The sequence below is a fragment of the Eucyclogobius newberryi genome, unplaced genomic scaffold, assembly GCF_026437365.1.
Source record: "Eucyclogobius newberryi isolate DKJ021-1_F unplaced genomic scaffold, fEucNew1.0.hap1 SCAF_3, whole genome shotgun sequence".
Classification (NCBI taxonomy): domain Eukaryota; kingdom Metazoa; phylum Chordata; class Actinopteri; order Gobiiformes; family Gobiidae; genus Eucyclogobius; species Eucyclogobius newberryi.
In genome coordinates this window covers 37,962,749-38,034,286 of record NW_027315945.1, presented here as the reverse complement: position 1 = coordinate 38,034,286, position 71,538 = coordinate 37,962,749, and positions in this window count along the sequence as shown.

The following is a 71,538-nucleotide window of genomic DNA, read 5'->3' as shown; positions in this document are numbered from 1 at the left end:
CTTTGGTCACATGTTGGTTGTCTTTGGTCACATGTTGGTTGTCACTTGTTGTTTGTCTTTGGTCACTCTTTGGTCACATGTTGGTTGTCACTTGTTGGTTGTCTTTGGTCACATGTTGGTTGTCACATGTTGGTTGTCTTTGGTCATATGTTGGTTGTCACATGTTGGTTGTCTTTGGTCACATGTTGGTTGTCTTTGGTCACATGTTGGTTGTCACTTGTTGTTTGTCTTTGGTCACTCTTTGGTCACATGTTGGTTGTCTTTGGTCACATGTTGGTTGTCTTTGGTCACATGTTGGTTGTCACTTGTTGTTTGTCTTTGGTCACTCTTTGGTCACATGTTGTTTGTATTAACATTTGTCCGCCTGAGCGAGCCGGAGCCTCAGACTCGTGTCATGATCAGCAGTGGTTCATGGCAGATAAAACAAAAGGACTAAATGTTCAGTGTGAGCTGATACTGGAGATAATGTGGTCATAATGTAGTGGCTGATCACACACTGTAAACACACATTCCTGGACTGTCTTCCATTCTAGAAAAGACTGAGGGAGATTTGTCTGTAAATATACTTCATTTCCTGCCGGCCGTTCCCATGGCGCTGCCAGAGTTGAGCCTGGCTCAGATCTGGGTGGTCCAGGGCCCGGCAGACAGAGCGGGCCCAGGGAGCGAGCCTCTCCTCTGGGATCAGGCTCCTCTGGCTCCTCTGGCTCCTCTGGCCCCTCTGGCTCCTCTGGCTCCTCTGGCCCCTCTGGCTCCTCTGGCTCCTCTGGCCCCTCTGGCTCCTCTGGCTCCTCTGGCCCCTCTGGCTCCTCTGGCCCCTCTGGCTCCTCTGGCTCCTCTGGCTCCTCTGGGTGTCCCTCAGGGATTAGACTGTCCATCCAAACTTATATTTGACTAAAACTACTGTATCATTGTATTTATGATGTTATGCGTTCTGGACTTGTCTGGACGGTCAGCTCACAGTCTGTCCACCTCGTCCCAGACGTCGGCTGAATGAGAAGACACCGCTGACCCGAAAGTGCTCCAGTGGGAAAGCTCGGGTCGGGCGCAGGCCGAGGCGGCGGGGCCCGGAGACGGAGCCGGGTGAGAAAACACAGGACAACGGTAGGAGAAAAGGTGACAGAGTTGGCAAGGACATTAAAGGGCCTGTGACAGGCTTTTATGATTTTCTAATTTTGACTTTATTTGGTGTGTTTATACCTGTTGTACATATACATTATAGTTTTACACCAGTCAAGCAAGTATTTGGGGAGAAAACGCATACAAAGTTGTAGAAAATGACAGGAAGTGACATCACACCAGGGACACTTATTCCAGTCAATGTTTCTGCAGAATTAACACAAAGAAACAACTTTAATTCATTAAAATCACTCTCATATATTTTTTTTGTCAAATGCTTTAAAAATGGTGACATTAGATGAGTTTTGGCCCAGTGTATGCTGGGTAGTTTCCTAGTGTGATGTCATCAATTACAAACAGGAAGTGAAATTATAAACCTTAAAAATGTGCTTTTCTGTGATAACATTTTTTTAATTTTTAGTAAAATTCAAAATATATTTATCTTCCCTGCATTGAGTTCAATGAGTCCTCCGACCTGTAGGGGGCGCTTCAAATAAGGCTGAAAACAATAACCTGCAGCTTTGTGGAGACTAAAACGAAGTGATATCTGAGAGTTTCATGTGATCATGTTGCATTTAAAATAAGAAACGCCCAGTATCCAGAGAGTTTCTGGTTGACGTATCACAATATCAACTTTCATGTTATGATTATTGTGAGTAAAAAAATGCAATTTAATGGTTTTTCACGACTCCCGCCTCTTGACGTCGCTCGTATCTCGTGAAAACCGCTCTCTGTGACAAAATCGGACATCTGCAGGCTGGACGCCGGCGTTATACGGTATTATCGTGCGTCGAATCATAACTGTTGTGTCATTTACGTGGATTTTGGCTCTTGTTTACGGCCTGGTTGCTCGGTAACAGTTCTGAAATGACCCCTACCCGTGTCAAACCAGGAAGTACAACTACAAACTTTACAAAAACGGTCAAACTGGGGACAAACAGGCAAAATATTTCATCAAATCTGAAATACAGCTGTGTTTTCACTGCGTTTTAGTCAAATGCGTTCAAACAGCTGACGCTTTGAGGTCGAGCGAGAAGTCGAGCGATCAGAGCGTCGTCAAGGCGATTGGACTGTTGAATTGTTGCTGAGATCTGATTGGAGCGCGGGCCTCAAACGTACAGAGCACCTCGCACGCCGGCGGAGGAGGAAGGACCCGCCCTTGTGTCAGCTTCGCCTCCGTTGCCAAAACATCTCACAAGTTGCAGTTTTGCCCAAAGATTGACGCAGTTTCCGCCTGCGCGACCGAGCGACCACAAACACGGCGCCGGACTCACATCCTCATCAAAGGCTTCTCATGCCGCCCAAAAGCAAACACGGCTTTATGTAACCTAATGGCACATTTACGGTTTGTTGACGGCACAATTCTTGTTTTTATTTTCTATGTCACCGTCCGTCGTAAAGAGGTGGCGGCGCTGGAGGATGTGGGCAAGGTCGCAGAGGTGGGCGAGGTCGTAGAGGTGGGCGAGGTCGGAGAGGTCATAGAGGTCGCAGAGGTCGTAGAGGTCGTAGAGGTCGCAGACGTGGGCGAGGTCGGCGAGGTGGGCGAGGTTGGAGAGGTTGTAGAGGTCGCAGAGGTGGGCGAGGTCAGAGAGGTCGTAGAGGTCGCAGAGGTGGGCGAGGTGGGCGAGGTTGGAGAGGTGGGCGAGGTCGGAGAGGTCGTAGAGGTCGCAGAGGTCGTAGAGGTCGTAGAGGTCGCAGACGTGGGCGAGGTCGGCGAGGTGGGCGAGGTTGGAGAGGTTGTAGAGGTCGCAGAGGTGGGCGAGGTCAGAGAGGTCGTAGAGGTCGCAGAGGTGGGCGAGGTGGGCGAGGTCGGAGAGGTGGGCGAGGTCGGAGAGGTCGTAGAGGTCGCAGAGGTCGGAGAGGTCGTAGAGGTCGCAGAGGTCGGAGAGGTCATAGAGGTGGGCAAGGTCGTAGAGGTCGTAGAGGTCGCAGAGGTGGGCGAGGTCGGAGAGGTCGTAGAGGTCGCAGAGGTTGGAGAGGTCATAGAGGTGGGCGAGGTCGGAGAGGTCGGAGAGGTCGGAGAGGTCGGAGAGGTCGTAGAGGTCAGAGAGGTCGTAGAGGTCGCAGAGGTGGGCGAGGTCGTAGAGGTCGTAGAGGTCGCAGAGGTGGGCGAGGTCGTAGAGGTCAGAGAGGTGGGCGAGGTCGGAGAGGTCGCTTTTCACGTTTTTTGCACGAAGTCTGAGCTCATGCGCTTGTGGACTTCGTGCAGTACAGTACGGATAATATCGTTGCTCTGGTATATTGTTCTATGGTCGGATTTCTACTTTTTTGTTGCTGATTTAGAGAAATGAAACTTGTTCATGCAAAAACTTTGACATATTCACTGTGACTAAAATGCTTAAAGTCCATATCACAATATCGCCAGTTTTTCTCATCCCGGTGAAGAACCTGTGGTAAATATTTATCATAGTTTTACTTCCGTTGAGTTGCAGTTTGTAAAGACATTTAGACGAATAAAAGTTCAAACTGAATCCCTCTGTGATGTCATCGGTGTGCGACACAGTTTACACTGACACACTTTTCTGACAGTTTAACCCGTCGTTGGAGTAAATAACGGTGTTTTATGGCATTATTGTGTGTCAGATCAGAAGTGTTATTGTGTGTCATTTATGTGGATTTCGGCTCTATGTTCACAGTCTGGTTGCTATGGTAACAGCTGTGGAATCACCTCTACCTGTGTCATTTTTGTGCTCACGTCCAACCAGGAAGTACAATTATAAACTTTACACAAACGGTCAAACTGGGACAAATGGGCAAAATGTTTAGTCCAAACTGACATATGAGTGTGTTCAATGTGTAAAACATTAGTGTTTCAAAATGTATTGTATCTTGACTAAAATAGTGATATACATCGTAGATTATCACGAGCAACACATCGATTATCACATGTATCGAACAATCGTGACATTGTATTTCCTCAGCTGCAGCAGGAAGTCCATCCTCTGCTCGGCCTTGATGATGAGGGAGTTAAAGGTCAAGTCTGAGTCTATTATTACCCCCAGATTTCTAATTTGGTTTGTAGGTTTTAGAGCGAGACTCTGGAGGTGACGCTAACACTTTCTTTTGTTTCTGTGGGACAAAGACAATGATTTGAGTCTTGTCTGAGTTCAGCTGGAGAAAGTCGTTCTGCAGCCACACACTGACTCTGGCACCAGCAGGAGGCCCTCTGGCACCAGCAGGAGGCCCTCTGGCACCAGCAGGAGGCCGGTCCACACACTGATCTGTTGGATGCAGTGACAGAGTGAATCTACTGGTCCATATTCACCTGCCGACAGTGAAACATAGATCTGACTCGTCTGCATCATTGTGATAGGACACATTTTCACTGACCTAACGGCAGCATGTAGAGGTTGAACAGAAGGGGTCCCAGGACTGACCCTTGGGACACACCACAGGTCAGTTACCAATTTCAACAAAGCACTTCCTGTCTTTCAGAGAGGACCAATTTAAGGCAGTGCCAGTGATGTCCCCTGTAAGATTTTATTTCCCCCCGTAATGCCATACTGTGGAACATTCTACCTGCGTTGCAACAATGAAATTTCCCCATGTGGGACAATAAAGGATTATTTTATCTTATCTTATTCCAATCAAAGAATTACATCTCCGTGGAGACAAACAGGTGGCCCAAAAAGCCAAATGCCCAAAAAGAAAACAAAAGTTACACATGTAGTGCCACCCACCTTCAGCCAGGTTCTCCGTCTGAAGTGTCTCCTCAAAGTGCTCTCATTTGCACATTTCCTGGTCTCATTTGGACAGCTGCCCGAGTCGCCCCTGAAACCACCTAAACGACTGCAGGTTTGAGTGCCGAGCTGTCGGCGCCTCAGCCTCACGCACGCTCGCCTGTGAGAACGCTCGGATTAGCCCAGATCTCTGCAAAGAAAACAAGGCCATTAGAGGCGCTGAGCCGGACGGTTCTGCTGCCGTGGAGTCGTGTCAAAACATGGGTGATGTATGGAGGGATCGGGTGACACGGGCGATGGAGCTCCATTCACACTTGGACAACGTTAACACATGTCACAGAAGAAGCCCAAGCTTAGACCGTTTCCCTAAATACCTTTTGTAACCACTTTTTGTCAAGGACATTTTGTGAATGGTCCAGCTTAAAAAGAGGATTTTTGGACCTGTAAAATGAAGCAGTGAAAGAACATCTAACGTTTCAAGTGTGAAAACTGGAGAAGCATCAAGTCATTTCTCTGGTCACACTTCCTCTGTCGCCTCAAGCCAAACTCAAACAGAACCGTGCAATCAGAGCAGTTTCTTGCTGTGGCACATGTGAAACAGGAGCTCATTGGTCGTTAGAGTTTTATGCTTCGCTCATTGAGTCTCTGACCCTCAAGTCCAATCAGAGTCCCAAGTCTCTGACCCTCAAGTCCAATCAGAGTCCCAAGTCTCTGACCTTCAAGTCCAAGTCGAGTCCCAAGTCTCTGACCTTCAAGTCCAAGTCGAGTCCCAAGTCTCTGACCTTCAAGTCCAAGTCGAGTCCCAAGTCTCTAACCTTCAAGTCCAAGCCGAGTCCTACGTCTCTGTCCTCCAAGTCCAAGCCGAGTCCCAAGTCTCTGTCCTCCAAGTCCAAGCCGAGTCCCAAGTCTTTGACCTTCAAGTCCAAGCCGAGTCCCAAGTCTCTGTCCTCCAAGTCCAAGCTGAGTCCTAAGTCTCTGTCCTCCAAGTCCAAGCCGAGTCCCAAGTCTCTGACCTTCAAGTCCAAGCCGAGTCTCAGGTCTCTGACCCTCAAGTCCAAGCCGAGTCCCAAGTTTCTGACCTTCAAGTCCAAGCCGAGTCCCAAGTCTCTGTCCTCCAAGTCCAAGCCGAGTCCCAAGTCTTTGACCTTCAAGTCTAAGCCGAGGCCCTAGTCTTTGACCTTCAAGTCCAAGCCGAGTCCCAAGTCTCTGACCTTCAAGTCCAAGCCGAGTCCCAAGTCTCTGACCTTCAAGTCAATTAGTTAGTTTATTTTCAGTTATTATCAAAAAGGCCCAAAACAGAAACAATGCTCCGTCATATTCATTTTACGGAGTGACGTTTGACACTTGTGAACATAAATACTCCAGTTTCCTCCTCTCGTCACACAAACCCATGTCCATGAAACAAGACCAGATTATGGAAAATATTCTTTGCATAAATAATATCCAGCGTCATCACAGAGTTATAAGTGGCTCGCACTAAACAAACGCACATCCACGTCCCAGTATTTATTAAAACTTGCGGATAAACTTCCCGGACTGTTTGTGTTGTCCATATTTCTCAGGAGTAGGTTTCAGCAGATCCGTCCCAGATCAGAACCACGGGAGCGCCCGGTTCTCCCACAGCAGAACGGATTCTTTCATACACCAATAATAAATATGATGCTTTTTATTTGGAACGCGCATTACTTTTTTAAATACACGGCTCCAGTCGGGTCGGGCGACTCGGCGGGGAAAGTCTATCGGGTTTTTCCCTCTCCATATTTTCATGGACCAATAATCATCAGAGGCGGAGGAAAATAATGACTCAAGTAAAAATATCATAAAAAACACCTTAAGTTGTTTTAAAATGTATTTAGTGTGAATATTTAACATTTTAATGAGGTCTATAAATGTGTCAAATAAGATAAGATAATAAGATAAGATATTCCTTTATTGTCCACACAAGGGGAAATTTCATTGTTGCAACGCAGGTAGATACAGAGGAAAAGGACAGATAACTTAAAGAAATAAAAAATACTCGCAATAAACAAAAACTCTTATAAACAAAAACTCCTATAGACAAAACCTCCCAAGGGATGGAGGGGAAATTAAAATAAAAATAAATAAAAATACAGTATAATAAAACAATAAAAAAACAGCTATGTACTGATCTTGATTTTAAGTATATAAATCAAAAAATGTATACAAAACTATAAAAAATAAATAAAAATCAAGACTTTGATTTGTATTTATATTTTTGGCTCAAAGCTGGAACACGGTTGTACGGCGTCATATCAAAAACATGACAAAAATATAAATATGTATAATGTACAGGTACTTGCTCTCGATTAAAGTATTAACTGTAAATTGTACTCAAGCAAAGTACATAAAGAAAATACTTATGTACTTTTTTTTATTTTGTATACAATATTAAGCCTAAATCCTATCCACACCATGTACGTCCGAATGATTATTATTATTATCGAATCAAAAGGTCAAATATAATAAAACAATTAGCGATTTACATCAATAATAAATAAAACTTATTTGTGAATATTGCCAATCGAGAATCCTTCTGTCGCCATGTTTCAACCGTTATTTGGTTTATTTAAAAACAGAATCATCGTTTGAATTGTCGACTACTAAAAGTGTGCACCAAAATAACTGATCTTTAAGTACAAATTCACAGCAAAAAAAAAAAAAAACTAAAATATAAACAGTATAAGTTAATTCAAGGCAGCAGTGGGAATTACCATGTGGAAACAAAACAAAAGCTATCCATTAAGGAGCTAACATAAGCACACAGTCACTTTAGCATGATATGTGTCTTTTAATCCAATATAGTGGTTAAACATCTCAAATAAACATGACAGATGGATTTCAGACGTCGGTTGTTTACACAATCAGATTTCTCGAGGGAATTCGGCTGCTCGTCATTTCACATGTCAAAACAAACCATTAGTGGAGCCTCTAGTTCACCCACTTTACATGGTCCAGTCTCCTGCAGTTCTGAGTGTGTGTAATTACAGGTGCACACACACACACACACACACACACAACAAAACACAACGAGACCCAACACAACAAGACCCAACGCGTCGAAACCCAAACTTAAACAACCCTAGAAAAAAAAAAAAAAACACAACCCAACTTTACACAACAAAACCCAACATTACACAACACAACCCAACTTTAGACAGCACAACCCGACACAACCCAACACAACCCAACAAACCACAACAAACCCCAACACAATTAAACCCAACATAACCTAACATTACACAACAAAACCCAACCTTAAACAGCACAACCAAACAAACCCCAACACAACCCAACAAACCACACAAACCCCAACACAATTAAACCCAACATAACCCAACATTACACAACAAAACCCAACCTTAGACAGCACAACCCGACACAACCCAACACAACCAAACAAACCACAACAAACCCCAACACAATTAAACCCAACATAACCCAACATTACACAACAAAACCCAACCTTAGACAGCACAACCCGACACAACCCAACACAACCAAACAAACCACAACAAACCCCAACACAATTAAACCCAACATAACCCAACATTACACAACAAAACCCAACCTTAGACAGCACAACCCGACACAACCCAACACAACCAAACAAACCACAACAAACCCCAACACAATTAAACCCAACATAACCCAACATTACACAACAAAACCCAACCTTAGACAGCACAACCCGACACAACCCAACACAACCAAACAAACCACAACAAACCCCAACACAATTAAACCCAACATAACCCAACATTACACAACAAAACCCAACCTTAGACAGCACAACCCGACACAACCCAACACAACCAAACAAACCCCAACACAATTAAACCCAACATAACCCAACATTACACAACAAAACCCAACCTTAGACAGCACAACCCGACACAACCCAACACAACCCAACAAACCCCAACACAATTAAACCCAACATAACCCAACATTACACAACAAAACCCAACCTTAGACAGCACAACCCGACACAACCCAACACAACCCAACAAACCCCAACACAATTAAACCCAACATAACCCAACATTACACAACAAAACCCAACCTTAGACAGCACAACCCGACACAACCCAACAAACCCCAACACAATTAAACCCAACATAACCCAACCTTTCACAACAAAACCCATCCTTACACAGTCTTTGTACTCCTTATGTTTACACGTTGTTGTTTCAGTGGATTAACGTTCAACAAACTGAAAATGGAATTGTGAACTTTTCTTTCAATTTAAAAACAAATGATTAAAAAGAAGCACTGTAAAACATGGAACATCTATGTCCTTACAGTGAGCGGGCTTACATCTCCACAAACCTGACTCGTACTGGCCCTAGAAGAGTCTCCTCCTGCACCTGTCTGCACCTGTCATTGTAGTTGAGCCTTTGTTTTGAAGGCCAGTCATCGTTCTGCTGCTTCCTTTGTCAAAGTGCGTAATCAAATTAGAAAATGCAGCTTACGACGTTCTCAACTTGAGCAAAATGTACTTACACTTTGTCTTACACCTGAAGCCACATCGCCACACGGGAAATTAATGCTGTAAAATCACTCACAGGAACCAAAATAAGAGCCTCGAAAACAGAGTTGTGGGACTGACTTTACTGCGTTGGCTGTTTTGATGCCTAATTTGGGTTGGTTGGTGGTTAAGGAGTTAAAACCACATGTTTACTTCATGAGTTTGGTCATTACATGTGTCTGCTGTTTACCCCGTGGGCGTGGTTACTTCATCCTCTGTGATTAGTGACAGTGTTTTACGAGGTGCTTAATTGCTTCGGTCATGATCTCTTAGCACAGAATGTCCCACAGTGGGGCATTTCAGGACACGCAGCTCACAGTCTGCGTGTTGTGCGGCTGAAAACACTTCTTGATGTCATCTGGTGGCGATCCAGACGAGCTGCTCTGTCGCCGCCTTCGAATTCAACTTTATTGTCCTCACAAACAGGATTCTACTTCCTGTCATTTGAAACTTTTATTTTTCAAAATTCCTTCGCAAACTGCAACTTAACAGAAGTAAAACTATGATAAATATTCGGTCGGGGACGTCTGCGGTCACGCCCCCCTCACCGCGGGACGACCGGTTCTTACGTAACCGCGGTAACGCAGAGCGCCTCCTCTGACGCACTGGCTCCTCTGCGCCTCGGAAACTTCAGCGCGGACATGTCCACGCGGCTAAGCGCTAACATCTGCTCCGCGTTAAGAATAATGTTATTAAAAGAGCCAGTCGCCCGGGGCCGAGCGCAGGAGGAAGCCTGTGTTGTGTTTGTAACTCCGACCCACATGGAACCAGATTAAGGGAAGCGAAAGAAAAGTCAAACTGATGTACAAAAGCAACTGAACATCTTGTAAATGATAAAAGTTCAGCGCCAAAAGGCCTCGCGTGCAATGGCTTTTTCAACGTGAGCGTAAGTGAACTGTAAAAGCAGCTTTGATTCCCACCACCCGGACTTATTACAGGACATCTGTATTTTAATAGATAACAATAGATTTACAAACCGCCTTACCTAAACATTGCTCTTAGATAGTACCTTCTTAATGTGACTAAGTTCTAATACAGCTGTCCCTCTAATGTGCCATAACTGCCTATCACCTCTTGCTTTTATACATTTTTGAATGCCTTTAATGATGCAGATCCTTTTAAAGTTTGACTTAAGCCAGTGGTTTCCAAAGTACGGGTGGGGACATAATTTGTTGAAAAAAAAAAAATCTATTCTTTTATTGTTTTAGTGAAATTGTGTCGGATAACACAATAAACTACTGAAAGATGTACAACTTAACCACATTTTAAAAGATTTACAACTCGAAATGATTCCAGACGTCTATTTCATTTTACTGTGGGGGTCCCGGGTCGGTTGTGTGGTTATTTTGGGGGCCCTGAAAAGTTTGGGAACCCCTGATCGAGGCTATTCCAGATTTAACCCTCTCGCTGAGATTCATCCCTCTTCGGTGTTGGTCCTGTTTGTTTGATATAAACTGGTTCCTCTGGGGTCGTTCCGCTCTTGAACACGGAGTTTCACTAGCAAGGACCACGACAACCGAGCTATTATGTGGGTTTATTGTTTATTGGCGTACGAGAAACATGAACAACTCGAGTCTGAGGAGATGGATGCGGTTTTGTGGCTTCTGTCGATGAGGGCTGTCGGCTCCCGGGCCTCAAGACCCCCATCTAGGAGATAAATTAGAATAATAATTAGAAGAGGGTCGGGGGGGGTGTCACAAACGCTGATGTGTGTGACCTGGATGCTTAAATAGTGTAGGCGCAGGAAGGGGTGTGAAAGAGGTGTGGTCCTGCTCCAAAACTTAAGATAACAAAGTTGCCCACGTCACTGCAGTGGTATTGAGAAAAGCTAAAGGCCATTGATTTAACGAACAATGGGTTTTTAGGGCATAATAATCACCACTGTTGACAATTCTTCTGCAGAAGGTCGTATTATTGACTTGTAGATATCCCCCATATCTCCACACAATAATTTAAGTATGGAAGCATGAGGGAATTGTATTATATATAGTCAAATTTGATATTACGCATTATATCAATAATTATTTGATATTTTTGTCATTAGATCATTTATATGGAATTTCCAATTGAGCTTATTGTCAATGTTTATACCCAAAAAATGTGATATTACATTGGGCTACAATTTCTATACGGTTCATTTTCATTTTGGCTGCTAAGTCAGTTTCCCTATGACTAAAATCGTTCTATTTAGTTAATTCAAGTCCATTTTCCACTATATTCAAAAAAGCAGCTCTACATTTTGTCCAGAACCAGAGAGGCCGATATCATCAGCAAACAAGATGAATTTCAGGACATGTGGGATATCGTTTATGTACATTAAGAACAACTGCGGCCCCAGAACAGAACCCTGTGGCACTCCTCGTGTCACGCTTTGCCTTTCAGAGTCAAACCTCTTCATATTTACACACCAAACACGAGCAATGCCTTTGAAATGTATTGAATACCTTTCTTAGGTCATTCAAATATGTGTGTGCATGTTCTCCCTGTGTCTCCCCGACCAACCCTTCGAAGATGCACGCTGGAGGTCAATTCTCAGTTACTTCGGACCTGGATATTCGCTTGCAGAGGATGATGTGGGCAATATTTAATGAACAAATTCCAATTTTTGTCACAGATTTAAAGCAACAGGGTCAAATTTAATGTCGTTTTTTTTCTTTTCCTTTACATGCTGAGGCTGAAGCTCCCAAAGCCTTTCTTCCAGACGGGCAGCGTGTGGTCTTGTGCCAGCTCGCCGCCTCAGTCTGCTCTGTGTCTCGGCTGGAGTCCTGCTCGGAGCTGAATAAACTCCACACAAAAGACTCCTGAAACGTGACGGAATCTGCCCCAAACAGAGACAGGCGCTGCTTTAGACTCAAGGGGCTCTCTCCTTCCTTCCTTCCTTCCTTCACTCACCCTCTCTCTCTCTCTTGCTCTCTCCTCAATCACTTCTTTGGCCCTTAAGTCCCAAGCCAAACTCACAAATCCTCTGCAAACAGTTTATCTGGAGCTCATGTGTAAAACGTGTCCATTATGGGCTCCGACAGAGATAACAGAGAAAAGCCCGCGCCGTCACTGAGGAAATATTGGATTGTTACTGTTGTGGTTGTGTTGTGGTCAGCGAGTTTACGGTGGGGATTAGCGGGACTGCGGCTGTGTCCACATGTGGCCCCTGCCCCTTATTGCCATGTCACTGTAATTACATAGACCCCCTCCTGGTATTAATGTGTTCAGTCCCAGTCACTTTAATGAGACAGCAAAATGAAACGCTTGTAGACAGCAAAGACAAATGATTATTGTTTTCTGTCAATATTTAACTTCCTGCCACATTTCCTAAAGTTCTGATTTAAAGCCTCACTGTGTAAGCGTTCAGTCAAAAAACAGTTAAACAAAGGCAAAGACTTTGTTGTGGGTGTTTTTATTAGGCTAAAAAACCTTGAAAAACATGCTCCTTTGCACAGACCTGACTTGTAATGTTCCGGGTAGAGGATCTGCCACTGCTCTATACAACGGGTTCTGATGTTTTCTGATTATTGCTAACAATTATTTTAGTTTTACATTTGTGAATACATTCAACAAAATAAAAGGGCAGGCCAGTAGAGCTAAAGCAGAAGCCCCTCTGTGATGTCATCAACGTGCGACGTGCCATAGACAACACAGTGCGGATTTACACACAAATGTAACACTGTCTGAAACTTAAACAATCATTTAATAAAAAAAGCACTTAAACGGTTTTATTATTCGTCAAATCATGTTTAATTTATCCGGGATTTGGTCCTTGTTTGCTATATTGTTGCTAGGTAACTGTTAATCTATCAATCTGTCTATCAGAAGTGCAATAAAAATTTTCTCAAATTGTCAAACTGGGAAAAAATAGGCAAAATGTTTAGTAAAAATCTATATGTGAAATGTGTTGTCATATAGATGTTAAGTTGTGTTTTGGAGGTGTTTATCCAGCGTAAAGTTGGATTTAAGAACTAGCTTTTATGCTAATCTCATTTCAGACTCTAAAATGACCGTTATTGCTGTTTCCCTGACGATGCTCGGGTGTTTCTCACGTGTGCTCGAGTGGTCGTCCAAAAAAAAGCCCCGGTTTTTGACAGCTTTTACCGTTCGAAGGCTAATGCGGCTAATGCTAACACCCATGCTGAACATGCAAAAGAAATATACTTTTTATCAGACACACACAGTCACTTTTTCTATTGGGGAAATACAAATGTACTTACAAGGATAAAGTCACGAACCCCAGCTTTAAATAAATAAATAAACTATATTCCTGCACATCTTGTTTTGTGATTTGACTGGTTGAAATGCTGTTCTATGATTGGTTTATTGTGCAGTAATCCAGCCAAACCTCCCTCAGTCTAAGGTGCTGAGTGGACGTGATTTTGTACATTTCCTTTTGGACGTTGGCCAAACCTCGCTCTTTAACTCTGCTTGATACTTTGCTGGTTCGTGAACGAGCTGTTAGCGTCTGTTAGCGCCTGTCAGAACCCGTTAGAGACCGACACAGGCCCACACAGAGAGCGCGGGGCCCTTTTCACGCCTCACAATGTTTTGATTCTTGAGTCACATGTGATTTTACGTTTACCAGGGAAAGTATAAGCACATGCACGAGAGGAGGAGTGTATTTATGATAACTGTGACTTTAAAAAGGACATATTACGCTACAGGTTAGTTTTTTTGAGCTTTTCAAAAACACAGCTGGAGGTGAATGAATCCTGTTTACGAGCTTGTCTCAGAAAACCCTCCCAAGTTTCCCAGATCTGTGACGTCGAACGTAGAGATCTGGAGGTTTCCTGCTGTTGTCAAATCCATAAATCATCAAAATTTTTTGAGTTTTAAATCGTTTCCTGAAGTTGTGTTTTGTTCAATTTTCCTGCAAAATCCAGGATGCCAGGGTTAAAAACCATTTTGGGAATAAACATCTTCGGGAAGCAGTTCATTAGAGCAAATTTCTTAATAAACATATTCTATTTCAGTCATTCTGCACATTCCACGGCTTTTAAAGGGTTTGCAGATCATGTTGGGATGGTTTAGATCCTGACAGAGCCGTACAATCGGGTTCGTTCTATCACCCGGCACATGGGAAACACTGGCGCCAACTGGTCATCTTTCATTTAGAACGAACAAAATGAAACCTCTCCAGTGTCCAGTGGTTCACTGACGTTTTTCCGTGCAGAGGTGTGTATTCTTTGCTCTCCTGTGCAAAATGAAGTCGTGAACATATTGGAAAAGGGTGTTTCTGTGGCCGCCCAAAGCCGTTGACGCGCAAAGGAAAAGCGAACCCACCCTGGTCCTCCCTGTTGTTAAGACGTTTTCCATTGTGACAGTTCCACGCTTCCATCGGATAAACGTACGTAAAGACTCACTGTTCTCTTTTTACGGCCGCGTTGTGTACGTTCAATCATGGAAACTCTACGTTGACGAAGCTCTGAGGTCATGGTCGAAGTCCTTTTGTGAACTCCGGGTCCTCCCCTGTTGTTGAGCACCAGAAAACATCACAGCTTCGCATTTATGTCGTCAGGAGGAACTTTATCACTCGGGCTTTTGTGCGATTTAAGAAAAAACAAACTAAACTGAAATTGAGAAAGGGAATTAGCTAAACAAACATTACAGACGCATGAATTGGTTAATAAGAGTTGAGTGCAGCGTTTATCAGATGGGCCGGCTCTCAACTCTCAACGCCGATGCCCTGAAACGTCGTTGATGTCGTTCATATCGAGTAAATGGATTATTGTGTAACGTTCTCGAGCAGGCGACGCCATCAGACCAAGTTACAGGCCAGAAAAAGAAGAAAACACACATTATTATCGAGGTATTTAGGCATCGGGGGCGCCCTTAGGCTACGCGACTGCTACGCTAATAGAGCGTGACGGCAGAACGAGTCCGACGATCGCTAATGAACTTTCAAACTGCGCAGGAAATGTCTGGCTTTTTACCAGACATTTTTTTCAAGAGAAAGTACAAGAAAACTGGCACGAACTCCAGGTTTGAGTTCGGTGAAGGGACAACGACACGGCTTGGTTCAAAAAGTATCAACGATCAACGCGGTCGGACTTCGCTGACATTTTAACGTACGCATTTTTAGAGAGTCCGTTAGACCAAGAACTGGACCGTGCACCTTCCCGTTGCCGGGCGAGCCTCAACCACTGCACCGCCACTTCACAAAAAAGTGTGTTTGAAGTGAGTCTCTTCACATCACAACACCATCCGTCCGCTCTAAAGATATTCACAAACTCCTCTATATAGTTGAGTCTAATTATCCTCCATATATGGTCTGTGCGTTCATTTAAAGCCCCCCCCCTGCCCCCCCGGAGAGGTCAGGGGTCACGAGTGCTGGAACTTTGGACTCGTCTTTGCTTTACATCTTTGTCCCATTTTAAATAGTCCCGAGATTAAGCCCTCACTCGAGAAGAAAGGAATGAACTCAACGCAGAGACCAGGGTTCGTACGTGTTTAGCGTGTAGCGGGACGTAGCTAATCTGTAAATACAAGAAAACTGGTCTGAAAAAAGGAGACGTAAATGACTAAAAGCATGGCCAACTAAAGCAAACTGATACTACTCATCAGTGGTTGGCAGTAAACAAGCAGAAATGAGTAGAAATGAAGAGGATTGACAATATATAATATTATATATTGTCAATCCTCTTCATTTATATATATAATAATATATAATGACCTAACGCGGGCTAGGTCTTGAACGTTAGGTGGACGTTAGCTAAGATGATTGGATGAGACAGAACGCAGACCAAAACAAGACGGCAAAAAGCAAAACGAAACACAAAAGAATCACTTCTCGCCAAACACTGACTCATTCTTGTGCTAAAGCGCCGTATTTCGGCCGATGCTAGCTTATACGATGAGGCTCAGCAAAACAAAGCTAGCGAAGCGCGTTAGCATCAGCCGTTTCCTGTTTATCGTCGCTCGACACTCGCTTTGTCAAGACGCAGAATATTATATTTCCACATCTTAATGTATCTAACATCAGAATAACTCAATATATTTTAAAGAGATGTTAGAATGCAGCCGGTTCAATGTTTAAAAGCGACAAAATAACCCGGAAGTAGTTTCTTGTTTACGCTAACTTTAGCCACGTCTCACAGCGTCACAAACGAATCAAACAAACATCTTTCTCGGTGTAATTCAGGTTCAATTTAGGTTTTATCTAAGTAAACACAAGATAAGATAAACTTTATTTGGGGATATTCCAGTGTTGCAACGAAGAATGGACAAATAAGTATAATAATAAAAACAGATAACTTAGACTCTTATATGACATTCCCCCATGTGTGGACAATAAAGGATTATCTTATCTTATCTTATAATCTTCATAATAATAACTCTCATTCACAGCTGTTATATGGACAGAAAATGCATGTTATATACATTTTTACACCAGTTGATCACGTATTAGACTCGGTCACTGGGCCCTGAGCGTGGAGAGCACATCCAAAAAACATTACACACCTGGACTTGCCTACAATGTGCACGTTAAACAGAATCTTCATTTTAAAACATCTAAATTGCAATCACTTGTCAAGAAAAATCACACTTATTTCCCCGAACAACGTGCAGGCCTTTGACAGGACGGAGAACCAAGCCCCGGTCGTCGGTCATGTGTGCGTGGTTCCCCTCCTTGCCCCGCCCCGCTCTGGTCTGCGCTCCAGATGATCGGCATTACCGTGGACCGGTCCAGACCAATTACATGATTTCCTCGATTTACTGCAGTCAGGACGAGCGAGCGTTTTCCCAGGCTTCTATCATGTCTCCGTCAACACGAAACACATGAAATGCAGGGACGCGACAGGACTCGGGCGGCTCGCGTCCGCCTGCGCCGTAAATCTGAGAATTATTAGAACGGAAAATCTCCCCAAAGTAAGAAATGTAAGAAAGACAAAGGGACATCTCAGACGCACATTAACTGTATTTGTGAAAGCAGCACTCCTGCAGTGAATCTGTTTATGTCACATCTGCTGCTCATGTCCAACCAGGAAGTGGAATTATGAACCAGAGAAAGAGGCTAAGGCTTGTGATAGGTCCAGGGTCTGGACCACACGTCTTTGTAAAGTCGTCTTGTTTCTCTGCTCCATAGAGCTCTAATGGCCTGTAGCACACTTCCTTTTCCTGCTCACGGATCCAAACCAATCGGACCGGACCAGATCAATGGAGCTCATTCAGGCTGAGGACTAAAGAGCTGCAGCATTCATGTGGAAATGTGTGAATGGGACAGAAAATGTGTGTTCATCCTCACTTCCTCCATCACTGTGCGGTGCTGGAGCCACAGCCTGGGACAAACAGAGACTGCAGCATATTGTGCGCTCTACTGAGAAAGTGATCGGCTGCAGACTTCCAACTCTGCAGGATCTGTACTTCTCCAGGGCTCTGGGACGAGAGGCCACTCCCCTTAGGCAGCAGGCCACTCCCTTCAGGCGAGAGGCCACTCCTTTCAGGCGAGAGGCCACTCCCCTCAGGCAAGAGGCCACTCCCCTTAGGCAGCAGGCCACTCCCTTCAGGCGAGAGGCCACTCCCCTCAGGCAAGAGGCCACTCCCCATAGGCAGCAGGCCACTCCCTTCAGGCAAGAGGCCACTCCCCTCAGGCAAGAGGCCACTCCCCTCAGGCAAGAGGCCACTCCCCTTAGACAGGAGGCCACTCCCCTTAGGCAGGAGGCCACTCCCCTCAGGCAGGAGGAGGCCACTCCCCTCAGGCAAGAGGCCACTCCCCTCAGGCAGGAGGAGGCCACTCCCCTCAGGCTGGAAGCTACGGTACATCCGGACAAGAACCTGCCGCCACTGTACATTTGTGTACATAGTAAGCCTATTTTTATGTTTATCCTATAATAAATTTAAATTGTTTTTGTTTAATGCTTTTATTATTGTTCATAATAAGTTGCACCAAATCACCAGGACAAGTTCCTGTTTGTGAAATTGGTTCATTGATTCTGATTCTGAACAGCGGTGGGAGCAGAGCGAGGAAGCAGATTTGTCAGTGAAGCGTGAGTTCATGACATGTTACAATGAAACATCTGTACGTGGGACTTTGAACACATTGAATGTTTTGATGGATATTTGAAATAATCCAGGTGCACTTACTGTAGCTGCCATGGCGATGTCATTCCCCGAGACGTTTCCAATGGCCTGAAACTAACAATTATTTCAGTGGTCGACGATGAGTACATTTAAACTTTTCAAATACATATTCAACAAAATACACTTTGAACAGTGGTGACTAATGGTTAAGACAAAGTGTATTTTTGATTTTTAAAAAGCTGAATGTTTTGGGATATTTCAATTTAACAATGGCACATTTTTGTCGTAAAAATGTCTTGCATGTGTTCCAGTAAAGTCCGACAGTGTATCTGTTGAAATCGACAGGAAGTAGAGTTCAAAATTGAATTATGACCTCACAATTGGGAAACTCGATAATGATAATAACAATAATCTGTGACATTAGAGGAGTTTTGGCCGTCCGTCATGTCACGATTTACAACACGGAAGTCAAATTATAAACCTGAAAATGGCTAAACTGGGATAATATACACACTTTTTGCAAAAATCTTCAACAAGTTCCGATTGTCTCAATGAAATGAGCAGAACAACCTGTCGTGGACACTTGGTCGAGCTCGCGTCACACATGAAATACCGCCACCGTTAAACGCCTCGCTCGCAGTTTAACACGTATGACACGTTTGCGATGTTTAGCCGGTCGGTGGGTGGGCGGCTCCAGATGTTTACACCCGTTTTACAGCTCCGACTCTGGAGATGGGAAAGCCTCGTCTCGCGTTACGTCATCGGCTTTACTGCGAAAAGTCGGCGAATAAATCATGTGAAAGGAACAAACAGACGAGAATACACGGCGTTCAGTGGATCGCGGATGAAATGAAGGTCACTAGAGGTCAACACAAAGACGACCGGACAAACCGAGGGGAGCCGATGGTTCTGCTGCTGCGGTGGGGACGGAGGGATCGTGTAGCTGAAGTGGAAGAATGACCGATCAGAGCCGGCACCATCGTCCTTCAGTGGGAAAACACTTTAAACTTGTACGACCCTGATTCGGTCTCTCAAAATGAACTTTCTGCTGTTAATCCGGAGTGTTTCAGTTGTGTTCTGATGCTTTGTGACTGTGTAAAAGACTCGAACACTCGGGTTAAAGAAAGTCACAGCCGTCACTACATCTGGACGGAGCGCCTGATTGGTTGAAGCTACAGTTTAGATCATTAGCCCACGCGCTTACCACCAGAGCCGGAGCCGGAGCCTGAGCGTGCCGGAGCTGGAGCCGGAGCCTGAGCGTGCCGGAGCTGGAGCCGGAACCAGAACCAGAGCCAGAGTCAGAACCAGAGGCGTCCCCTGCATGTCTGGACCCGCCTTCATAGAACCGGGGTTACGTGCAGAGTTTTTACTGCGTGTGTCTGTGTTCTCCCTGTGCATCTCCAGCACCAGGAGCTCGTGTCCTCTGTCACTGTCACTCATCTACAGGGAGCGATCCGGCTCATGTCCAGCCCAGCTCTTCGCCCTTGGCCCGAGCCCCGAGCCCGGCCCGACCAGAGCAGAGCAGAACGTGTGCAGCGGACGCCTTAACGTCCGAATCTGTCAAGTGCTCGTCCAGACTTTGCATGTGAACCAGACGTCTATGACACGGCTGTCTGAACGCTCCATAAAAGTCAGGTTTGTGAGGATGTTTCTCAAAGCAATAAAATTAACCAAAAAGAGAAGAAGGAAATATTTGTTTTTTGTCAATTTTTGGCTAAAAGGTTACATCGTGAGAAAGTAGTGTTTCACCTGTTGAGTAGAAGTATTCTCCGTTCCTCATTCCTCTGTATGTCAGCTGCCACAACAAACAAACAAACAAACAAACAGACTATGACGCTTCTCTGATTGTTTAATCTGATCTCTGGGAGAAGAGCCGGCCCCAGGCGACACCGGAGGGTCCAGCTGCAGATGTTGTGTGGAGGCAGAGTGGAGCTTCACATGTGCACGACACACATTTAAAAAACAGGGCTGATGATAATGGGAGCTCCATGGTAACAGTAGGGTTTGAAGTAAGGTTTGAAGTTGGGATTGAAGTAGGGTTTGAAGTTGGGTTTGAAGTTGGGATTGAAGTAGGGTTTGAAGTAGGGTTTGAAGTAGGGTTTGAAGTTGGGATTGAAGTAGGGTTTGAAGTTGGGTTTGAAGTTGGGATTGAAGTAGGGTTTGAAGTTGGGATTGAAGTAGGGTTTGAAGTAGGGTTTGAAGTTGGGTTTGAAGTTGGGATTGAAGTAGGGTTTGAAGTTGGGTTTGAAGTTGGGATTGAAGTAGGGTTTGAAGTTGGGATTGAAGTTGGGATTGAAGTTGGGTTTGAAGTTGGGTTTGAAGTTGGGATTGAAGTAGGGTTTGAAGTAGGGTTTGAAGTTGGGTTTGAAGTTGGGATTGAAGTAGGGTTTGAAGTTGGGTTTGAAGTTGGGATTGAAGTAGGGTTTGAAGTTGGGTTTGAAGTTGGGATTGAAGTTGGGATTGAAGTTGGGTTTGAAGTAGGGTTTGAAGTTGGGTTTGAAGTTGGGATTGAAGTAGGGTTTGAAGTTGGGTTTGAAGTTGGGATTGAAGTAGGGTTTGAAGTTGGGTTTGAAGTTGGGATTGAAGTTGGGATTGAAGTTGGGTTTGAAGTTGGGATTGAAGTAGGGTTTGAAGTAGGGTTTGCAGTAGGGTTTAGGGTTGATGGTTGAGTATTAAACCCACCCGGATGAGGCGCTCGCACTGCCCGTGTCCCGTGTCCCGGCGTGTACCTCCGGGCTGCAGGAAGCGGCGGTAATAGGTGCAATGACTGCAGCCGAAGCGGCGTGTGTCTGTGTGTGGCCTCAGCGCTGAACACAGCCATGTGTGAAACCGCCCCCGAAACAACAGGCCGCGACCCCGGAGGTCAGAGGTCAACAGGGGTCACGCGATCAATGAGCCGCTACCGCCACTCGGGCTCTGGACGAGGAGCTCGCTTCGACGGAGCCGCAGACGGACAGTTCGGCGTTTACAATGAGACGAGACCGCGAGGCTTTATCGCCGTAGAAACGATCACTTTACACAAGACACAACCGACCGGCAGTAACGAGGGAGTGAGAACGAGATGAAAAGCTAAAGCTGCAGCTCACCACTTTTACTCAAACATGACTTTTACTCAAACATCACTTTTACTCAAACATGACTTTTACTCAAACATCACTTTTACTCAAACATGACTTTTACTCAAACATGACTTTTACTCAAACATCACTTTTACTCAAACATCACTTTTACTCAAACATGACTTTTACTCAAACATGACTTTTACTCAAACATCACTTTTACTCAAACATCACTTTTACTCAAACATGACTTTTACTCAAACATGACTTTTACTCAAACATGACTTTTACTCAAACATGACTTTTACTCAAACATCACTTTTACTCAAACATCACTTTTACTCAAACATGACTTTTACTCAAACATCAATTTTACTCAAACATGACTTTTACTCAAACATCACTTTTACTCAAACATGACTTTTACTCAAACATGACTTTTACTCAAACATCACTTTTACTCAAACATGACTTTTACTCAAACATGACTTTTACTCAAACATCACTTTTACTCAAACATGACTTTTACTCAAACATCACTTTTACTCAAACATGACTTTTACTCAAACATCACTTTTACTCAAACATCACTTTTACTCAAACATGACTTTTACTCAAACATGACTTTTACTCAAACATCACTTTTACTCAAACATGACTTTTACTCAAACATGACTTTTACTCAAACATCACTTTTACTCAAACATCACTTTTACTCAAACATGACTTTTACTCAAACATCACTTTTACTCAAACATGACTTTTACTCAAACATCACTTTTACTCAAACATGACTTTTACTCAAACATCACTTTTACTCAAACATCACTTTTACTCAAACATGACTTTTACTCAAACATGACTTTTACTCAAACATCACTTTTACTCAAACATCACATTAAGACTTAATAAATAAAGGGTGAAATGCGGTGATTGACGGCTCTTTTTGACATTTTGATTTCTTTAATTATGTCTTTTACCAGAGTTTACAAAGTCTGATGATCAAAACATTTCACGATAGTTTGAGTCGTCTTTAACACATTTTCAAGCACGATATATATATTATTTATATTTATTGCTACAGAAAACAACACGATCATATTCACACTGTTTCATACCATTTTCATAAAGAACCACATGGTAAAATATTATCGTTGTGATGAATAACGAGCAGAATCAAACACTTTTGACTTCTTTTATGAGTCAAAAACATCATTAAGAGTTTAACAAATATGAGCAGAACATGATAAACACACAGTAAATATTAAGCACAGAAAAGTATAGTTCAAGTTTTCATCGACAGAAATAATTGTTGTGATTAAATTTAGTGGTTTGTTTATTTCTTCACACTCCAGCGTCGTAGTTCCTCTTCCTCGTCGCGACCGTTTGCTGAATGTCCCTTCACTCTCTCTCACCGTTTCGCGCAGCAGCTTTCCTGGCAAATAAAGCCTCCAGGACATAAAATATATGAATAAAACGCGATGTAAAAAAATGCTCTACGTGCGCCGTTCTGGACCTGTTCAGGTCTAATATTCACCAGTTTAGAGTCCGTTTTATGCACTTTTTGTCTTCTTTTGGGTAAAACGACGGCCGTAATGATATGCTCTTCTTTTAGTTCTTACCCGGTTTAGAGTGGTACTTTTGTTTGAGAGCCACAGTCACAGATTATAACTTCCATCCATCCATCCATTGTCTACCGCTTGTTCCCTTTCGGGGTCGCGGGTGACTGGAGCCTATCCCAGTGACTTCGGGCCTTAGGCGGGGTACATCCTGGACAGTGGCCAACTTGTCGCAGGGCCAACACAGAGACACAGACATTACAGACAGTTCACGCTCACATTCATTCACTAGGGCCAATTTAGAGTCATCACTCTTCCCTAACACATGCATGTCTTTGGACGGTGGAAGGAGCCGGAGAACCCGGAGAAAACCCACGGTAACACGGGGAGAATATGCAGACTCCACCCAGAGAGATCATGTGATGTTGGTCTGGTCCGGGAATTGAACCCACGATCTCCTTCTTGGGAGGCAAGAGCGCTAACCGCCTTTGCCACCGTGCACCCCTAAGTTATAAGATTATAACTTAAAACCATAAAAAAGCAACATAATAATAATAATGACTTTTTTAAACAGTTTATGAAACGATAAAATGACAGTGTTTTCTAGGCGTGGTAATGTCAAGAAATTGAGTCGTTTTGAAGATATGAACATTTTTAATATCAATTATAATGTTTATGGTGAAAAAAATGCTACAAAAAAACTGAATAATAAAAAAGAGAAAGGTGTAAACTTTTAAATAACGGCATAAGATAATATTTATGCACTTTTGTGATTTACTTGACAGACATTTCCCATTTGTCGGCTGTTTTAACACATCATTCTGACATAATATCGTCAGACTATTTTTATCAGAATAGTTTAATTTTAAAAAATCAACATCGTGAAGCGCTCGTGTTCTCGTGTGATTCATGTGTTTCGTGTGTTTCGTGTGTCTCGTGTGATTCGTGTGTTTCGTGTGAATCGTGCGTCTCGTGTGTTTCGTGTGTTTCGTGTGATTCGTGCGTCTCGTGTGTTTCGTGTGATTCGTGTGTCTCGTGTGATTCGTGTGTTTCGTGTGATTCGTGTGTTTCGTGTGTTTCGTGTGATTCGTGTGTCTCGTGTGATTCGTGTGTTTCGTGTGATTCGTGTGATTCGTGCGTTTCGTGCGTCTCGTGCGTTTCGTGTGATTCGTGTGATTCGTGTGTTTCGTGTGTTTCGTGTGTTTCGTGTGATTCGTGTGTTTCCTGTGTTTCCTGTGATTCCTGTGATTCGTGTGATTCGTGTGATTCGTGTGTTTCGTGTGTTTCGTGTGATTCGTGTGTTTCGTGTGATTCGTGTGATTTGTGTGTTTCGTGTGATTCGTGTGTTTCGTGTGTTTCCTGTGTTTCCTGTGATTCGTGTGTTTCGTGTGTTTCGTGTGTTTCGTGTGATTCGTGTGTTTCGTGTGTTTCGTGTGTTTCGTGTGTTTCGTGTGTTTCGTGTGTCTCGTGTGTCTCGTGTGTTTCGTGTGTTTTGTGTTTTTCGTGTGTTTCGTGTGATTCGTGTGTTTCGTGTTTTTCGTGTGTTTCGGTGATTCGTGTGTTTCGTGTGATTCGTGTGATTCCTGTGATTCGTGTGATTCGTGTGATTCGTGTGTTTTGTGTGATTCGTGTGATTCGTGTGTTTCGTGTGATTCGTGTGATTCGTGTGATTCGTGTGATTCGTGTGTTTCGTGTGTTTCGTGTGTTTCGTGTGTTTCGTGTGATTCGTGTGATTCGTGTGTTTCGTGTGTTTCGTGTGTTTCGTGTGATTCGTGTGTTTCGTGTGTTTCGTGTGTTTCGTGTGTTTCGTGTGTCTCGTGTGATTTGTGTGTTTCGTGTGTTCTCGTGTGATTCGTGTGTTTCATGGGATTTGTGTGTTTCGTGTGATTCGTGTGTTTCGTGGGATTTGTGTGTTTCGTGTGATTTGTGTGATTCGTGTGATTCGTGTGTTTCGTGTGTTTCGTGTGTTTCGTGTGTTTCGTGTGTCTCGTGTGTCTCGTGTGATTTGTGTGTTTCGTGTGTTCTCGTGTGATTCGTGTGTTTCATGGGATTTGTGTGTTTCCTGTGATTCGTGTGTTTCGTGGGATTTGTGTGTTTCGTGTGATTTGTGTGATTCGTGTGATTCGTGTGTTTCGTGTGTTTCGTGTTTTTCGTGTGTTTAGTGTGTTTCGTGTGATTCGTGTGATTCGTGTGATTCGTGTGTTTCGTGTGATTCGTGTGTTTCGTGTGTTTCGTGTTTTTCGTGTGTTTCGTGTGTTTCGTGTGATTCGTGTGTTTTGTGGGATTTGTGTGTTTCGTGTGATTTGTGTGATTCGTGTGTTTCGTGTGTTTCGTGTGTTTTGTGTGTTTCGTGTGATTTGTGTGTTTCGTGGGATTTGTGTGTTTCGTGTGATTTGTGTGATTCGTGTGTTTCGTGTGTTTCGTGTGTTTCGTGTTTTTCGTGTGTTTCGTGTGATTCGTGTGTTTCGTGTTTTTCGTGTGTTTCGGTGATTCGTGTGTTTCGTGTGATTCCTGTGTTTCGTGTGTTACGTGTGTCTCGTGTGTCTCGTGTGATTCGTGTGTTTCGTGTGTTCTCGTGTGATTCGTGTGTTTCATGGGATTTGTGTGTTTCGTGTGTTTCGTGTGTTTTGTGTGTTTCGTGTGATTCGTGTGTTTCGTGGGATTTGTGTGTTCCGTGTGATTTGTGTGATTCGTGTGTTTCGTGTGTATCGTGTTTTTCGTGTGATTTGTGTGTTTCGTGGGATTTGTGTGTTTCGTGGGATTTGTGTGTTTCGTGTGATTTGTGTGATTCGTGTGTTTCATGGGATTTGTGTGTTTCGTGTGATTCGTGTGATTCGTGTGTTTTGTGTGTTTTGTGTGATTCGTGTGTTTCGTGGGATTTGTGTGTTTCGTGTGATTTGTGTGATTCGTGTGTTTCGTGTGTTTCGTGTTTTTCATGTGATTCGTGTGATTCGTGTGTTTCGTGTGATTCGTGTGTTTCGTGTGATTTGTGTGTTTCGTGGGATTTGTGTGTTTCGTGTGATTCGTGTGATTCGTGTGTTTCGTGTGTTTCGTGTGATTCGTGTGTTTCGTGTGATTCGTGTGATTTGTGTGTTTCGTGTGATTCGTGTGTTTCGTGTGTTTCCTGTGTTTCCTGTGATTCGTGTGTTTCGTGTGTTTCGTGTGATTCGTGTGTTTCGTGTGTTTCGTGTGTTTCGTGTGTTTCGTGTGTTTCGTGTGTCTCGTGTGTCTCGTGTGTTTCGTGTGTTTTGTGTTTTTCGTGTGTTTCGTGTGATTCGTGTGTTTCGTGTTTTTCGTGTGTTTCGGTGATTCGTGTGTTTCGTGTGATTCCTGTGATTCGTGTGATTCGTGTGATTCGTGTGTTTTGTGTGATTCGTGTGATTCGTGTGTTTCGTGTGATTCGTGTGATTCGTGTGATTCGTGTGATTCGTGTGTTTCGTGTGTTTCGTGTGTTTCGTGTGTTTCGTGTGATTCGTGTGTTTCGTGTGTTTCGTGTGTTTCGTGTGATTCGTGTGTTTCGTGTGTTTCGTGTGTTTCGTGTGTTTCGTGTGTCTCGTGTGTCTCGTGTGATTTGTGTGTTTCGTGTGTTCTCGTGTGATTCGTGTGTTTCATGGGATTTGTGTGTTTCGTGTGATTCGTGTGTTTCGTGGGATTTGTGTGTTTCGTGTGATTTGTGTGATTCGTGTGATTCGTGTGTTTCGTGTGTTTCGTGTTTTTCGTGTGTTTCGTGTGATTCGTGTGTTTCGTGTGTTTCGTGTGTTTCGTGTGTCTCGTGTGTCTCGTGTGATTTGTGTGTTTCGTGTGTTCTCGTGTGATTCGTGTGTTTCATGGGATTTGTGTGTTTCGTGTGATTCGTGTGTTTCGTGGGATTTGTGTGTTTCGTGTGATTTGTGTGATTCGTGTGATTCGTGTGTTTCGTGTGTTTCGTGTTTTTCGTGTGTTTAGTGTGTTTCGTGTGATTCGTGTGATTCGTGTGATTCGTGTGTTTCGTGTGATTCGTGTGTTTCGTGTGTTTCGTGTTTTTCGTGTGTTTCGTGTGTTTCGTGTGATTCGTGTGTTTTGTGGGATTTGTGTGTTTCGTGTGATTTGTGTGATTCGTGTGTTTCGTGTGTTTCGTGTGTTTTGTGTGTTTCGTGTGATTTGTGTGTTTCGTGGGATTTGTGTGTTTCGTGTGATTTGTGTGATTCGTGTGTTTCGTGTGTTTCGTGTGTTTCGTGTTTTTCGTGTGTTTCGTGTGATTCGTGTGTTTCGTGTTTTTCGTGTGTTTCGGTGATTCGTGTGTTTCGTGTGATTCCTGTGTTTCGTGTGTTACGTGTGTCTCGTGTGTCTCGTGTGATTCGTGTGTTTCGTGTGTTCTCGTGTGATTCGTGTGTTTCATGGGATTTGTGTGTTTCGTGTGTTTCGTGTGTTTTGTGTGTTTCGTGTGATTCGTGTGTTTCGTGGGATTTGTGTGTTTCGTGTGATTTGTGTGATTCGTGTGTTTCGTGTGTTTCGTGTTTTTCGTGTGATTCGTGTGTTTCGTGGGATTTGTGTGTTTCGTGGGATTTGTGTGTTTCGTGTGATTTGTGTGATTCGTGTGTTTCATGGGATTTGTGTGTTTCGTGTGATTCGTGTGATTCGTGTGTTTTGTGTGTTTCGTGGGATTCGTGTGTTTCGTGTGTTTCGTGTGTTTTGTGTGTCTCGTGTGTCTCGTGTGATTCGTGTGTTTCGTGGGATTTGTGTGTTTCGTGTGATTTGTGTGATTCGTGTGATTCGTGTGTTTCGTGTGTTTCGTGTTTTTCGTGTGTTTAGTGTGTTTCGTGTGATTCGTGTGATTCGTGTGATTCGTGTGTTTCGTGTGATTCGTGTGTTTCGTGTGTTTCGTGTTTTTCGTGTGTTTCGTGTGTTTCGTGTGATTCGTGTGTTTTGTGGGATTTGTGTGTTTCGTGTGATTTGTGTGATTCGTGTGTTTCGTGTGTTTCGTGTGTTTTGTGTGTTTCGTGTGATTTGTGTGTTTCGTGGGATTTGTGTGTTTCGTGTGATTTGTGTGATTCGTGTGTTTCGTGTGTTTCGTGTGTTTCGTGTTTTTCGTGTGTTTCGTGTGATTCGTGTGTTTCGTGTTTTTCGTGTGTTTCGGTGATTCGTGTGTTTCGTGTGATTCCTGTGTTTCGTGTGTTACGTGTGTCTCGTGTGTCTCGTGTGATTCGTGTGTTTCGTGTGTTCTCGTGTGATTCGTGTGTTTCATGGGATTTGTGTGTTTCGTGTGTTTCGTGTGTTTTGTGTGTTTCGTGTGATTCGTGTGTTTCGTGGGATTTGTGTGTTTCGTGTGATTTGTGTGATTCGTGTGTTTCGTGTGTTTCGTGTTTTTCGTGTGATTCGTGTGTTTCGTGGGATTTGTGTGTTTCGTGGGATTTGTGTGTTTCGTGTGATTTGTGTGATTCGTGTGTTTCATGGGATTTGTGTGTTTCGTGTGATTCGTGTGATTCGTGTGTTTTGTGTGTTTCGTGTGATTCGTGTGTTTCGTGGGATTTGTGTGTTTCGTGTGATTTGTGTGATTCGTGTGTTTCGTGTGTTTCGTGTTTTTCGTGTGTTTCGTGTGATTCGTGTGTTTCGTGTGATTCGTGTGTTTCGTGTGATTTGTGTGTTTCGTGGGATTTGTGTGTTTCGTGTGATTTGTGTGATTCGTGTGTTTCGTGTGTTTCGTGTTTTTCGTGTGTTTCGTGTGATTCGTGTGTTTCGTGTTTTTCGTGTGTTTCGGTGATTCGTGTGATTCGTGTGATTCGTGTGATTTGTGTGTTTCGTGTGATTCGTGTGTTTCGTGTGTTTCGTGTGATTCGTGTGTTTCGTGTGATTCGTGTGATTCGTGTGATTCGTGTGTTTCGTGTGTTTCGTGTGATTCGTGTGTTTCGTGTGATTCGTGTGATTCGTGTGTTTCATGTGTTTCGTGTGTCTCGTTTGTCTCGTGTGATTCGTGTGTTTCGTGTGTTCTCGTGTGATTCGTGTGTTTCATGGGATTTGTGTGTTTCGTGTGATTCATGTGTTTCGTGTGATTCGTGTGTTTCGTGGGATTCGTGTGTTTCGTGTGATTTGAGTGATTCGTGTGTTTCGTGTGTTTCGTGTGATTCGTGTGTTTCGTGTGTCTTGTGTGTCTCGTGTGATTCGTGTGTTTCGTGTGTTTCGGTGATTCGTGTGTTTCGTGTGTTTCGTGTGTTTCGTGTGTTTCGTGTGATTCGTGTGTTTCATGGGATTTGTGTGTTTCGTGTTATTCGTGTGTTTTGTGTGTTTTGTGTGTTTCGTGTGATTCGTGTGTTTCGTGGGATTCGTGTGTTTCGTGTGATTTGTGTGATTCGTGTGTTTCATGGGATTTGTGTGTTTCGTGTTATTCGTGTGTTTCGTGTGTTTCGTGTGTTTCGTGTGTTTCGTGTGTTTCGGTGATTCGTGTGTTTCGTGTGTTTCGTGTGATTCCTGTGATTCCTGTGATTCGTGTGATTCGTGTGTTTCGTGTGTTTCGTGTGATTCGTGTGTTTAGTGTGTTTCGTGTGATTCGTGTGTTTCGTGTGTTTTGTGTGTTTCGTGTGTTTCGTGTGATTCGTGTGTTTCGTGTGTTTCGTGTGATTCGTGTGTTTCGTGCGATTCGTGTGTTTTGTGCGATTTGTGTGTTTCGTGTGATTCGTGTGATTCGTGTGATTCGTGTGTTTCGTGTGATTCGTGTGTTTCGTGTGATTCGTGTGTTTCGTGTGTTTCGTGTGATTCGTGTGTTTCGTGTGATTCGTGTGATTCGTGTGTTTCGTGTGTTTCGTGTGTTTCGTGTGATTCGTGTGTTTCGTGTGATTCGTGTGTTTCGTGTGATTCGTGTGTTTCGTGTGTTTCGTGTGTTTCGTGTGATTCGTGTGTTTCGTGTGTTTCGTGTGTTTCGTGTGTTTCGTGTGATTTGTGTGTTTCGTGGGATTTGTGTGATTCGTGTGTTTCGTGTGTTTCGTGTTTTTCGTGTGATTCGTGTGATTCGTGTGTTTCGTGTGATTCGTGTGTTTCGTGTGATTTGTGTGTTTCGTGTGATTTGTGTGATTCGTGTGTTTCGTGTGTTTCGTGTGTTTTGTGTGTTTTGTGTGATTCGTGTGTTTCGTGTGATTCGTGTGTTTCGTGTGTTTCGGTGATTCGTGTGTTTCGTGTGATTCCTGTGATTCGTGTGTTTCGTGTGTTTCGTGTGATTCGTGTGTTTCGTGTGATTCGTGTGTTTCGTGTGTTTCGTGTGATTCGTGTGATTCGTGTGTTTCGTGCGATTCGTGCGTTTCGTGTGATTCGTGTGTTTCGTGTGATTCGTGTGATTCGTGTGTTTCGTGTGTTTCGTGTGTTTCGTGTGTTTCGTGTGTTTCGTGTGATTCATGTGTTTTGTGTGTTTTGTGTGTTTCGTGTGTTTCGTGTGTTTCGTGTGATTCGTGTGATTCGTGTGTTTCGTGCGATTCGTGTGTTTTGTGCGATTCGTGTGTTTCGTGTGATTCGTGTGATTCGTGTTTCGTGTGATTCGTGTGATTTGTGTGTTTCGTGTGATTTGTGTGATTCGTGTGTTTCGTGTTTTTCGTGTGTTTCGTGTGATTCGTGTGTTTCGTGTGTCTCGTGCGTCTCGTGTGATTCGTGTGTTTCGTGTTTTTCGTGTGTTTCGGTGATTTGTGTGTTTCGTGTGATTCCTGTGATTCGTGTGATTCGTGTGATTTGTGTGTTTCGTGTGTTTCGTGTGATTCGTGTGATTCGTGTGATTTGTGTGTTTCGTGTGATTTGTGTGATTCGTGTGTTTCGTGTTTTTCGTGTGTTTCGTGTGATTCGAGTGTTTCGTGTGTCTCGTGCGTCTCGTGTGATTCGTGTGTTTTGTGTTTTTCGTGTGTTTCGGTGATTCGTGTGTTTCGTGTGATTCCTGTGATTCGTGTGATTTGTGTGTTTCGTGTGATTCGTGTGTTTCGTGTGTTTCGTGTGATTCGTGTGTTTCGTGCGATTCGTGTGTTTCGTGTGATTCGTGTGTTTCGTGCGATTCGTGTGATTCGTGTGATTCGTGTTTCGTCTGATTCGTGTGATTCGTGTGTTTCGTGTGATTCGTGTGTTTCGTGTGATTCGTGTGTTTCGTGTGTTTCGTGTGTTTCGTGTGATTCGTGTGTTTCGTGTGTTTCGTGTGTTTCGTGTGTTTCGTGTGATTCGTGTGATTCGTGTGATTCGTGTGTTTCGTGCGATTCGTGTGTTTCGTGCGATTCGTGTGATTCGTGTGATTCGTGTTTCGTGTGATTCGTGTGATTTGTGTGTTTCGTGTGATTCGTGTGTTTCGTGTGATTCGTGCGATTCGTGTGTTTCGTGTGTTTCGTGTGTTTCGTGTGATTCGTGTGTTTCGTGTGTTTCGTGTGTTTCGTGTGATTCGTGTGATTCGTGTGATTCGTGTGATTCGTGTGTTTCGTGCGATTCGTGTGTTTCGTTCGATTCGTGTGTTTCGTGTGATTCGTGTTTCGTGTGATTCGTGTGATTTGTGTGTTTCGTGTGATTCGTGTGTTTCGTGTGATTCGTGTGATTCGTGTGTTTCGTGTGTTTCGTGTGATTCGTGTGTTTCGTGTGTTTCGTGTCATTCGTGTGTTTCGTGTGATTTGTGTGTTTCGTGGGATTTGTGTGTTTCGTGTGATTTGTGTGATTCGTGTGTTTCGTGTGTTTCGTGTTTTTCGTGTGTTTCGTGTGATTCGTGTGTTTCGTGTTTTTCGTGTGTTTCGGTGATTCGTGTGTTTCGTGTGATTCCTGTGATTCGTGTGATTCGTGTGATTTGTGTGTTTCGTGTGATTCGTGTGTTTCGTGTGTTTCGTGTGATTCGTGTGTTTCGTGTGATTCGTGTGATTCGTGTGTTTCGTGTGTTTCGTGTGATTCGTGTGTTTCGTGTGATTCGTGTGTTTCGTGTGTTTCGTTTGTCTCGTGTGATTCGTGTGTTTCGTGTGTTCTCGTGTGATTCGTGTGTTTCATGGGATTTGTGTGTTTCGTGTGATTCATGTGTTTCGTGTGATTCGTGTGTTTCGTGGGATTCGTGTGTTTCGTGTGATTTGAGTGATTCGTGTGTTTCGTGTGTTTCGTGTGATTCGTGTGTTTCGTGTGTCTTGTGTGTCTCGTGTGATTCGTGTGTTTCGTGTGTTTCGGTGATTTGTGTGTTTCGTGTGTTTCGTGTGTTTCGTGTGATTCGTGTGTTTCATGGGATTTGTGTGTTTCGTGTGATTCGTGTGTTTCGTGTGTTTTGTGTGTTTCGTGTGATTCGTGTGTTTCGTGGGATTCGTGTGTTTCGTGTGATTTGTGTGATTCGTGTGTTTCGTGTGATTCGTGTGTTTCGTGTGTCTCGTGTGTCTCGTGTGATTCGTGTGTTTCGTGTGTTTCGGTGATTCGTGTGTTTCGTGTGATTCCTGTGATTCGTGTGATTCGTGTGATTCGTGTGTTTCGTGTGTTTCGTGTGATTCGTGTGTTTAGTGTGTTTCGTGTGATTCGTGTGTTTCGTGTGTTTTGTGTGTTTCGTGTGTTTCGTGTGATTCGTGTGTTTCGTGTGATTCGTGTGTTTCGTGCGATTCGTGTCTTTTGTGCGATTTGTGTGTTTCGTGTGATTCGTGTGTTTCGTGTGATTCGTGTGTTTCGTGTGTTTCGTGTGTTTCGTGTGTTTCGTGTGATTCGTGTGTTTCGTGTGATTCGTGTGATTCGTGTGTTTCGTGTGTTTCCTGTGATTCGTGTGTTTCGTGTGATTCGTGTGTTTCGTGTGATTCGTGTGTTTCGTGTGTTTCGTGTGTTTCGTGTGATTCGTGTGTTTTGTGTGTTTCGTGTGTTTCGTGTGTTTCGTGTGTTTCATGTGTCTCGTGTGATTCGTGTGTTTCGTGTGTTCTCGTGTGATTCGTGTGTTTCATGGGATTTGTGTGTTTCGTGTGTTTTGTGTGTTTCGTGTGATTCGTGTGTTTCGTGTGATTTGTGTGTTTCGTGTGATTTGTGTGATTCGTGTGTTTCGTGTGTTTCGTGTGTTTTGTGTGTTTTGTGTGATTCGTGTGTTTCGTGGGATTTGTGTGTTTCGTGTGATTCGTGTGATTCGTGTGTTTCGTGTGATTCGTGTGTTTCGTGTGTTTCGGTGATTCGTGTGATTCGTGTGTTTCATGTGTTTCGTGTGATTCGTGTGTTTCGTGTGATTCGTGTGTTTCGTGCGTTTCGTGTGTTTCGTGTGATTCGTGTGATTCGTGTGTTGCGTGCGATTCGTGCGTTTCGTGCGATTCGTGTGTTTCGTGTGATTCGTGTGATTCGTGTGATTCGTATGTTTCGTGTGTTTCGTGTGTTTCGTGTGTTTCGTGTGATTCGTGTGTTTCGTGTGTTTCGTGTGTTTCGTGTGTTTCGTGTGTTTCGTGTGATTCGTGTGATTCGTGTGTTTCGTGCGATTCGTGTGTTTTGTGCGATTCGTGTGTTTCGTGTGATTCGTGTGATTCGTGTTTCGTGTGATTCGTGTGATTTGTGTGTTTCGTGTGATTTGTGTGATTCGTGTGTTTCGTGTTTTTCGTGTGTTTCGTGTGATTCGTGTGTTTCGTGTGTCTCGTGCGTCTCGTGTGATTCGTGTGTTTCGTGTTTTTCGTGTTTTTCGGTGATTCGTGTGTTTCGTGTGATTCCTGTGATTCGTGTGATTTGTGTGATTTGTGTGTTTCGTGTGTTTCGTGTGATTCGTGTGATTCGTGTGATTTGTGTGTTTCGTGTGATTTGTGTGATTCGTGTGTTTCGTGTTTTTCGTGTGTTTCGTGTGATTCGTGTGTTTCGTGCGTCTCGTGTGATTCGTGTGTTTCGTGTTTTTCGTGTGTTTCGGTGATTCGTGTGTTTCGTGTGATTCCTGTGATTCGTGTGATTTGTGTGTTTCGTGTGTTTCGTGTGATTCGTGTGTTTCGTGTGTTTCGTGTGATTCGTGTGTTTCGTGTGATTCATGTGTTTCGTGTGATTCGTGCGTTTCGTGCGATTCGTGTGATTCGTGTGATTCGTGTGATTCGTGTGTTTCGTGCGATTCGTGTGTTTCGTGCGATTCGTGTGTTTCGTGTGATTCGTGTTTCGTGTGATTCGTGTGATTTGTGTGTTTCGTGTGATTCGTGTGTTTCGTGTGATTCGTGCGATTCGTGTGTTTCTTGTGTTTCGTGTGTTTCGTGTGATTCATGTGTTTCGTGTGTTTCGTGTGTTTCGTGTGTTTCGTGTGATTCGTGTGATTCGTGTGATTCGTGTGATTCGTGTGATTCGTATGTTTCGTGTGTTTCGTGTGTTTCGTGTGTTTCGTGTGATTCGTGTGTTTCGTGTGTTTCGTGTGTTTCGTGTGATTCGTGTGATTCGTGTGTTTTGTGCGATTCGTGTGTTTTGTGCGATTCGTGTGTTTTGTGTGATTCGTGTGATTCGTGTGATTCGTGTTTCGTGTGATTCGTGTGATTTGTGTGTTTCGTGTGATTTGTGTGATTCGTGTGTTTCGTGTTTTTCGTGTGTTTCGTGTGATTCGTGTGTTTCGTGTGTCTCGTGCGTCTCGTGTGATTCGTGTGTTTCGTGTTTTTCGTGTGTTTCGGTGATTCGTGTGTTTCGTGTGATTCCTGTGATTCGTGTGATTTGTGTGTTTCGTGTGTTTCGTGTGATTCGTGTGATTCGTGTGATTTGTGTGTTTCGTGTGATTTGTGTGATTCGTGTGTTTCGTGTTTTTCGTGTGTTTCGTGTGATTCGTGTGTTTCGTGTGTCTCGTGCGTCTCGTGTGATTCGTGTGTTTCGTGTTTTTCGTGTGTTTCGGTGATTCGTGTGTTTCGTGTGATTCCTGTGATTCGTGTGATTTGTGTGTTTCGTGTGTTTCGTGTGATTCGTGTATTTCGTGTGTTTCGTGTGTTTCGGTGATTCGTGTGTTTCGTGTGATTCCTGTGATTCGTGTGATTTGTGTGTTTCGTGTGTTTCGTGTGATTCGTGTGTTTCGTGTGTTTCGTGTGATTCGTGTGTTTCGTGCGATTCGTGTGTTTCGTGTGATTCGTGCGTTTCGTGCGATTCGTGCGATTCGTGTGATTCGTGTTTCGTCTGATTCGTGTGATTCGTGTGTTTCGTGTGATTTGTGTGTTTCGTGTGATTCGTGTGTTTCGTGTGTTTCGTGTGTTTCGTGTGTTTCGTGTGTTTCGTGTGATTCGTGTGATTCGTGTGTTTCGTGCGATTCGTGTGTTTCGTGCGATTCGTGTGTTTCGTGTGATTCGTGTGATTCGTGTGATTCGTGTTTCGTGTGATTCGTGTGATTCGTGTGTTTCGTGTGATTCGTGTGTTTCGTGTGATTCGTGCGATTCGTGTGTTTCGTGTGTTTCGTGTGTTTCGTGTGATTCGTGTGATTCGTGTGTTTCGTGTGTTTCGTGTGTTTCGTGTGATTCGTGTGTTTCGTGTGATTCGTGTGTTTCGTGTGATTCGTGTGATTCGTGTGTTTCGTGTGTTTCGTGTGATTCGTGTGATTCGTGTGTTTCGTGTGATTCGTGTGTTTCGTGTGATTCGTGTGATTCGTGTGATTCGTGTGATTCGTGTTTCGTCTGATTCGTGTGATTTCGTGTTTCGTCTGATTCGTGTGATTTGTGTGTTTCGTGTGATTCGTGTGTTTCGTGTGATTCGTGTGTTTCGTGTGTTTCGTGTGTTTCGTGTGTTTCGTGTGTTTCGTGTGATTCGTGTGATTCGTGTGATTCGTGTGTTTCGTGCGATTCGTGTGTTTCGTGCGATTCGTGTGTTTCGTGTGATTCGTGTGATTCGTGTTTCGTGTGATTCGTGTGATTCGTGTGTTTCTTGTGTTTCGTGTGTTTCGTGTGATTCATGTGTTTCGTGTGTTTCGTGTGATTCGTGTGATTCGTGTTTCGTGTGATTTGTGTGTTTCGTGTGATTCGTGTGTTTCGTGTGTTTCGTGTGATTCGTGTGTTTCGTGTGATTCGTGTGATTCGTGTGTTTCGTGTGTTTCGTGTGATTCGTGTGTTTCGTGTGATTCGTGTGTTTCGTGTGTTTCGTGTGTTTCGTTTGTCTCGTGTGATTCGTGTGTTTCGTGTGTTCTCGTGTGATTCGTGTGTTTCATGGGATTTGTGTGTTTCGTGTGATTCATGTGTTTCGTGTGATTCGTGTGTTTCGTGGGATTCGTGTGTTTCGTGTGATTTGAGTGATTCGTGTGTTTCGTGTGTTTCGTGTGATTCGTGTGTTTCGTGTGTCTTGTGTGTCTCGTGTGATTCGTGTGTTTCGTGTGTTTCGGTGATTTGTGTGTTTCGTGTGTTTCGTGTGTTTCGTGTGATTCGTGTGTTTCATGGGATTTGTGTGTTTCGTGTGATTCGTGTGTTTCGTGTGTTTTGTGTGTTTCGTGTGATTCGTGTGTTTCGTGTGTCTCGTGTGTCTCGTGTGATTCGTGTGTTTCGTGTGTTTCGGTGATTCGTGTGTTTCGTGTGATTCCTGTGATTCGTGTGATTCGTGTGATTCGTGTGTTTCGTGTGTTTCGTGTGATTCGTGTGTTTAGTGTGTTTCGTGTGATTCGTGTGTTTCGTGTGTTTTGTGTGTTTCGTGTGTTTCGTGTGATTCGTGTGTTTCGTGTGATTCGTGTGTTTCGTGCGATTCGTGTCTTTTGTGCGATTTGTGTGTTTCGTGTGATTCGTGTGTTTCGTGTGATTCGTGTGTTTCGTGTGTTTCGTGTGTTTCGTGTGTTTCGTGTGATTCGTGTGTTTCGTGTGATTCGTGTGATTCGTGTGTTTCGTGTGTTTCGTGTGATTCGTGTGTTTCGTGTGATTCGTGTGTTTCGTGTGATTCGTGTGTTTCGTGTGTTTCGTGTGTTTCGTGTGATTCGTGTGTTTTGTGTGTTTCGTGTGTTTCGTGTGTTTCGTGTGTTTCATGTGTCTCGTGTGATTCGTGTGTTTCGTGTGTTCTCGTGTGATTCGTGTGTTTCATGGGATTTGTGTGTTTCGTGTGTTTTGTGTGTTTCGTGTGATTTGTGTGTTTCGTGGGATTTGTGTGATTCGTGTGTTTCGTGTTTTTCGTGTTTTTCGTGTGATTCGTGTGTTTCGTGTGATTCGTGTGTTTCGTGTGATTTGTGTGTTTCGTGTGATTTGTGTGATTCGTGTGTTTCGTGTGTTTCGTGTGTTTTGTGTGTTTTGTGTGATTCGTGTGTTTCGTGGGATTTGTGTGTTTCGTGTGATTCGTGTGATTCGTGTGTTTCGTGTGATTCGTGTGTTTCGTGTGTTTCGGTGATTCGTGTGATTCGTGTGTTTCATGTGTTTCGTGTGATTCGTGTGTTTCGTGTGATTCGTGTGTTTCGTGTGTTTCGTGTGTTTCGTGTGATTCGTGTGATTCGTGTGTTGCGTGCGATTCGTGCGTTTCGTGCGATTCGTGTGTTTCGTGTGATTCGTGTGATTCGTGTGATTCGTATGTTTCGTGTGTTTCGTGTGTTTCGTGTGTTTCGTGTGATTCGTGTGTTTCGTGTGTTTCGTGTGTTTCGTGTGTTTCGTGTGATTCGTGTGATTCGTGTGTTTCGTGCGATTCGTGTGTTTTGTGCGATTCGTGTGTTTCGTGTGATTCGTGTGATTCGTGTTTCGTGTGATTCGTGTGATTTGTGTGTTTCGTGTGATTTGTGTGATTCGTGTGTTTCGTGTTTTTCGTGTGTTTCGTGTGATTCGTGTGTTTCGTGTGTCTCGTGCGTCTCGTGTGATTCGTGTGTTTCGTGTTTTTCGTGTTTTTCGGTGATTCGTGTGTTTCGTGTGATTCCTGTGATTCGTGTGATTTGTGTGATTTGTGTGTTTCGTGTGTTTCGTGTGATTCGTGTGATTCGTGTGATTTGTGTGTTTCGTGTGATTTGTGTGATTCGTGTGTTTCGTGTTTTTCGTGTGTTTCGTGTGATTCGTGTGTTTCGTGCGTCTCGTGTGATTCGTGTGTTTCGTGTTTTTCGTGTGTTTCGGTGATTCGTGTGTTTCGTGTGATTCCTGTGATTCGTGTGATTTGTGTGTTTCGTGTGTTTCGTGTGTTTCGTGTGTTTCGTGTGATTCGTGTGTTTCGTGTGATTCATGTGTTTCGTGTGATTCGTGCGTTTCGTGCGATTCGTGCGATTCGTGTGATTCGTGTGATTCGTGTGTTTCGTGCGATTCGTGTGTTTCGTGCGATTCATGTGTTTCGTGTTATTCGTGTTTCGTGTGATTCGTGTGATTTGTGTGTTTCGTGTGATTCGTGTGTTTCGTGTGATTCGTGCGATTCGTGTGTTTCTTGTGTTTCGTGTGTTTCGTGTGATTCATGTGTTTCGTGTGTTTCGTGTGTTTCGTGTGTTTCGTGTGATTCGTGTGATTCGTGTGATTCGTGTGATTCGTGTGATTCGTATGTTTCGTGTGTTTCGTGTGTTTCGTGTGTTTCGTGTGATTCGTGTGTTTCGTGTGTTTCGTGTGTTTTGTGTGATTCGTGTGATTCGTGTGTTTTGTGCGATTCGTGTGTTTTGTGCGATTCGTGTGTTTTGTGTGATTCGTGTGATTCGTGTGATTCGTGTTTCGTGTGATTCGTGTGATTTGTGTGTTTCGTGTGATTTGTGTGATTCGTGTGTTTCGTGTTTTTCGTGTGTTTCGTGTGATTCGTGTGTTTCGTGTGTCTCGTGCGTCTCGTGTGATTCGTGTGTTTCGTGTTTTTCGTGTGTTTCGGTGATTCGTGTGTTTCGTGTGATTCCTGTGATTCGTGTGATTTGTGTGTTTCGTGTGTTTCGTGTGATTCGTGTGATTCGTGTGATTTGTGTGTTTCGTGTGATTTGTGTGATTCGTGTGTTTCGTGTTTTTCGTGTGTTTCGTGTGATTCGTGTGTTTCGTGTGTCTCGTGTGTTTCGTGTGTCTCGTGCGTCTCGTGTGATTCGTGTGTTTCGTGTTTTTCGTGTGTTTCGGTGATTCGTGTGTTTCGTGTGATTCCTGTGATTCGTGTGATTTGTGTGTTTCGTGTGTTTCGTGTGATTCGTGTATTTCGTGTGTTTCGTGTGTTTCGGTGATTCGTGTGTTTCGTGTGATTCCTGTGATTCGTGTGATTTGTGTGTTTCGTGTGTTTCGTGTGATTCGTGTGTTTCGTGTGTTTCGTGTGATTCGTGTGTTTCGTGCGATTCGTGTGTTTCGTGTGATTCGTGCGTTTCGTGCGATTCGTGCGATTCGTGTGATTCGTGTTTCGTCTGATTCGTGTGATTCGTGTGTTTCGTGTGATTCGTGTGTTTCGTGTGATTCGTGTGTTTCGTGTGTTTCGTGTGTTTCGTGTGTTTCGTGTGTTTCGTGTGATTCGTGTGATTCGTGTGTTTCGTGCGATTCGTGTGTTTCGTGCGATTCGTGTGTTTCGTGTGATTCGTGTGATTCGTGTGATTCGTGTTTCGTGTGATTCGTGTGATTCGTGTGTTTCGTGTGATTCGTGTGTTTCGTGTGATTCGTGCGATTCGTGTGTTTCGTGTGTTTCGTGTGTTTCGTGTGATTCGTGTGTTTCGTGTGTTTCGTGTGTTTCGTGTGATTCGTGTGTTTCGTGTGATTCGTGTGTTTCGTGTGATTCGTGTGATTCGTGTGTTTCGTGTGTTTCGTGTGATTCGTGTGATTCGTGTGTTTCGTGTGATTCGTGTGTTTCGTGTGATTCGTGTGATTCGTGTGATTCGTGTGTTTCGTGTGTTTCGTGTGATTCGTGTGTTTCGTGTGTTTCGTGTGATTCGTGTGTTCCGTGTGTTTCGTGTGATTCGTGTGTTTCGTGTGTTTCGTGTGTTTCGTGTGATTCGTGTGATTCGTGTGTTTCGTGCGATTCGTGCGTTTCGTGTGATTCGTGTGTTTCGTGTGATTCGTGTGATTCGTGTGTTTCGTGTGTTTCGTGTGTTTCGTGTGATTCGTGTGTTTCGTGTGTTTCGTGTGTTTCGTGTGTTTCGTGTGATTCGTGTGATTCGTGTGTTTCGTGCGATTCGTGTGTTTCGTGTGATTCGTGTGATTCGTGTTTCGTGTGATTCGTGTGATTCGTGTGTTTCGTGTGATTTGTGTGATTCGTGTGTTTCGTGTTTTTCGTGTGTTTCGTGTGATTCGTGTGATTCGTGTGATTTGTGTGTTTCGTGTGATTTGTGTGATTCGTGTGTTTCGTGTTTTTCGTGTGTTTCGTGTGATTCGTGTGTTTCGTGTGTCTCGTGCGTCTCGTGTGATTCGTGTGTTTCGTGTTTTTCGTGTGTTTCGGTGATTCGTGTGTTTCGTGTGATTCCTGTGATTCGTGTGATTCGTGTGTTTCGTGTGTTTCGTGTGTTTCGTGTGATTCGTGTGTTTCGTGCGATTCGTGTGTTTCGTGTGATTCGTGCGTTTCGTGCGATTCGTGTGATTCGTGTGATTCGTGTTTCGTCTGATTCGTGTGATTTCGTGTTTCGTCTGATTCGTGTGATTTGTGTGTTTCGTGTGATTCGTGTGTTTCGTGTGATTCGTGTGTTTCGTGTGTTTCGTGTGTTTCGTGTGTTTCGTGTGATTCGTGTGATTCGTGTGTTTCGTGTGTTTCGTGTGATTCGTGTGTTTCGTGTGATTCGTGTGTTTCGTGTGATTCCTGTGATTCGTGTGATTCGTGTGTTTCGTGTGTTTCGTGTGTTTCGTGTGATTCGTGTTTCGTGCGATTCGTGTGTTTCGTGTGATTCGTGCGTTTCGTGCGATTCGTGTGATTCGTGTTTCGTCTGATTCGTGTGATTTCGTGTTTCGTCTGATTCGTGTGATTTGTGTGTTTCGTGTGATTCGTGTGTTTCGTGTGATTCGTGTGTTTCGTGTGTTTCGTGTGTTTCGTGTGTTTCGTGTGATTCGTGTGTTTCGTGTGATTCGTGTGATTCGTGTGTTTCGTGTGTTTCGTGTGTTTCGTGTGTTTCGTGTGATTCGTGTGTTTCGTGTGATTCGTGTGTTTCGTGTGTTTCGTGTGTTTCGTGTGTTTCGTGTGATTCGTGTGATTCGTGTGTTTCGTGTGTTTCGTGTGATTCGTGTGTTTCGTGTGATTCGTGTGTTTCGTGTGATTCCTGTGATTCGTGTGATTCGTGTGTTTCGTGTGTTTCGTGTGTTTCGTGTGATTCGTGTTTCGTGCGATTCGTGTGTTTCGTGTGATTCGTGCGTTTCGTGCGATTCGTGTGATTCGTGTTTCGTCTGATTCGTGTGATTTCGTGTTTCGTCTGATTCGTGTGATTTGTGTGTTTCGTGTGATTCGTGTGTTTCGTGTGATTCGTGTGTTTCGTGTGTTTCGTGTGTTTCGTGTGTTTCGTGTGTTTCGTGTGATTCGTGTGATTCGTGTGATTCGTGTGTTTCGTGCGATTCGTGTGTTTCGTGCGATTCGTGTGTTTCGTGTGATTCGTGTGATTCGTGTTTCGTGTGATTCGTGTGATTCGTGTGTTTCTTGTGTTTCGTGTGTTTCGTGTGATTCATGTGTTTCGTGTGTTTCGTGTGATTCGTGTGATTCGTGTTTCGTGTGATTCGTGTGATTCGTGTGTTTCGTGTGTTTCGTGTGATTCGTGTGTTTCGTGTGATTCGTGTGTTTCGTGTGTTTCGTGTGTTTCGTGTGTTTCGTGTGTTTCGTGTGATTCGTGTGTTTCGTGTGTTTCGTGTGATTCGTGTGTTTCGTGTTATTCGTGTGTTTCGTGTGTTTCGTGTGATTCGTGTGTTTCGTGTGTTTCGTGTGATTCGTGTGTTTCGTGTGTTTCGTGTGTTTCGTGTGTTTCGTGTGATTCGTGTGTTTCGTGTGATTCGTGTGTTTCGTGTGTTTCGTGTGTTTCGTGTGTTTCGTGTGATTCGTGTGATTCGTGTGTTTCGTGTGTTTCGTGTGATTCGTGTGTTTCGTGTGATTCGTGTGTTTCGTGTGATTCGTGTGATTCGTGTGTTTCGTGTGTTTCGTGTGATTCGTGTGTTTCGTGTGTTTCGTGTGATTCGTGTGTTTCATGTGTTCCGTGTGTTTCGTGTGTTTCGTGTGTTTCGTGTGTTTCGTGTGGAGAAAGGCAACGGGGAAAAGGACGTAAAAGAAGTCTCGTAAAGTCGGCCACACTGAGGTCTCAACCCGGTCAGCGAGACTCTAGAGGTCAGTGACTTCATCAAGGCTTCGGTCACTCAGGCGGTCGTCACTCTGCGCCGACCGCCTTTTATTTGGATTCTCGTAACTCTGCGCAGAGAGATTTAAGGCCGTTTTCACGTCGAGCGTTTGGGACGGCGGACTGCCCCCCCCCCCCCGGACGGCCCGCCGGCCGGCCTGCCGGCCGGCCCGCCGGACCCCCCCACCCCCCCCCACCCCCCCCCCCCACCCCCGGACCGCTCCCCGTCCCAACACCGAGACCGAGACTGGACTGAGGAAGCCCGGCATTACAGTCTTTATACCTCGGCAAGAGAAACATGTTGGAAAAAATGTTAATTTTCACGAGCAAAGACCACACCCCCAGATACGACGCAAGGTGTTCATTGGCCGGCGAGAAACATGAACAACACAAATGTACAGAAGTTGATGCCGTTTTGGGGCTTCTTGCGATGAGGGCTGAAGGCTCCCAGGCCTCGAGACCCCCATCGAGGAGTTTAATTAGAATAATTAGAACAGTTTAAAAGAGGGTGGGAGGGCGGGGCACGAAGATCACAAACACAGGTGTATGTGACCTGGATGATGAAATAGCGTCGCCGCAGGAAGGGGCGTGGTCCTGCTCCCGAACTCAAGATAACAAACTCATCTTCATTACAAAACAAACCGACGTGAATGTTATGATCAGCTTGGTTGATGTGCTTTTGTGGCATGTATTTCAGTTACAAGCAGGATTTATAGATAAATATAACGGTAGAATTGGCCATGTTTGGATCAGAAGAGAATCAAGAATGCGTGATATATGTTTTTATTAAAGAATAGTTAAAGCAGGATTTGAAGACGGATGATTTTAACCGGGTTACGCCTTTCGACGCTCTTCCAGGTGGAGTGCTCGCGCCCCCTGCTGGCCACTAGGGCTGTAATCGACTGACAAAATGTTTTTTCGACTAAAGATTTGCCTTGAGCGTCGACTTTAAAAAAAATGGTGTGGAATCAGCTCCAAACTATTGCTATGATGCGACAATATATATATTTACCCAAAGTGACACGACGAGACAAGAAGAATGCTCGTAAATTGTGTATTTGTTTGTGAAAAAAAAATCAAAATGGCAGATTTAACTCCGCCTCTTCTGCTAACTCATTCCAAACCTTCTCCTCTTCGCTTTGCTCCATATAAATCCTTTAGAATCCCAATTAAATAACATCTGACTGATGAAGAACGTGGTCGACGAGGACACCATGGACGACTTTTACGGAGTCTTTTTGTGTTTTAAAATATGACTTTCGTCTGTTTTCCATACATTACTTCAAGTTACGTTACGTGTCGTCGTGAGAAATATGTCAGTGCTGTCCTTTGATGAGCCCGGGAGCAAGACCAGGCCCCGGGTGAGTCCCACAGAGTCCATCCCTGACCCGGTCCTACAGTTACACAAGCTCCATATGGAGAGTACAGGAAACAGCTGCACAGTTTGAGCTCGGAGACGTCGGCTTGAACTCTGGCCCACATTCGAAAGAACCTCACGTCAAGAAGAAAAAGAGGTCACCTGAACACTGAGCAGAGGAGCACCTGGATCCGATCAGCGGCACCACCACAGACATAGAGCTGCAGATGTGAGCTGGGGTCCTCAAACATAGAGCTGTAGATGTGAGCTGGGGCCCTCAAACATGGAGCTGAAGATGTGAGCTGGGGTCCTCAAACATGGAGCTGCAGATGTGAGCTGGGGTCCTCAAACATGGAGCTGTAGATGTGAGCTGGGGTCCTCAAACATGGAGCTGTAGATGTGAGCTGGGGTCCTCAAACATAGAGCTGCAGATGTGAGCTGGGGTCCTCAAACATGGAGCTGTAGATGTGAGCTGGGGTCCTCAAACATGGAGCTGCAGATGTGAGCTGGGGTCCTCAAACATGGAGCTGCAGATGTGAGCTGGGGTCCTCAAACATGGAGCTGTAGATGTGAGCTGGGGCCCTCAAACATGGAGCTGAAGATGTGAGCTGGGGTCCTCAAACATGGAGCTGCAGATGTGAGCTGGGGTCCTCAAACATGGAGCTGTAGATGTGAGCTGGGGTCCTCAAACATAGAGCTGCAGATGTGAGCTGGGGTCCTCAAACATGGAGCTGTAGATGTGAGCTGGGGTCCTCAAACATGGAGCTGCAGATGTGAGCTGGGGTCCTCAAACATGGAGCTGTAGATGTGAGCTGGGGTCCTCAAACATGGAGCTGCAGATGTGAGCTGGGGCCCTCAAACATGGAGCTGTAGATGTGAGCTGGGGCCCTCAAACATGGAGCTGTAGATGTGAGCTGGGGCCCTCAAACATGGAGCTGTAGATGTGAGCTGGGGTCCTCAAACATGGAGCTGCAGATGTGAGCTGGGGCCCTCAAACATGGAGCTGTAGATGTGAGCTGGGGTCCTCAAACATGGAGCTGTAGATGTGAGCTGGGGTCCTCAAACATGGAGCTGCGGATGTGAGCTGGGGCCCTCAAACATGGAGCTGCAGATGTGAGCTGGGGTCCTCAAACATGGAGCTGCGGATGTGAGCTGGGGTCCTCAAACATAGAGCTGCAGATGTGAGCTGGGGTCCTCAAACATGGAGCTGCAGATGTGAGCTGGGGTCCTCAAACATGGAGCTGCAGATGTGAGCTGGGGTCCTCAAACATGGAGCTGCAGATGTGAGCTGGGGTCCTCAAACATGGAGCTGCGGATGTGAGCTGGGGTCCTCAAACATGGAGCTGCAGATGTGAGCTGGGGTCCTCAAACATGGAGCTGCAGATGTGAGCTGGGGCCCTCAAACATGGAGCTGCAGATGTGAGCTGGGGTTCTCAAACATGGAGCTGCAGATGTGAGCTGGGGTCCTCAAACATGGAGCTGCAGATGTGAGCAGGGGTCCTCAAACATGGAGCTGCGGATGTGAGCTGGGGTCCTCAAACATGGAGCTGTAGATGTGAGCTGGGGTCCTCAAACATGGAGCTGCGGATGTGAGCTGGGGTCCTCAAAGTCCTGACTCTGGCACCAGCAGGAGGCCGGTCCCTGAGGTCCTCAGAGTCTGAGATGGTTCATATGACACTAACATTTCACACTGGAGAGACTCCAGCAGAAAAGATGTTTTAGCGAACATTATTGCAAAGTTTATTTGCCGCTCAGACCCAGGCTTAAGGCGTAGCGATCATGGGCACTCCATGATCTGATTGAATTAGATACCTTCCCCCCGGAGCCTGGAGACTGGTGGTGGTAGATGTGGAGAGGTAGGGAGGATGATTAGGATGCAGAGGAGGAGGAGGGGAGGTGGCGGGTCGCAGTACGGTTTGAAGCGGGCGAGCCATCTGCCTGAGGGCTTCAATGCAACCGCCTGTGCGCTGATTGGGAGGAGTAACTTGAGAGCGTTGATTGAGGATGAGGAGCAGGTGTAGGGGCCATGGTGCAGACGCCCCCTGTCCTTTCACCCTACTTCTTGGCCGGGAAAAACTGCATAACCTCTTTGGGATAAGCGCAGAAACCTGGAAGAGTCCATGGTGAAGTGAGGGATCTGACTCTCAGACGGACAGGCCACGCCCGCTTGAGTGCGATGATGGCGCTGGGGAGAGGGGTCCTTCCATGGAGGCCGACGCAGATTTAAGTTAGGTCTTCCTGGTGAATTTACGCAGGCTTCATATCTGAGATGTTCTTTGGTGCTAGGCAAGGCAAGTTTATTTGTAGAGCACATTTCATACACAAGCAGGGCCGGCCCAGCCTATAAGTGAACTAAGCAGCCGCGTAGGGCCCGAGGCGTTAAGAGGGCCCCCAATCTGGCAACCCGTCTTATGCGAAGTGCAAGCGCAGCGTCCGCCACTTGTGTAGTAGCGCTGCTGGCGCGGCAGCGCACACAGCGGTAACATATAACGCACAAACCGCATTTATTTGTAATGACAATCTGGCAACCAAGACATCAAACCTGCGCTGATTGGGCAACTTTGTTGTGCGCGAGCAGAACGAGAGCAGAACATAAACACAACACAACGTGGTCCTCATGTCCAGAGGAATATATCTCCCCGATGCCGAAAAACGAAAGAAGAAACTTCTTGACGATGTAAAGAAACTGCAAACTCAACAACACTCTCCAGGTATTGAACTTCTCTTACAAAGAGACGGTTAATGCTGCTGTTTGAAACAACACGATTCTGTCACGTTAGTTCGCTCAGGCTGGAGGCGACGAGAGCTCTGCCCCGCACATAATAATATGTCTGAATGAAAGATAATAAACTTCACATTTACACCAGCCCCGTAGTGTTAGCTGCAGGTGAGGCCGGTGAGGGGCGTCTATGGCCCGGGTCACTAAGAGGCGGAGATCCAGACGAGCGCCGTCTCGTCCAGAACCTCTGACGTGAAACTTTGGAGTGAACAGTGTGCGGCCCCTGTCCCGGGCCCCTGTCCCGGGCCCCTGTCCCGGGCCCCTGTCCCGGGCCTCTGTCTGTCCCGGGCCCCTGTCCCGGGCCCCTGTGCAGCCTCAGTCAGAGAGGAGCGGGTTTGAGTTTGCGTGCCTCTCTCTCACATCACCATGTGTGAGATCAATCGTGACTCGTGATGTCTGTTTTACTTTGACTTCTTAACGTGCAATAAGAGGAACGTAAAGGTTTATGCACGTAAGGTCCATCAGCCAATCACATCGCAGCATTGTTTCATGCAGGAGTCCAGTGTGTGATGTTCTGATCAGAACAAACATTTATATTGTAATTAACTTTTAATAGAGCAATAAAATATTTCAATTTATTTAAAAAGCATCATTAAACTATTTGTTATAAATTATAATTAATTGTCAGTGAAAAATAACCAGACATATTATGATTGCGTCTGTTATAGAATAATACTATATATTTTTATACAAAAGTGGCAAAGTTGCAGAAACACAGTCTCTTCACTATAGCGAGGTTTGGACCTTCACTTTTAGTTCTGTTCATTCTCTGGGAATAACATGTTTGCACTGTTTTATCAGTGTTAATTGTTAATCAAGCAATGGTTATGCCATTTGTTTAATTTAATATAACTTGTTTTGTCACTTTAGCAAGAAGGAACAGTTGGGAGCAGTAAAAGATAAATTAGTAAGTATAACTATTACTTTTACATGTTTAATGAATCAATTTGACCATAATTATTTTTCATAGCCAATATTGTATTGAGTAATTAAGTACACTAATGTATTAATAACTGGCTTTAGTCATTTTCTCCTGGCACAGTTTCACACATCATCATTTTATAGCATTACAACCTCAACATTTGACTCTTACTTTAGCCGGCTGGACCACATTAAAATGCAGCAGAAAACCCAAAAAAGGTCTGAAAATCTCTGGGGGAGGGCCCCCAGACCCCCCTGTTCATTAGTTTAAACTAATGTGCTAATGTGGCTGTCGACCCTTGACGCCCACAAATACGCCCAAAAACATATCTGGGACGTGTGTTATTTGTACAGGGAGTAGAGGTGATGTCAGCGGAATACCAAGTTGCATTGTGGGATTTAAGTTATCAATATTTGAGCTTGTGAGGTGCTGAGAATAAACCAACTGGTAAACAGATGCCCTGGAGTTTTGGTGCTTTGTTTTTCGTTGAAGAAAGTTCCCATATGTGAATTGTTTACTGACAATGGCAATAAAACTGATTCTGATGACATGGTGAGGGGCCCCAAAAATGTTTTCGCTTAGGGCCCCCTGAAGGCTTGGGCCAGCCCTGTACACAAGGCAATTCAAAGTGCTTCACACAGCAGGAAACATGCATTAAAATCACAAAGAAATTACAGAAGCAAAAATACAATAAAATTAACTAAATCAAAAATTAAATTAAAAAAAAACCAAGCCAAATCCAAATTTATCGTACCACATTGGCAGGCATTCCAGACACTCCTTCCCATATTTATTTGACATTGCAGCATCACTTTTAGATTGATTTGTTCCCATATCTGCACGCTTTCTGGAGGCCATGGAGAGACTTGTACACAAGCAGAGCTGCTTTAAAGTCTCTTCTCTGAGCCACAGGAGCCAGTGCAGAGACCTGAGAACAGGACTAATGTGATGGTACTTCCTGGTTCTAGTCAGGACCCGAGCAGCAGCGTTCTGGTACCAGACAGTACACAGTACCAGACCAGACAGTACGCAGTACCAGACTGTACGCGGTACCAGACCAGACAGTACGCAGTACCAGACTGTACGCAGTACCAGACAGTACACAGTACCAGACCAGACAGTGCGCAGTACCAGACTGTACGCGGTACCAGACCAGACAGTACGCAGTACCAGACTGTACGCAGTACCAGACAGTACGCAGTACCAGACTGTACGCAGTACCAGACTGTACGCAGTACCAGACTGTACGCAGTACCAGACTGTACGCGGTACCAGACCAGACAGTACGCAGTACCAGACTGTACGCAGTACCAGACAGTACGCAGTACCAGACTGTACGCAGTACCAGACAGTACGCAGTACCAGACAGTACGCAGTACCAGACAGTACGCAGTACCAGACAGTACGCAGTACCAGACTGTACGCAGTACCAGACAGTACGTGATATCCACATGTTTATCGCAGACATGATGCATGTGTGAGCCTCATATCAGTGTTTACAGTTCCAGGTTGGATGACTCAGCTTGCTCCCCATTTCTCTGTTACTCAACTGCACAGCGGAACATTGCGTAACCTTGTTTAGTCATCCTCCCTTTTACTTTTTGGGAGAAAAGAATAACAATAACAATAAGTTATTACGTGTGACGAATCAGGATAAGAGCGAAATGACGCAGACGGAGTGAAGACAGACCACATGTTTGAGAGGATTCCCCTTCAGAGCAGCAACACAAGACATGCACCTACTCTGAGCATGAACGGAAACACGTGCAACTGCCACAGACTAATGCACGTGTGTAACTGCCACAGACTGATGCACATGTGTAACTGCCACAGACTGATGCACATGTGTAACTGCCACAGACTGATGACTGATGCACATGTGTAACTGCCACAGACTGATGCACATGTGTAACTGCCACAGACTGATGCACATGTGTAACTGCCACAGACTGATGCACATGTGTAACTGCCACAGACTGATGCACATGTGTAACTGCCACAGACTGATGCAAATGTGTAACTGCCACAGACTGATGCACATGTGTAACTGCCACAGACTGATGCACATGTGTAACTGCCACAGACTGATGCACATGTGTAACTGCCACAGACTGATGCACATGTGTAACTGCCACAGACTGATGCACATGTGTAACTGCCACAGACTGATGCACATGTGTAACTGCCACACGTGTGTAACTGCCACAGACTGATGCACATGTGTAACTGCCACAGACTGATGCACATGTGTAACTGCCACACGTGTGTAACTGCCACAGACTGATGCACATGTGTAACTGCCACAGACTGATGCACGTGTGTAACTGCCACAGACTGATGCACATGTGTAACTGCCACAGACTGATGCACGTGTGTAACTGCCACAGACTGATGCACATGTGTAACTGCCACAGACTGATGCACGTGTGTAACTGCCACAGACTGATGCTGGTCTAAGACACTGTATACTTAAAGGTGACGTCATTTCCGGTGAGTGTGTCACGTTTTCAGAGCTGTTCGTTCTTAGAGCCTTTTACCGATTAATCCACGAATTATACACACTATTTACGCATCATATACACAAAAGTGAACGTTTGATTGCTCCGCAAACAATCCGGAGCCTCAAGCCGCTCGCTTTTCAGTATTTCGTGGATTAAAAAGCCCTCCTCACTCTCTAGCTCCAGCCTGAACTAGCCTAGCGTAGCCTAGCCTCTAGCGTCATGGCTGGATCTACCTTTACCTGTTTGAGCTGTCATATGTCGAGTCAGAACCCTGGCTCCTTCTCTGATGATAGGTGCGTGAAGTGCAGTGTAGTGGTAGTTTTGGTTGCCAGGGTTACGGAGTTAGAAGCGCGGATCCGCTGTTTAGGGGAGCTTAAGTCCAGTTATAGTTCGGTTTTAGCGCGAGGGCTACCGGACCGCGCTGCAGGGCGTAGCATTAGCATTAGCAGTAGCAGTAAGGCCGAGCTCAGCCCCTCAGCGTCTCCCGTGCAGCGGGACTAGACCAGGAACAGAATAGGGACCAATTTGTGACAGTTCGGAGGGGACAAGGCGCTAAACGCCGAACCTCAGAGCGCCGTGAGCTTCACGTCTATAATAGGTTTTCTCCCCTCAGCGATCACACGCCCGCTGAACACACGAGAGAAACTCTTGTAATCGGGAGTTCTATTGTTAGAGACGTGAAGCTGCCAGCTGCTAGCGTTAGGTGTTACCCGGGGGCCAGAATGGGTGACATCGAAGGAAACCTTAGGATCTTAAAACGGAGCAGGACCCGTTTCCGGCGAGTCGTGATTCACGCAGGCGAGCGGTAATGACGCCCGGCGGAGACAATCAGAGGTGCTCAAAGTTCAAGTAGCCGCGGTGTGTGACCTTGCGAAGTCAATGTCAGACACTGTAATATTTTCTGGTCCCCTGCCCAATCGGATCAATGCTGAATTGTACAGCCGTCTCTCAGCATTCAACAACTGGTTATCCAGATGGTGCCCTCAAAACAACGTAGTCTTTATTGATAACTGGAGTGCGTTTTGGGGAAAGCCCGGGCTCATACGCAGGGATGGCATCCATCCGACTTCGGAGGGTACATCCCTATTAGTTCGGAATTTGACCGATAGTCTTAGTCGTGTTAAGTGACCATCTAGGGATGAGCCCCGGGTGCAGAGCAGCAGTTCAAGACGCTCCTCTGTCGCTGAACTCTCGCCCGTTCTGTCACATGTGAAGTGTTCAGATTCAAGACAGATAGAGACTGTGTGTGTCCCTCGTGTCCCTCGTACAAATAATGCCAAAAAGTCACATCTCAGAAAAACTATTTCAGGCGTCAGACCAAATAACTTAAGGAAAATAACAATCACAAATGACACAAATACACAAATGAATAAACACGTAAAATGTGGACTGCTAAACATTAGAGCAATTTCCTCCAAATCGCTCTTAGTTAATGAATTAATTAGTGACTATAACATAGATCTTCTAGCTCTAACTGAAACGTGGCTTCAACAAGACGACTACGTCAGACTAAATGAGTCCACCCCACCCACCCATGTTAACTTTCAGACTGCCAGGAGCACAGGCCGAGGTGGTGGTGTGGCAGTGATCTCACACTCAAGCCTACTCATGAGCCCTAAAACTAACAATGCATTTCACTCATTTGAAAGCCTTATGCTGTCAATCACATGTCCAAATATGAAAAACCAAAAAGGAGTTTTGTTCATAGTTAACTACCGACCTCCTGGTCCCTACTCAGAGTTTTTAACAGAGTTTTCTGACTTTATATCAAACTTAGTGTTAGCCTGGGATAAAATAGTTATAGTTGGAGACTTTAATATCCACGTGAACATGAGTGATGACGCTCTCAGTAATGTCTTCAGCGCCTTGTTAGACAGCATTGGTTTCACTCAGAATGTAAATAAACCGACTCACACCCATAAGAACACTCTGGATCTTGTCCTAACGTATGGAACAGAGATTAGTGACCTCATTGTCCTCCCTCAAAACCCTATATTGTCAGATCATTTCCTAATTACCTTTTTTTTACCAGTTTATTCTTAAAGATCATCCAGTCCCACAAAATGTGACCACAACATTCTACTGCAGAGGTTAGAATGTGATGTAGGTGTTGGAGGAACAGCCCTCAGCTGGTTTAAATCCTATCAATCTGATAGGTTCCAATTTGTTAATGTAAACCAGAGCTCCTCACCAAGCTCTGAAGTAATTTACGGTGTGCCACAGGGTTCGGTACTCGGTCCAATTCTGTTTACTCTTTATATGCTACCATTAGGCAACATTATCAGAAAGCATGACATTAACTTCCACTGCTATGCAGACGACACTCAGCTGTATTTATCAATGAAACCTGATCAGAGCGATCAAGTAGACAGACTTAGTGCTTGTGTGAAGGAGATAAAAACCTGGATGACACTAAACTACCTGCTTCTTAACCCTGAAAAAACCGAGGTCATTGTGCTTGGCTCTAAGCATCTACGAGACTCTCTATCTGAGCAGATAGTCACACTGGACAATGTCAGTGTAGCCTCCAGTTCTACTGTAAGAAACCTTGGAGTCTTATTTGACCAGGAGCTCTCATTTAAAGCTCATATAAATCAAGCTTGTAAAACAGCCTATTTCCATTTGCGCAACAAGAGCCAAAATCAGAAGAATCCTGCCTAAAAGTGATGCCGAAAAACTTATCCATGCATTTGTAACGACTAGATTAGACTACTGTAACTCCCTGCTTGCAGCGTGTCCTAAAAGCTCCATAAAAAGCTTTCAACTGGTTCAAAATGCAGCAGCAAGATTACTAACAGGAACAAAAAGAAGAGAGCACATTACGCCAGTGCTGAAGTCTCTTCACTGGCTCCCCGTCGAGTTTAGAATCAAATTTAAAATTCTACTCTTGACCTACAAAGCCATAAATGACATGGCCCCATCCTACCTCAAAGATGCTATAGAACCATATCATCCAAACAGAGCTCTTCGCTCTCAGAATGCCGGCCTTCTGGTGGTGCCAAGAGTCTCTAAAAGTACTGTAGGAGGTAGAGCGTTTAGCTACCAAGCTCCTGTGTTATGGAATCAGCTCCCGACCCATGTTAAATATGCTGACACAGTCTCTTCATTTAAGTCCAGGCTTAAAACGTTCCTCTTCGAAATCGCTTATGGTCAGACTAGTTAGGAACAGAAACATAAACCCACAGCTTTAGCTACGCTGCCCTAGGAGTAACTATGCTGGAGGGGGAAGTATGACAGCTTGAGCACTATCCTCTTCTTCTGACTACTTATGCTATCAAACAATATTTATTTTTTGATTCCACTTGCAAACTGTTCACCGCCTTCTTTTCTTTCTCTCACTCCTGAGGACCTGTGGACCCAGATGCCCCTCCCCTGGTGAAGTGGTCCCTGCCCTGTGTGGACGGTCCCTCATCTGCCTGAGGAGTGGGTCCAGTTCGCCTCAGTCGGTCCCTCATCTGCCTGAAGAATGGGTCCAGCTCGACTCCGACGGTCCCTCATCTGCCTGAAGAGTGGGTCCAGTTCGCCTCAGTCGGTCCCTCATCTGCCTGAAGAGTGGGTCCAGCTCGCCTCAGTCGGTCCCTCATCTGCCTGAAGAGTGGCTCCAGTTCGCCTCAGTCGGTCCCTCATCTGCCTGAAGAGTGGGTCCAGCTCGACTCAGTCGGTCCCTCATCTGCCTGAAGAGTGGGTCCAGCTCGCCTCCGACGGTCCCTCTTCTGCCTGAAGAGTGGGTCCAGCTCGACTCAGTCGGTCCCTCATCTGCCTGAAGAGTGGGTCCAGCTCGCCTCAGTCGGTCCCTCATCTGCCTGAAGAGTGGGTCCAGCTCGACTCAGACGGTCCCTCTTCTGCCTGAAGAGTGGGTCCAGCTCCAGTCTCCTCGTGTCCGTCTGTCCGTCTGTGAGAGTCGGATCTCTCCTTCACTGGAACTCCTCCAGGTTTCTACACTTTTTTCCCAAAGAGGTTTTTTTTGTAGTTTTTCCTGGCCGAGAAGGAGAGTCTAAGGACAGAGGACCCTGGGACATCGTCCCTCGCCACCACAGACATTGTCTGACTCCATCGCCACCACAGACATTGTTGATTCATTTCTCACTGTGGCCCTCAGAGGCAACTGTTGTTGTGATTTTGGGCCTTACAAAAATAAATTGATTTGATTTGATTTGATGCACGTGTGTAACTGCCACACGTGTGTAACTGCCACAGACTGATGCACATGTGTAACTGCCACAGACTGATGCACATGTGTAACTGCCACAGACTGATGCACATGTGTAACTGCCACAGACTGATGCACATGTGTAACTGCCACAGACTGATGCACATGTGTAACTGCCACAGACTGATGCACATGTGTAACTGCCACAGACTGATGCACATGTGTAACTGCCACCGACTGACAGATTGACACATCCTTCCACTGTGACCCATCTCCAAATCTTGGTCTAGTCTTGGTAAGAAACAAGATCATTTTTTAGCTTTGTTTGATTCAGTGTCAAATGTTTGTGACGTTGAAGCTGGTTCTGCCAAAAAAAATCATACAAAGAAACAAAAAAGTAATAAGATGATAAATATTCACCAAGAACTTTACTTATACTTGACACATGTTAAGCAAAAGGACCTTTTAGAGCTGTTCACCTGTTCTCAGAGGTTTCCTCGTCACAAACACACCACATGAGCTTCTTTCACAGTTTAAGGACTCCTGGTCCCCCTGAGCCTCACAAACACTCTATGATGTCATAACTCTGTGATGTCATCACTCTGTGATGTCATATTTTACCTGTGACATGACTTTTTAACTCCATAAATCATCGTCAGACACGTTCTGAGCATTTCTGCCTCGAATCACGATCTTTACAACTGTGTGGCTGCGACAGCATGTCGGAGGAAAGCTAGCTTTTGTTTCTTTCTTATGTCGTTCCCTCCACAGCCAGTGGGTGGAGCCAGGGCCGGCCCAAGCCTTCAGGGGGCCCTAAGCGAAAAAAAATTTGGGGGCCCCTCACCACGTCATCAGAATCAGTTTTATTGCCATTGTCAGTAAACAATTCACATATGGGAACTTTCTTCAACGCAAACAAAGCACCAAAACTCCAGGGCATCTGTTTGACAGTTGGTTTATTCTCAGCACCTCAACAGCTCAAATATTGATAACTTAAATCCCACAATGCAACTTGGTATTCCGCTGACATCACCTCTACTCCCTGTACAAATAACACACGTCCCAGATATGTTTTTGGGCGTATTTGTGGGCGTTAAGGGTCGACAGCCACATTAGCACATTAGCAGTTTAAATTAATGAACAGGGGGGGTCTGGGGGCCCTCCCCCAGAGATTTTCAGCCCTTTTTTGCGTCTTCTGGTGCATTTTAATGTGGTCCAGCCGGCTAAAGTAAGAGTAAAAAGTTGAGGTTGTAATGCTATAAAATGATGATGTGTGAAACTGTGCCAGGAGAAAATGACTAAAGCCAGTTATTAATACATTAGTGTACTTAATTACTCAATACAATATTGGCTATGAAAATAATTATGATCAAATTGATTAATTTTAACTGAAAATGTAAAAGTAATAGTTATCCTTACTAATTTATCTTTTACTGCTCCCAACTGTTCCTTCTTGCTAAAGTGACAAAACAAGTTATATTAAATTAAACAAATGGCATAAGCATTGCTTGATTAACAATTAACACTGATAAAACAGTGCAAACATGTTATTCCCAGAGAATGAACAGAACGAGAAGTGAAGGTCCAAACCTCGCTATAGTGAAGAGACTGTGTTTCTGCAACTTTGCCACTTTTGTATAAAAATATATAGTATTATTCTTTAACAGACGTAATTATAATATGTCTGGTTATTTTTCACTATCAGTTTATTATAATTTATAACAAATAGTCTAATGATGCTTTTTAAATAAATTAAATGTTTTATTGCTCTATTAAAAGTTAATTACAATATAAATGTTTGTTCTGATCAGAACATCACACACTGGACTCCTGCATGAAACAATGCTGCGATGTGATTGGCTGATGGACCTTACACGCATAAACCTTTACGTTCCTCTTATTGCACGTTAAGAAGTCAAAGTAAAACAGACATCACGAGTCACGATTGATCTCACACATGGTGATGTGAGAGAGAGAGACGCAAACTCAAACCCGCTCATCTCTGACTGAGGCTGCACAGGGGCCCGGGACAGGGGCCCGGGACAGGGGCCCGGGACAGGGGCCGCACACTGTTCACTCCAAAGTCTCACGTCAGAGGTTCTGGACGAGACGGCCCTCTTTCGGACCGGATCTCCGCCTCTTAGTGACCCGGGCCATAGACGCCCCTCACCGGCCTCACCTGCAGCTAACACTACGGGGCTGGTGTAAATGTGAAGCTTATTATCTTTCATTCAGACATATTATTATGTGCGGGGCAGAGCTCTCGTCGCCTCCAGCCTGAGCGAACTAACGTGACAGAATCGTGTTGTTTCAAACAGCAGCATTAACCGTCTCTTTGTAAGAGAAGTTCAATACCTGGAGAGTGTTGTTGAGTTTGCAGTTTCTTTACATCGTCAAGAAGTTTCTTCTTTCGTTTTTCGGCATCGGGGGGATATATTCCTCTGGACATGAGGACCACGTTGTGTTGTGTTTATGTTTTGCTCTCGTTCTGCTCGCGCACAACAAAGTTGCCCAATCAGCGCAGGTTTGATGTCTTGGTTGCCAGATTGTCATTACAAATAAATGCGGTTTGTGCGTTATATGTTACCGCTGTGTGCGCTGCCGCGCCAGCAGCGCTACTACACTAGTGGCGCACACTGCTCTTGCACTTCGCATAAGACGGGTTGCCAGATTGGGGGCCCTATTAACGCCTCGGGGCCCTACGCGGCTGCTTAGTTCGCTTATAGGCTGGGCCGGCCCTGGGTGGAGCCCAAAGGCCAGTGCCTTGTGTGGGAAAAGCCGGAGCAACATGAAGTAATATTTCTTATAATTTTTTCAAACATGAGATGCCAGAGTAAAGGTCAAGATCAAGTTTAAAACAGAAAGGGGGGGGCCGAGCTCCTCCTGCAGCTCTCACGGGAAAACACAACGCTTTCTTAAAATGTCTTTGTCAAAATAAGACACACACGTGTAAAATCACATCCAAAAACATTTAACGTTCCCAAATATTCATAAAAGAGCCAGGGTTTCTCAGGAGAGTTGTCTTTTGTCTTTCGCACCTTTAAACTACAAACTAATAATGTGGCGTGTTTAAGTATTGCCCAACAAACACAACAAAACTCTTTCGACCACATCTTTTACCAGTGAGTCCCTTTCAGGAGCCGGGAAGACATGATGTGCTCCCCCGCGTCCCACGTCCCACGTCCTACATCCCACGTCCCACATCACTCCCCGTGTGCTGCTGCGTCGAAAATGACGGTTGGAAAAAGAAAATATCACCAAAAATATGATTAAAAGACGAGGTAGTGACCACACAGTGGACGTGGTTTGAGTCATGAAAAGGCTCAGTTTGTGGAAGCTTATCTCACACTGACTATAAACACAGGCAATGTGTATTATATTGCTCACTGATGATGGATAAACCCGAAATATAACTCACAGGAAGAAGTTCAAATCAATAAATCAGTCCTTACATGTCAATATGAAACTGAATTAAAGAACTGAGGCAGAGTTTTCCATTAACATTATATATATATATATATATATATATATATATATATATATATATATATATATATATATATATATATATATATATATATATATATATATATATATATATATATACATGTTGGAGACTGAAATCTACTCCAAAAAGGACAATTTTTATCCAAAGTGATTCAGGTAAATGAACCTCTGACACGTTATAACCTCAGACGTGTTCAGAATGTGTTCAGACTTGTTCAGAATGTGTTCAGACGTGTTCAGACGTGTTCAGAATGTGTTCAGACGTGTTCAGATGTGTTCAGACGTGTTCAGAATGTGTTCAGAATGTGTTCAGACGTGTTCAGACGTGTTCAGAATGTGTTCAGACGTGTTCAGAATGTGTTCAGACGTGTTCAGACGTGTTCAGAATGTGTTCAGAATGTGTTCAGACGTGTTCAGAATGTGTTCAGAATGTGTTCAGACGTGTTCAGAATGTGTTCAGACGTGTTCAGAATGTGTTCAGAATGTGTTCAGAATGTGTTCAGACGTGTTCAGAATGTGTTCAGACGTGTTCAGACGTGTTCAGAATGTGTTCAGAATGTGTTCAGACGTGTTCAGAATGTGTTCAGAATGTGTTCAGACGTGTTCAGAAGGTGTTCAGACGTGTTCAGAATGTGTTCGGAATGTGTTCAGAATGTGTTCAGACGTGTTCAGAAGGTGTTCAGACGTGTTCAGAATGTGTTCAGACGTGTTCAGAATGTGTTCAGACGTGTTCAGAATGTGTTCAGACGTGTTCAGAAGGTGTTCAGACGTGTTCAGAATGTGTTCAGACGTGTTCAGAAGGTGTTCAGAATGTGTTCAGAAGGTGTTCAGACGTGTTCAGAATGTGTTCAGACGTGTTCAGAAGGTGTTCAGACGTGTTCAGAATGTGTTCAGAATGTGTTCAGAATGTGTTCAGAATGTGTTCAGACGTGTTCAGAAGGTGTTCAGACGTGTTCAGAAGGTGTTCAGACGTGTTCAGAATGTGTTCAGACGTGTTCAGAAGGTGTTCAGACGTGTTCAGACGTGTTCAGAAGGTGTTCAGAATGTGTTCAGACGTGTTCAGAAGGTGTTCAGACGTGTTCAGAAGGTGTTCAGACGTGTTCACAAGGTGTTCAGACGTGTTCAGAAGGTGTTCAGACGTGTTCAGAAGGTGTTCAGAATGTGTTCAGAATGTGTTCAGACGTGTTCAGAAAGTGTTCAGACGTGTTCAGAAGGTGTTCAGACGTGTTCAGAAGGTGTTCAGACGTGTTCAGAATGTGTTCAGACGTGTTCAGACGTGTTCAGACGTGTTCAGAATGTGTTCAGACGTGTTCAGAAGGTGTTCAGACGTGTTCAGAAGGTGTTCAGAATGTGTTCAGACGTGTTCAGAATGTGTTCAGACGTGTTCAGACGTGTTCAGACGTGTTCACAAGGTGTTCAGACGTGTTCAGAAGGTGTTCAGACGTGTTCAGACGTGTTCAGACGTGTTCAGAATGTGTTCAGAATGTGTTCAGAATGTGTTCAGACGTGTTCAGAATGTGTTCAGAATGTGTTCAGAATGTGTTCAGAATGTGTTCAGACGTGTTCAGAATGTGTTCAGACGTGTTCAGACGTGTTCAGAATGTGTTCAGAATGTGTTCAGACGTGTTCAGAATGTGTTCAGAATGTGTTCAGACGTGTTCAGAAGGTGTTCAGACGTGTTCAGAATGTGTTCGGAATGTGTTCAGAATGTGTTCAGACGTGTTCAGAAGGTGTTCAGACGTGTTCAGAATGTGTTCAGACGTGTTCAGAATGTGTTCAGACGTGTTCAGAATGTGTTCAGACGTGTTCAGAAGGTGTTCAGACGTGTTCAGAATGTGTTCAGACGTGTTCAGAAGGTGTTCAGAATGTGTTCAGAAGGTGTTCAGACGTGTTCAGAATGTGTTCAGACGTGTTCAGAAGGTGTTCAGACGTGTTCAGAATGTGTTCAGAATGTGTTCAGAATGTGTTCAGAATGTGTTCAGACGTGTTCAGAAGGTGTTCAGACGTGTTCAGAAGGTGTTCAGACGTGTTCAGAATGTGTTCAGACGTGTTCAGAAGGTGTTCAGACGTGTTCAGACGTGTTCAGAAGGTGTTCAGAATGTGTTCAGACGTGTTCAGAAGGTGTTCAGACGTGTTCAGAAGGTGTTCAGACGTGTTCACAAGGTGTTCAGACGTGTTCAGAAGGTGTTCAGACGTGTTCAGAAGGTGTTCAGAATGTGTTCAGAATGTGTTCAGACGTGTTCAGAAAGTGTTCAGACGTGTTCAGAAGGTGTTCAGACGTGTTCAGAAGGTGTTCAGACGTGTTCAGAATGTGTTCAGACGTGTTCAGACGTGTTCAGACGTGTTCAGAATGTGTTCAGACGTGTTCAGAAGGTGTTCAGACGTGTTCAGAAGGTGTTCAGAATGTGTTCAGACGTGTTCAGAATGTGTTCAGACGTGTTCAGACGTGTTCAGACGTGTTCACAAGGTGTTCAGACGTGTTCAGAAGGTGTTCAGACGTGTTCAGACGTGTTCAGACGTGTTCAGAATGTGTTCAGAATGTGTTCAGAATGTGTTCAGACGTGTTCAGAATGTGTTCAGAATGTGTTCAGAATGTGTTCAGAATGTGTTCAGAATGTGTTCAGACGTGTTCAGAAGGTGTTCAGACGTGTTCAGAATGTGTTCAGACGTGTTCAGAAGGTGTTCAGACGTGTTCAGACGTGTTCAGAAGGTGTTCAGAATGTGTTCAGACGTGTTCAGAAGGTGTTCAGAATGTGTTCAGAATGTGTTCAGACGTGTTCAGAATGTGTTCAGAATGTGTTCAGAATGTGTTCAGAATGTGTTCAGAATGTGTTCAGACGTGTTCAGAATGTGTTCAGAATGTGTTCAGACGTGTTCAGAATGTGTTCAGACGTGTTCAGAATGTGTTCAGACGTGTTCAGAATGTGTTCAGAATGTGTTCAGAATGTGTTCAGAATGTGTTCAGACGTGTTCAGAATGTGTTCAGACGTGTTCAGAATGTGTTCAGACGTGTTCAGAATGTGTTCAGACGTGTTCAGAATGTGTTCAGAATGTGTTCAGAATGTGTTCAGACGTGTTCAGAATGTGTTCAGAATGTGTTCAGAATGTGTTCAGAATGTGTTCAGACGTGTTCAGAATGTGTTCAGACGTGTTCAGAATGTGTTCAGACGTGTTCAGAATGTGTTCAGAATGTGTTCAGACGTGTTCAGAATGTGTTCAGACGTGTTCAGAATGTGTTCAGACGTGTTCAGAATGTGTTCAGACGTGTTCAGAATGTGTTCAGAATGTGTTCAGAATGTGTGCAGACGTGTTCAGAATGTGTTCAGACGTGTTCAGAATGTGTTCAGACGTGTTCAGAATGTGTTCAGAATTTGTTCAGAATGTGTTCAGACGTGTTCAGAATGTGTTCAGAATGTGTTCAGAATGTGTTCAGAATGTGTTCAGACGTGTTCAGAATGTGTTCAGACGTGTTCAGAATGTGTTCAGACGTGTTCAGACGTGTTCAGAATGTGTTCAGACGTGTTCAGAAGGTGTTCAGACGTGTTCAGAATGTGTTCAGAATGTGTTCAGACGTGTTCAGAAGGTGTTCAGACGTGTTCAGAATGTGTTCAGAATGTGTTCAGACGCTTCCATCCAAACAAAGTGCTTTGTTTGACACTCGACGCCGAGAGCCTTTTATAAACCAACGGCGCACAATCGGAGGAAAGCAAATATTGAACCAACTCGACACATACTGCGCTCCACGAGATCTTATCAGGATCCTGAGGGCCAAATATTTATGCGCTTTTATTGGCCGTGCGACAAAGAGCGACAAAGAGCGACAAAGAGCGACGGCTGAAGTTTGAAACCGTCTATGACCGTTTCACGGTTAGGGTTAGGGTTAGAACTGTTGAATCACCGACTTGTTTTCCGTCCAACACCTTATCTTACGCGGAAACACAAATCGTTCCGGCGCGTTCGTGTTTTAACGGTTTAATGGAGTCTAATCCAAACCCCTTTATCCCGGTGACGATGGCGTAAAGAGGGGCGCCCGTCTCGTCCGCCTAGAAGCATTTGACCCGTCCATCAGTGCCGCTCTTAAATTACAAGGGGGGAGTTTCTGTTGAAACAAACAACTCTTTCTACTTCAGGAAGGCTCCTCCCAATGGGCGGGTCTTACCACAGAACAGTATTAATATCGGAGTTCTCGACCTAAATTCTGTTATTGACAATGACTCTTGGATGAGAGTCGAAACGTATATTTTTTCTAACTGAGTCCAGATGACTACAACTGAAGCTTTTTCTACTATGGAACACGCCTGGACGAATGAGGGATTACACCGACACTTTTAAACATGTCTTTATGCATCGGGTTTGGATGATGTTTGATGTATTATGCGCTGGAAACGTAATATATGTCGGGTCTTAAACAGGAAACGGCTGTTGCTAACGTGCTTTGCTAGTCATGTCAGTCGTCTCAGTGGTCGTGTCAGTCGTCTCAGTGGTCATGTCAGCCGTCTCAGTGGTCGTGTCAGTCGTCTCAGTGGTCGCCTCAGTGGTCGGTCGTGTCAGTCGTCTCAGTGGTCGTGTCAGTCATCTCAGTGGTCGTCTCAGTGGTCGGTCGTGTCAGTCGTCTCAGTGGTCGTGTCAGTCGTCTCAGTGGTCGTCTCAGTGGTCGGTCGTGTCAGTCGTCTCAGTGGTCGTGTCAGTCGTCTCAGTGGTCGTCTCAGTGGTCGTGTCAGTCATCTCAGTGGTCGTGTCAGTCGTCTCAGTGGTCGCCTCAGTGGTCGGTCGTGTCAGTCGTCTCAGTGGTCGTGTCAGTCATCTCAGTGGTCGTCTCAGTGGTCATGTCAGTCGTCTCAGTGGTCGTGTCAGTCGTCTCAGTGGTCGTGTCAGTCGTCTCTGTGGTCGTCTCAGTGGTCGTGTCAGTCGTCTCAGTGGTCGTGTCAGTCGTCTCAGTGGTCGCCTCAGTGGTCGGTCGTGTCAGTCGTCTCAGTGGTCGTGTCAGTCATCTCAGTGGTCGTCTCAGTGGTCGGTTGTGTCAGTCGTCTCAGTGGTCGTGTCAGTCGTCTCAGTGGTCGCCTCAGTGGTCGGTCGTGTCAGTCGTCTTAGTGGTCGTGTCAGTCGTCTTAGTGGTCGTCTCAGTTGTCGTGTCAGTCGTCTCAGTGGTCGTGTCAGTCGTCTCAGTGGTCGCCTCAGTGGTCGGTCGTGTCAGTCGTCTCAGTGGTCGTGTCAGTCATCTCAGTGGTCGTCTCAGTGGTCGTGTCAGTCGTCTCAGTGGTCGTGTCAGTCGTCTCAGTGGTCGTCTCAGTGGTCGTGTCAGTCGTCTCTGTGGTCGTCTCAGTGGTCGTGTCAATCGTCTCAGTGGTCGTGTCAGTCATCTCAGTGGTCGTCTCAGTCGTCTTAGTGGTCGTCTCAGTGGTCGTGTCAGTCGTCTCAGTGGTCGTGTCAGTCGTCTCAGTGGTCGTCTCAGTCGTCTCAGTGGTCGTCTCAGTGGTCGGTCGTGTCAGTCGTCTCAGTGGTCGTGTCAGTCGTCTCAGTGGTCGTCTCAGTGGTCGTGTCAGTCGTCTTAGTGGTCGTGTCAGTCGTCTTAGTGGTCGTCTCAGTTGTCGTGTCAGTCGTCTCAGTGGTCGCCTCAGTGGTCGGTCGTGTCAGTCGTCTCAGTGGTCTTGTCAGTCATCTCAGTGGTCGTCTCAGTGGTCATGTCAGTCGTCTCAGTGGTCGTGTCAGTCGTCTCAGTGGTCGTCTCAGTGGTCGTGTCAGTCGTCTCTGTGGTCGTCTCAGTGGTCGTGTCAGTCGTCTCAGTGGTCGTGTCAGTCGTCTCAGTGGTCGTGTCAGTCGTCTCAGTGGTCGCCTCAGTGGTCGGTCGTGTCAGTCGTCTCAGTGGTCGTGTCAGTCATCTCAGTGGTCGTCTCAGTGGTCTTGTCAGTCGTCTCAGTGGTCGTGTCAGTCGTCTCAGTGGTCGTCTCAGTTGTCGTGTCAGTCGAATCAGTGGTCGTGTCAGTCGTCTCAGTGGTCGCCTCAGTGGTCGGTCGTGTCAGTCGTCTCAGTGGTCGTGTCAGTCATCTCAGTGGTCGTGTCAGTCGTCTCTGTGGTCGTCTCAGTGGTCGTGTCAGTCGTCTCTGTGGTCGTCTCAGTGGTCGTGTCAGTCGTCTCAGTGGTCATGTCAGCCGTCTCAGTGGTCGTGTCAGTCGTCTCAGTGGTCGCCTCAGTGGTCGGTCGTGTCAGTCGTCTCAGTGGTCGTGTCAGTCATCTCAGTGGTCGTCTCAGTGGTCTTGTCAGTCGTCTCAGTGGTCGTGTCAGTCGTCTCAGTGGTCGTCTCAGTTGTCGTGTCAGTCGTCTCAGTGGTCGTGTCAGTCGTCTCAGTGGTCGCCTCAGTGGTCGGTCGTGTCAGTCGTCTCAGTGGTCGTGTCAGTCATCTCAGTGGTCGTGTCAGTCGTCTCTGTAGTCGTCTCAGTGGTCGTGTCAGTCGTCTCTGTGGTCGTCTCAGTGGTCGTGTCAGTCGTCTCAGTGGTCATGTCAGCCGTCTCAGTGGTCGTGTCAGTCGTCTCAGTGGTCGCCTCAGTGGTCGGTCGTGTCAGTCGTCTCAGTGGTCGTGTCAGTCATCTCAGTGGTCGTCTCAGTGGTCGGTCGTGTCAGTCGTCTCAGTGGTCGTGTCAGTCGTCTCAGTGGTCGTCTCAGTGGTCGGTCGTGTCAGTCGTCTCAGTGGTCGTGTCAGTCGTCTCAGTGGTCGTCTCAGTGGTCGTGTCAGTCATCTCAGTGGTCGTGTCAGTCGTCTCAGTGGTCGCCTCAGTGGTCGGTCGTGTCAGTCGTCTCAGTGGTCGTGTCAGTCGTCTCAGTGGTCGCCTCAGTGGTCGGTCGTGTCAGTCGTCTCAGTGGTCGTGTCAGTCATCTCAGTGGTCGTCTCAGTGGTCTTGTCAGTCGTCTCAGTGGTCGTGTCAGTCGTCTCAGTGGTCGTCTCAGTTGTCGTGTCAGTCGTCTCAGTGGTCGTGTCAGTCGTCTCAGTGGTCGCCTCTGTGGTCGGTCGTGTCAGTCGTCTCAGTGGTCGTGTCAGTCATCTCAGTGGTCGTGTCAGTCGTCTCTGTGGTCGTCTCAGTGGTCGTGTCAGTCGTCTCAGTGGTCGTGTCAGTCGTCTCAGTGGTCGTGTCAGTCGTCTCAGTGGTCGCCTCAGTGGTCGGTCGTGTCAGTCGTCTCAGTGGTCGTGTCAGTCATCTCAGTGGTCGTCTCAGTGGTCGGTTGTGTCAGTCGTCTCAGTGGTCGTGTCAGTCGTCTCAGTGGTCGTCTCAGTGGTCGTGTCAGTCGTCTTAGTGGTCGTGTCAGTCGTCCTAGTGGTCGTCTCAGTTGTCGTGTCAGTCGTCTCAGTGGTCGTGTCAGTCGTCTCAGTGGTCGCCTCAGTGGTCGGTCGTGTCAGTCGTCTCAGTGGTCGTGTCAGTCATCTCAGTGGTCGTCTCAGTGGTCGGTTGTGTCAGTCGTCTCAGTGGTCGTGTCAGTCGTCTCTGTGGTCGTCTCAGTGGTCGTGTCAGTCGTCTCAGTGGTCGTGTCAGTCGTCTCAGTGGTCGTGTCAGTCGTCTCAGTGGTCGTGTCAGTCGTCTCAGTGGTCATGTCAGCCGTCTCCGCTGAGTGGTCTCAGCGGTGGTCTCAGCGGTGGTCCCAGCGGTGGTCTCAGCGCGGCCCTCAGAGTGCAGCTCCAGCTCCAGCAGACTCACTCCTCTCCAGCCGGTGCTTCTCACATGTGGGCTGAGGTCCTCACTTGAACCTGCTCAGCCGGCGGCGCTCAGGCTCTCGTCTGTGAAGCGCACAACAAAGAGTTGGTCTTTACGACGCCGGCTGTGAAGTTTGGCTTTTACCGCCGCAATTTTCACGTTGCCGTTTTTACTGCACTTTACCCGGTCTCGGATCCAGAAGGACAGCTGCGTCGCCTGAAAACACGAGGATAACTGTGTCCGGTGTTGAAACGATTGGCAGATTTAGCCCGTTTTAGCACAATTGTTACGTCATTTGATTATGTGATTTAGGCTTCAAACTGTTCAGTAATAATGAGAAAAAGAGAAACCACCAGGGCTGCAACAAACCATCATTTAGCTCATTTCTCTAGCAATTATTCTTTAGTTCTACGTTCTCTTTTTTTTAACATTTAAATAAAGAAACAAAAAAACTAGAGAAAACTGGCGCTTCTTTTGACTACATGTGTGTGTGTTTTTTCCTTCTCAAATCGGTGGTAAATGCATAACAATAAAGTCGTGTTTTCCCCTGTTTGGTCCAGAAGTGGTCGAGCGCACAAAATGTTTCAAATTCATTCAAACGTTAAAGAAGAACTTTACAAAATCGAAATCCGTCTGAATATCGTTATCGAGAAACTCCCCCAAAGAACACTGACAGATTGTGTATTTTTGCTGAAGTATTGTGCAGTCCCGGCGTTTCCCGCGGTCGCCGGCGTCGCCTGTGACTGGACTCACGTCTGGCGTCTTCACGGTGACCAGCCCAAACCCTCTGACTCAGGACTCACTGGTCCCAGGCACGCTCTGCACGTCTCCGTCTTCATCCGCTTCCTCAAAAGAGACGCGACTCACTGCTGCGACTCACTGCTGCGACTGTGGTGCGGCGGTCGAGGCAAGTTTATTTGTAGAGGACAAGTCGTACACGAGAAAGATCAAAGTGCTTCTTCACACGACTGAAAAAAAAAGCGTTTTCTGACATGAATCATACGTTTTGTCCGCGCTTCTTGTCGCGCCAGATGGAAAACCAGATCTATTGGCCCACACTGCCCACACTAGCCCACTCTGGCCCACACTGGCCCACACTCCAGACACTCTTTCCCATATTCATGTGACATTGCCAGCGTGACAGACTGAGACGGGACGGGCAAATCGCTTCTAGATTTATTCTTTCCCGCGTTTGACCGTCCATTGACGTCGACGCGCTATCTGCCTCTGCACACGTCTGGTTAAGCCTCGCCAGGTTCAGGGTCGAGTCCCGGACGACCATTTCTTCTTTCGTCGAGATTTCACGTTTTGCCCAGAATAGCTCGACTCAACCGACTATGTATGTATGTATTATGTAATCAGTATTTCGTTTCAGTCTCCATCCATGACTGCCACGTTCCCACAAACACTGGGTTAAAATGCCAAATCTTTTCAATTTTTTGTCTTAAATTTTCACAATATAATACACATAAAACAAAGCGCAACATGACCAGAGATTAGAAATAAATCAAAATAACAACACAATTAGACATACCGCACATCAATAGAAACAAAACACAAACAAACCTCTTATTTCTCTTATAAAAGTCTTATTTGGTCCAAAGTCGGTAAAATTTGTCCATTTCCAAATTAAGTCTAAATGTCATTTTTTTGTCATTGATGTCTGTCCCGATGTCGGTCCGGTTCTTGCTCTTTATGTCTTCCATTTCTCTGTGACGGCCTTTTTTCCTGCCCCCAAACGCACGTTCCAACGATATCCATCCCTTGTGTCCATAACAGGAGTTCTGAGGCCCAATTACATCGTTCTAAAGTCCAGAGGGATGGAAATGTCAAAAGTCTGCAGTACATTATGAACTTCAGTCCAATATTTCTGAGCGTCAGGACCGTCACAGTCACCCATGGTAACGGTTTGCCTCCTGGTGCCACAGTTCCTCCAACAGTCGGCATTTCCCTCCCCTGAGACGTAAACACATGTTCCCTCTTCATCCGTCAAAACAAGGTCACCATCTCTTTCACAATTATTTTTTATGTATTTAATATGAGTTTGCTAATGCATTTGTATAATTTCCACATCATTCCCCTTGAAAGTTCTGATTTATAAGCTTTAATAAATACTTCAGAGTCCGAGTCACGCCACGAAACCAAATCAACTCTTTCCATTCGCTCCGATAAAAGTGAAGAATTCATCGTTTGGCTGTGACGTTGTTTCACTCACTCCCGTCTGGATCGTTCTGGCGTTCAGGCTCGAGCGGGTTTCCGTGAGCGTCTCATTCCCTTTCCGTCCTCCTCGCAGAGTTCGTCCGGGGCGATCCATCATATGTGTCGCGCGCCGAGATAGCCGAAAACGCACGGTCGACCTCCCCACGCGGGGAAAGGCGGCGGCGAGATCCGATTGAGCGACGACGCCGCGCCGACAATGTCAAAGGAAACGGCGAGCGACGCCGCGCGGAGCCGAAATGGAATTGTTTTAATTCAATATGCTCCGTGTGTACGAGGGAATGTGGTTTACTGGGGCGTTTGGTTTAAGTGTCAAGGACGTTCGACCGACTTAATCAAAGTAATTGTTTTTTTGATAAACCATATCATCGTCTGGAAACACAAACGGAAAGACCTTTTACGACAAAGATAGTGACTATTTTATGTCCAAGTTGTTCAGATTTTTCTCAAAAATACACTTCATTCGTACATATTCTCTGTGTAGAAGCCTTTAGTTACAATGTTTCAACCTTTATTTGGTTAAAAATACATGTAAAAGTCTCAATGTTTAATAGAAATATCCGTTTGACTTGTCGACTTATCAAAAAAATAGCAGGTTACTGAAATAATAAGCTTGCAGCACTGTTACTTTGTCTGAAATGTTCCCCGGTACGGCATTAAACGTATCGATCTCCACGGAGACAAGCAGAGGGCGCCACAAGGACAAGTTACAGGTCCGATCTGTGGAAAAGAGAGTCCGCTCACAGTAAGAATGCATGATTTCCAAGGTTTTTTTTCTAGCAATAAAATACCTCCCCAAGATAGAATACTTTAATGCCATACTGTGGAACATAAAGCATAGGCAAAGCAAACAAAATCTCCATGGAGACGAAGCAAGTGATGTAGAAAAGTTACATAGTGCACCTTTAAGCCCAATTTGCCCCTTTCGGAGTTCAGGGGTCTTCTCGTAAACGGTTATTTTTTGTGAGTTGTGGGGTCAAAGGCGGGTCGAAGAGGGTCGAAGACGGGTCGAAGAGGGTCGAAGGCGGGTCGAGGAGGGTCGAAGGCGGGTCGAAGACGGGTCGAAGAGGGTCGAAGGCGGGTCGAAGGCGGGTCGAAGACGGGTCGAAGAGGGTCGAAGGCGGGTCGAGGAGGGTCGAAGGCGGGTCGAAGGCGGGTCGAAGGCGGGTCGAAGAGGGTCGAAGGCGGGTCGAGGAGGGTCGAAGGCGGGTCGAAGACGGGTCGAAGAGGGTCAAAGGCGGGTCGAAGGCGGGTTGAAGGCGGGTCGAAGGCGGGTCGAAGGGGGTCGAAGAGGGTCGAAGATGGGTCGAAGGCGGGTTGAAGGCGGGTCGAAGAGGGTCGAAGGCGGGTTGAAGGCGGGTCGAAGAGGGTCGAAGGCGGGTTGAAGGCGGGTCGAAGAGGGTCGAAGGCGGGTCGAGGAGGGTCGAAGGCGGGTCGAAGACGGGTCGAAGAGGGTCGAAGGCGGGTCGAAGGCGGGTCGAAGACGGGTCGAAGAGGGTCAAAGGCGGGTCGAAGGCGGGTTGAAGGCGGGTCGAAGGCGGGTCGAAGGGGGTCGAAGAGGGTCGAAGAGGGTCGAAGATGGGTCGAAGGCGGGTTGAAGGCGGGTCGAAGAGGGTCGAAGGCGGGTTGAAGGCGGGTCGAAGAGGGTCGAAGGCGGGTTGAAGGCGGGTCGAAGAGGGTCGAAGGCGGGTTGAAGGCGGGTCGAAGAGGGTCGAAGGCGGGTCGAAGACGGGTCAAACCTCAAATTGAGTCCAAAACAAGATGAATATTTGTGACTTTTGTGATGGAGCAGCCTCATGTCTAACGTGTGATTTTATTGAGATAAACGACTTTGATAATCTTCATTTCTCGCTCCACGTGAAGGTGCCAGGCCTGGTTTAAGACTAATGCATCTATTAAAATGCTTCCCTCGTATCATCACTGCACCTCCTCCTTTGACTCATAATAACCTCACAGTGAATCTTGTTTTAATACGAAGCATCTGCTTCAACACTTTGTCTGGGGAATAAAAAACAACCAAAAAACACAGACGTTTATGCAAATGCAAAAACTCTGACCTTGAGTAAGTGGTCAATATCTGTCAGATAGTCCTGCTTTAGTCCTGCTTTAGTCCTGCTTTCGTCCTGGTTTAGTCCTGGTTTAGTCCTGCTTTAGTCCTGCTTTAGTCCTGCTTTAGTCCTGCTTTCGTCCTGGTTTAGTCCTGCTTTAGTCCTGCTTTCGTCCTGGTTTAGTCCTGGTTTAGTCCTGCTTTAGTCCTGCTTTAGTCCTGCTTTAGTCCTGCTTTAGTCCTGCTTTAGTCCTGGTTTAGTCCTGCTTTAGTCCTGCTTTAGTCCTGCTTTAGTCCTGCTTTAGTCCTGCTTTCGTCCTGGTTTAGTCCTGGTTTAGTCCTGATTTAGCCCTGCTTTAGTCCTGCTTTAGTCCTGGTTTAGTCCTGCTTTAGTCCTGCTTTAGCCCTGCTTTAGTCCTGCTTTAGTCCTGCTTTAGCCCTGCTTTAGTCCTGCTTTAGTCCTGGTTTAGTCCTGCTTTAGTCCTTCTTTAGTCCTGCTTTAGTCCTGCTTTAGTCCTGCTTCAGCCCTGCTTTAGTCCTGGTTTAGTCCTGCTTTAGTCCTGGTTTAGTCCTGGTTTAGTCCTGCTTTAGTCCTGCTTTAGTCCTGGTTTAGTCCTGGTTTAGTCCTGCTTCAGCCCTGCTTTAGTCCTGGTTTAGTCCTGCTTCAGCCCTGCTTTAGTCCTGGTTTAGCCCTGGTTTAGTCCTGGTTTAGCCCTGGTTTAGTCCTGGTTTAGCCCTGCTTTAGTCCTGGTTTAGTACAGCCGGTCGTGCCACAAACACGTGTACTCATCGTTCTCGTGCTCAGGTGGGGTGAAAGCTCATGGACTTTAAAAACACAAAGGAGCTCGGTGGACTATAACAGTTATAGTCCACCGATGTAAACCAAGAGCGCTCAGCAACGCTAAAAAATACAATCAGTTTGACTCATGACCAACTCTCGAATACCACCAACACTTCAAAGTGCACTCGACTTCAAGTATCCACAAAGGCAGAAAGTAGGAGTGGCTCAGAAGTGGCACAAAGCCGCTGGCACCGATGTTTGGACAGTCGAATGCTTTGCCCCGTTTAAACCTTAAACCCGCCTTTGAAATGACCCGAGGCGGAATGCAGTTCGCCTCGAAATAACTCTGCACGAAAACCACGGCCGCGCACCGCGATATCGCTCACGCCGCTTTGAGATCGGACTGCACGCCGAGACGGAAATGAATTTTGTGTTGTTGCGAGGCGCGAGGCCGGACCAGCAGGGGGCGGGGCAACTCAGCGGAGGGGTCAGCGAGGGGTCAAGTTTAGAAGGGGGAAAAAACACGGAGTCACGTTTCGGCTCACTTGACTCACACAGATCAGCGAGAGCTCCATCTACTGGCGGCAGAGAGAATTACAAAGCGGAGGTAAAGAAAGCTAGCTTACCCATGATGATGCTAATGTGAACGCGCGAATGCCACAAACACACTTTTGCAACAGAAATGATGATTTATGGACTCAAAACAAATGTATTTATGGACTCAAAACAAATGTGAAAAATGGCATGAGGACTTGGGGGTGTTGTGGGTTCGATTCCCGTCAAATGAACGCGCCAATGTTCAGAGCTTTTGGACCAAACCGCTAAGTTCAACGTCAAGTTTATTTTTTTAATATAGAACAAACTTAATGTGGAAAGTCACGTACACAACATTTTTGTGTAAGACTCGTGGTGTTTATGAGTTTGTGACGCTGTCTTTGAGTCTCAAAGGGACAAAACTCATTATTGGGTGAGAATATGAAACTTCACTTCTTTCAACTTACAACAAGCATCATTTTCTGAAGTTTTTGTGATGTAAAACAGTTCCGTCCGTTCATGAGCTGATGCATGAGAACTCTTTCCTGATTTGAATGACGTGTTTGACGTGTTGTTAAAGTAAATTTATATCATTTGACTGGGGAAAAGTCCTCAGAAAATCCAACAAATCAGGAAAGAATCTTTTGCCTGAAACGCATTTGTCACGTATAAGGATGTCTCGATTATTATTATTAATTGATAATCGTGATTTTTCAGGTCACAATATGAAAAAAAAAAAAAAAAAAGATAAGAATCGGGACAATTTCAGAAGCAAAATTAAGCATTTTTTCTTCAATAAACAGCCCAAAAATTGCCATAAATGTAAATAGCTTTTTTTAGCAGTCCGTTTTGGTCAAATTTAACTTTATTTTGTCTTTTAAACAGTCACACGTCAGACCACAAAAACGAAAGAAAAGGAAATATTTCACCGTTATTTGTTCACAATCTCAATAATCGTGAACAATCGTTAAATCGTGAAGTTTTTTCCCCCAATAATCATAAAAATTACGTATTATCATCAACTGAGAGAGACCTCGCCCTAATGACAAACACGTTAGTTTA